We start from the raw sequence: 72,089 nt of genomic DNA on the forward strand, positions 1-72,089 counted from the left end.
TTTACCCAGAACAAACTTCAGACTCCCAGGCAGGGCCCTGGGAGGCAGCTTTCCCCATCCTCCCATCTCCACACTTATCCTCAGCCTTCTTCCTTGATTCACAGCAGTTCTGTCCCTGCCTCCCAATCTCCTCCACCTCATCCCAGTACCAGCAGTGCATAAGCAGGAGGCCACTTGAGGCTCAGGGCTTGGCCTCCTGAGAAGGTGTGTAAGGAACCTCCACTGTCATTTGCAGGGCCCTTTCTCCACTTTTGGTAAATAAAACTTTCTTAAGGAAGAAGAGTGAGATCACCTGGGCCAGGCAGGGGCTCTGGTGAGACACCCATTTAGCCCCACCCCTCTTTTGGAAGGTTAAATACAAGAGAATGTCTGAGGAGAAGAAGGATGCAAAGCCTGCAGCCCTAACCAGGTGAAACCAAGAACACAGATCCTTCTGTGAGGAGAGGGATTGAAAGCCAACTTCATACATAGATCATGAAAGCCTTTAAAGACTCTCAAGGGTGTAGACATAAATAACAGAAGAAAAGGCAAGGAAAGCCTCAAAGTCAAATAGAAGAAAAACACTTTTTTTTTTTTTTTTTTGCGGTACGCGGGCCTCTCACCCCTGTGGCCCCTCCCGTCACGGAGCACAGGCTCCAGAAGCGCAGGCCCAGCGGTCGTGGCCTACGGGCCCAGCCGCTCCGCAGCATGCGGGATCCTCCCGGACCAGGGCACGAACCCGCATCCCCTGCATGGGCAGGCGGACTCTCAACCACTGCGCCACCAGGAAAGCCCAGCAAGCCACTTTTTATACCAAGTAAACAACTCTTTTTTTCCCCCTGACCTAAAATGTTGTTTATACAGATTCAACCTCTTGTCAGCAGGGTAGAAATAAAAATATTGATGGAATGACCATTTCTGTAGCATGGTATTCTTATGACCTAGAAGCCGTTAAGTCTATAACAAATTGACAGAGATGCTTAGTCTTTTTCACTGCAGAGAACTTACAACATTCTTGAATGGGAGCAGAGTATGTGGTACCTCCTGAATGAACTGTACCTTCTCTTCCCAATTCTGCTGGCTTCTCTTCTGTGTAAATCTGAACACTTGCTGCCCTCCCCTGTTCTTAGCAGACATCTGGGCCACTGTAAGCAAAAGGTCCAAAGCCCAGGCATTTTCCCAACAGCTTTATTGAGGTATAATTTAAGAGGAGATGTTTCTGCTGTTCTGTATAAAGTTCAGTTGAGAGGTGGTGTTAATAAACCTTCCTTAGAGCCAAGATCACTTGGAAGGTTGAACTCTTTAAGTCTCTGGTCAAAATTACCAAAATTATGCCAGTAAGCTCCATGTGAGCAGAGCCCTTTTACATGTGACACATGTAAATATTCGATAATGACTGGCTGAATGAAAAAAAACCAAACAAAAAAACAGAATCTTAGCCAGCACTGTAACTCTCCCGTCTTGATCCAGAAGGTAGGAGAGCCACTGTTGGACGTGGGTAGAAGTTCAACATAGTATTTAAAAGCAGTTTGGTATTAAATGAGAAGTGCTGCTAACTTCGTTGCTATTTTGTATCAGGTGGTCTGTAAGAGATTGTTGTTGTGACTTCAGAGCGTATTCCAAGCCACACTAAGAGGTGGTGGAGTGTTTCTTAAACACACAGAAGTGAACAGGTTGCACTTACACCAGACAACAAATCATTATGACGTACTGGAGCATATTTACTAGGGCCAAAAAGTAATCTCCTTTTGAAAACAGAGCAAAATCAAGACGAAGTGACTGACTTAGTATCTGTCTGTTACCGTAGACAACCAGGGAAACCCCAGAGAATCAGCTGCCCTTTGTCACCATTCTTTGGTGGGAGGGGGGCAGCGTAGCTTAAAGTTGTACAGGTGACTGAGGCGCATCCTTATCCACACAATATCTCTTTTTTCTTATTCAGTGAATAGATACTATTTTTAGGCTAGTATACAGAGAGTGTTGTGGAAAAAATAAACATAGAAACCCTTGGGTAGTTTTTTTGATGATTTCATAGAACACATACAAAATATACACACCATTTAAACCGACATCCTCGTGTCATATATTATACAGTTGTAGTTCAGAGGAGTGAAATAAGAAGTTGGAAAGAGCTAATTAGAGGCAGACACTGAACTAATACCTTATTTTACTAACACAGTCAGCTGGTTTCTTCTTTTAGGCAGTTAAGGAGATTTAGATAAATTTACAGTTAACCACAAAACAAAGAAATAAATGCTTACAAACAGTGAAACACACTTCTGTAGAACTTCTGAGAAGGACATGGACACTTTCATATGGAGAGGTCCTAGAATATCTGGAATTTTGGATCCTAAAGAAGAGTGGTTTTTTTGGGGGAGTGGGGTCGGCGGGGGAGGGTAGGACAAGATGGAGAGAGGCTATGATACAATCTTTTAAAATAGACTGAGCATGCCTTGCACTTGAGCTATATCAGGACACTGTTCCCCAAGGTGACTTCTGGACTGCGTTTAAATACAAAAGTTTTTTGCCAGGTTTCCTGAGGATCCCAGCGAAAGTTCAAAGATCAACCTAGCTGCTAAAACGACTCTAAATTGAATTAGGAGGCTGACACAGCAGCGCTTGAACTGCTCGTTCAGCAGTTGTTCTCCTCAGCTAAACTGAGTGGAGCTGAAGGCCTTTTTGTGAACCCAGTGTAAAACAAGTCTGACATTAGGATGTGTACTTTTAACACACCTTATGTGGTTTGTACATAATTGGACTTGCAGGAGGACATTTCGTAAATCATTCTTATGGGGGCACTTTCTGAAGGAAGAAGGTAAAAGTGAGTCCTTCCTGTGGCTGATGGGGCCTGGACTTTGGGTTGCGTGAATCTGCGTAATCAACACCTTGAAAAGGTGTTGCATCTTACTCCAATTATAGATGAATGGGAACTATCTTTATGTAGTTCACAGCCCTGGTGAGATCCTGCAGGGCTCCTGGCTGACATCCGTGGAAGTCTGGGCTGCCATGGGGGAGGGCAAGGACAGATGGCTCTTGTGGGGTGAGGTGGGGAGGCTTCCAGAATGATTCCTTGGATGAGACAGGAAAGGTCGCTTCTGACCGGTAAGGGAGCTTTTCTTTGGGTTCAGAATGACCTTCATATCTCCTCCGTAAGTCTGAAGTTACAGAGTGAAGGTATGCATCCTAGCAGCTCAGGATGTGTGGCAGGGGGGACCTTGCATTTAACTGCGATTTTTGGAAGGGTGCAGCCTGTTACCCTTTTGGTGGTGAGGTCAGTTTCCGGGAGGCTCCACAATACTGATATTTTCCAGATGTTTCTCCTCTTTTCTCCTTTCTGACTGGCTATGTCTTCCTCTCATCATCCTGCCCTTTTAGTAGAATTGAGATAAAATTCTTCTTGGTGTCTTAAGCATGTTAGAATCACTCAGCAATAGGAACTGATTTAATATCTAGGTCTTATATTAATATTTATAATAGCCTTCGCTGCTTGTGAACAGCATAAACACTTCTTTTCTGTCCAAACCCAATACTGAAATAAAACCCAAGAATATCTTTTACAAAAATTTACTTTTAATAGTGGTGGTAGTTTGTAATAATCTGTGTAGGATTTTATGGTTTTCATATCACTTATATTACCTTCTTCAATACCAAACATAAATTTGTGAAGTAAATAAAATTGATTAATCCTCATTTTCCAGATGAGGAAGGGGAAGCCCAGAGAAGTTAATTTGCTCAAGGTCATACAAATAATAAATGGCAGAACTAAATCTTAATTCAGATTCTTTATATCTGTTGTATATTCTTTTCATTAAATTTACTATAGGGCCTCTCTTCTTGTTTTTTGCCCATATTAAAAAAAAAAGGGAAATGAAGAAAAAGAAAGCAGCTGGAAAATACATTTATTAAAAGAATGTAACTTTTCTCACGGTTTCCTATTGGATCTTTCAGGTATGTTATTTGAGGACCTGTTGCCTTAGATTGGTAATAAAACTAATGCTCTGCAAAATACCTCATTAAGACAGGTATGTCGGTGGCAGCTCTGGTCTCCCATTCTCCGAAGGAAAAATTAAGGTTTCACAAAGCTAAGACGTCTTCCTCTCAGCCGCCGGTTGTAGGAGCTTGTGGACCCGACCAGGGGGCAGAATTGAGATCTGTCCTCCAGGCTCTCCAGCCTCTTTATTCTATCAGCATTTCAAAAGCCTGACTACCTCCCCACCCACGCCTCCTCTTTCGGCTTTTTGGAAGGAATTTATCCCTGGTAGTTGCTATTAGCGCGGGGAGGGAATTGCCCCCTCTGTCTGGAGGATGGCCCTTGCGTAACTGCAGAGGAGTTAGTTCTCCCGGGTTGGGGTTTGAGTAGGAATGCTCGCCCGGGTTATACGGAATGAGAAAGCCGCCTTGTCTACTTTTCCTGCGCAAAGGTAAGGGGTGGAGGCTACACCCCACTTTCTGATAAAGGCCCCCCTCTTGGGCTTGTGAAGCAGGTACCTTCCAGGCACATGGATCAATATCCACGTTACTTTCCTACAAAAATAACGTGTAAAACCGAACAGCTTTAAAATCCTTCATTTTGGGCGTATAAAACCCCAAGACACAGAAAGTTAAATGGGCGTCGAAAAATGTAACCTAAAGATGGAGAAGCATTCTTTGGACTGCCTATGCGTTTATGCCTTATGTAAAACAGCAGCGCGCGCCGAGATGGGTCTTTTTTCTTCCCTGCACATTGATTTACCAGGCATGGCCCGTCCGGGCTCCTGGCGGCCGGCACCCCTCTGCCCGGCCCCTCCACAAAGTCAGCCCCACCTGCGTGCGCCCGGCCACCAGCCGCCAGGTCGCCGGCGACGGGCTGGGGCGCGCGCCCCGGGGGCGGACTCCCGCCGCCCAGCTGAGACGCGATTCGTCACTCTTGCAGAACTTTCCCCCTGAAAATCCCTGCACAAGAACCAGCCCTCCCGCCCCGCGGAGGTTTTGATTTTAGTGGCTTTCCTTCCTTTTATTTTCCGTCGTGTGCGGGTTTGGGCTGCCGAGCAAATTTGCAGCTCGTCCATGTCAGCGTCAGTCGCTTCTGCCACCGCTTATCCTGACACCATGCACTCCGAAGCCGAAGAATCGAAGGAAGGTACGAGTTTGATTTTGCTGGGGGGCCCCGCCAGATTCTGCGGAGGAATGTGGAAGTAGGGCGGAGTAGGGGAGCAGATGGGAATTTAAAAGTGCGCGATGGGAATTTAAAATTACGCGATGGGTACTTTGTCCGCTCTCCCTGCGCCTTCGCTGCTCAGTTAGAGCCGAATGTGCCGAATCCTGGACCCTTCTCACCCCGCGGCCGTTCAAAGGGGAGGGGAGGAAGAGTCGGACCTAGCTCAGCCAGCCCACTAAAAGCTGCTTTCTAGATTTCTCTGGAAACGAAACAGCCCCAGTATTGACTCCAAGAACGCAAAATGTACTTGGAAGAGCGCTGCCTGCCTGCATCAGGACAGCCGAAAGCCGGATCCCCTGGAAGAGCCTTAAGAGTCAAGGGTCTCTTGAAAAAGGGGTTCAGAAATTGGAAACGTGGTGTGTTTCCGGCTAAAAGGGGAAGCTGCGTGGTGGGGGAGGGGGGAGAAGTGAAAGATCTTTATTTGGGGAATAGGTTGGTTTTTTGTTTTAATTTTCTTGTTGGCTGTTCAGCAGTGAATTTATTTTGTTGGAGGCTTTAAGGGGGCTGAGAGATGAGGGAGGCCTTGTGCAGCTTGAAACTGAGGAGAGTTTGTCTGTTTCCAACTTTGCCAAAGCAGAGGGTTTCATTTACTCCTAACAGAGAGCGGGTGACAGGGCTGGAAAAGCTCCAACCAAAACACAATTATACGCTGCTGTTAGTTCGGGGAGTTTATTTGTGTGTGAGTGTTTGTATGCTTTGTTTCCTGAAACTTTATGTATACAAAAGTCCTCTTGTAAGTTGAGGTAGGAGTAGGGATAGTTGGGGGACTGTTCAAGATTGTGAAATTTCTTTTCTTTTCAAGTAGCCTCTTGGGAAACTGGTAAATTTCAAGTCAATCACAGCAGCTCTGGGAGTGTGAGGAACAGAAAGGAGCCCCATCGTTTCCCCATTTGGTAGATACCAGTCAGGGAGAGCCTTTGAAACGTGTCCTCTTCTTATACTGAGTCCCATCCCCAAAGTAAAGCCCTGAGTTTCAAGATGTAGTCTGTGTGGGCTGACGTCTACTTTATTATGCTGTGTGAAGGAAGCAGTCAATAAAAACAAGCTTGTTTAATAGAACTATGGGGCTGGTGTGAATGAAAAATGACAGCCAGGAGCATTGTTTTTCAGCTTGATGTGGAGTTTGGGGGGTTAATGTTTCCTTGCTGCTGCGGAGTCTGTCCTGATGGAGCTTTGTGCTGATGGGGGCTTTTCTGTTCTTTTAGACAGCAATTTACATAAGCCACAAGTAGTCCGAGGCAAATAGGAAACGGGCTGAGCGAATCCAGTGGTGAACTTTTCTATGAATTACCAGTAGCACTTACATTGGTATGTTTCTCCCAGGCATGTTTTTTTCTTTTGAAAAAAAGGGAGTGGGGAGAAAGTGGAAAACAGTATCCCAAAGCATATGATACATTCTTCTAACAGCACCCACATTCTTCTCTCCTTCCCAGCTCACCCATTGCAAGCCTGAAAACTGGAGTGTGAAGAGGTCTTTTAATGTGCACCCCACCTTGTTCCTTACCTTATCCCTCCATTTGCCATCATTTACATTCTACAGATCTGTAGGAAATTATCCTGCCTCTGCTTTTTACAGAAAGCTCAGAATGTTTCTTTTAAAATAATATGAGGGCTTCCCTGGTGGCGCAGTGGTTGAGAATCCGCCTGCCAATGCGGGGGACACGGGTTCGATCCCTGGTCCGGGAGGATCCCACATGCCGCAGAGCAACTGAGCCTGCGCCACAACTACTGAGCCTGTGCTCTGGGGCCCGCAAGCCACAACTACTGAGCCCGCGTGCCTAGAGCCCGTGCTCCACAACGGGGGAGGACACCGCAGTGGGAGGCCCATGCACCGCAACGGAGAGTGGTTCCCGCTTGCCGCAACTAGAGAAAGCCAGTTCGCAGCAATGAAGACACAACGCAGCCAAAAATAAATAAATAAATAAATTAAAAAAAAAAAAATAATATGAGGTGCTAGAGTTTTAAATTGATGGCAGTTAGGGTAGGACATGGAATAACTCTTGAGGGAGATTGAATAAATACTTCATTAACAAATGGAATCATGGTAGCTTCTGCCTGGAAATAAAGGATGAGTGTCTGTGTATATATGTGTGTTTTGTGTGTGTGTGTGTGTGTGTGTGTGTGTGTGTGTGTGTCCCTGGCAGTTCTGGCAAGACTGGTTGTTGGCTATGATCTAGAACCCTCCATTTAGCTACCACCACTCAGAAAGGAACAATGCTGTTTAAATAGCTCCAGTTATCTTTATTCTCTGTCCTTACTAATCCTGTCCCCTCTTAGCTTTTTTTTTCTCCTTGTGGACTTAATGTGTCCCGTTTGGTATGAGATCACCACAAACTCTTCACAATGTCTGCATTACAAGAAAACTGCCATTGGATGCTTCATGCCTGATTTGCTGTAATGAGAGATACTTTTAAGTCATTCTGAACCACAGTTTGAGACTAGTATACTTTGTTTGGAGTTGAATCTGAAAAAAATATCAAGTCGGATTCAGAAATCCTTGGAGGCCAACATATTTGTGTATGTGAGTGAATGTAGAAGCAAATGACTGGGGATATTGTTAAGCCATCATAGCTTAGGACGTACTTGACTCTGTGCCAGGAGTGCTGAACCTCCATCCTCGGTCAATAGCCACCTCCTAAAGAATTGATTTAATTTTGCCTTACAAATGAATAGGTGATTGTGCTTGAGTATTAAACAGAGAAAAAAACCCCAGACCTCACTTTATTAAAAGCTGAATGAGTTTAAGATATCCAGACATAATATGAATAGGAAAGCAAGAGAAAGGAAGGAAGAAGCCTACTTTATTAAATTAGGGAAGGCCATTGAAAGAAGGATATCAACAGTTTCCAGTGGATGGAGGCTTCCTGAGGAGATGGGTTGATGGCCATATTTTTGGCATTTAATTGATTCCTGTTGAGTAAATTACTTAATTATAAAGTAGGGAAAATGAATGGCAGTTAAGATCTCAGAAGCTCTTTCTAGTGTCAGGCATCAAGGAGTCTGGGGCTCCTCTGTCCTGGTTATTGAAGCTTTGGTACCAGAAAGCAAGGAAGCCGTTATTAAGGAGGGGTTGCTTTGGGAGGGTTGAGCTGTGAGTGAGCCCAGGTCCTCCTCTCTTGCCCATAATAGCACTTCCTGCCACCACCTCTCTCATGCCTCACCAGGCCTGCTATTTCACAAAGAAAACAGTAGCCATTAGACAACCCACCCCCACCCCCCCCACCCCCCACCCCCCCGCCCCGCAACTTCCTGCTTCCAAACTGACAGGCTCACCTTCACACACACCTACCCTCCCGGTGTCTGTGGAACAGGCGTGGTTCCTGCTGCGGAGGCCACTCCTTCCACCATGGGCTCCTAGCTGCATCATTTGGCCCCATGTCTTTCCTGGCTCCTTCCCTTCTGTGTATAGATGGGCTCAAGCTCCCTACTTTGGGGTGTTGGCACTTGATGGTCTTTCTTCCCGAAATCCTTCTCCCCACCTGACCCTCTTTTCCTGGTCAGGTCTTTGGAGAGGCTCTTTCTGAACCTCCAGCTTAAATTAAGATCCCCAGACTTCCCTGGTGGCGCAGTGGTTGAGAGTCCACCTGCTGATGCAGGAGACACGGGTTTGTGCCCCGGTCCGGGAAGATCCCACGTGCCGCGGAGCGGCTGGGCCCGTGAGCCATGGCTGCTGAGCCTGCGCGTCCGGAGCCTGTGCTTGGCAACGGGAGAGGCCACAACAGTGAGAGGCCCGTGTACCGCAAAAAAAAAAAAAAAAAATTAAGATCCCCTTACTGCCGACTCTCAGGACACCTAATCTTTTCCTCACTGGTACTCACCACGTTGTTTAGCATCTTTCTGTAGGCCACAAGCTCTTGAGGGCAAGACCCTGTCTGTTTTATTCCCCCCACTATGTCTCCAAGACCTATACAGTGAGAGGTGATCATTCAGTATTTATAAAATGAATTAATGATCTTCATTTTTTAAAGGTAATCCTCAGTACTTTGTTAATTTTAGGCACTTATTTCTCCTTTAAAATGAACCTGCTTTTCTTTTTCTTTTTTTTTTTAACCTTTTGCATGGTTCCTACTTTCTCACTCTTTGTCATCCCTCATCCACTGAAATCTGTCTTTTTCTCCACTACTCCACTGAAGTTGCCCAAATCACCAGTGATTTCCGAGGTGCTGGGTGACCAGTGACCCAGCATTCATATTTTCGTCCTGATCTTGACCTTTTTTTTGCAGCATTTGACACTAGAAGACCAGTGTCCCTGCAGTCCTAAACCTCTTCCTTAGTTCCTATGCCTCTACACTCTCCTGATTTCCCTTCCTTTTTCTAGCTGTTTCTTTGTAATCTCCTAGACCTCCAGCCTGGGCTTTTCTAAGAGCCATCTGTACAGCCAGCTGCCTGGTAAACACCATGCTTTTTTTTTTTTAATTGAAGTATAGTTGGTTTACAATGTTGTGTTAGTCTCTGGTGTACAGCAAAGTGATTCAGTATGCATATATATTTCACATTCTTTCCCGTTATAGTTTATTATAAGGTATTGAATATAGCTCCCTGTGCTATACAATAGGACCTTGTTGGTTATCTATTTTATATATAGTAGTTCATCCCAAGCTTCTAATTTATCCCTCCCACCCACTTTCCCCTTTGGTAACCATAAGTTTGTTTTCTATGTCTGTGAGTCCAGGTAAACACCACGCTTTAGTGAATGTCAAATAGGTATCCCATTCAACAGGTCTACACTGAGCCCATCATTGCCTACTCTTCACAAATCTGATCCTCCTTTTGTATCATCACTGAATATCACTGTAGTCTTTTTGGCTTCCAAACTACAAATCTGCAAGTTGTCCTTGACCCTACGCTCTCCTTTATCTTCAGCTTCCACCTGGCACTTCATCCTCCTCATTATCTGTTGAATGCATCTCCTTCTCTTCATCTTCCTGGCCCCTGCCTTGGTTCAAGCCCTCAGCATTTGTACCCTCCTGATTACAATAACTACTTCTGTCATCAGGGTTCTTGGTTGAAAGGGATGGAAGTTGATTCCTGCTATTATGAGCTGAAGAAGGTATTGAAAGTATATCGGATAGCTCACAGATCCACAAAAAGAATTAGCCTCTGAAAAATGCATCAGGAAATGCAACTAAGCATCTCCTGATTAGGACCTCACTGTGGCCTTGGCCTCCTGTGTATTTTTCAGTTCTATCACTGATGGGACTCCAGATGTGATTGAATATTTGGTCATCCTCGACATTTAAAAATCTCAGAAATAAGCCAGCTGATTTGTCAGTGCTAGATTGTGTCCTTGCCCCTTGCTGCCTGTGGGAGAGGGGACTTCTGGTTCCAGCTTTGGGAGTGAGAGGTAGGGGTGTGACTCCTCCAACCACTTGCAAAATGAGCGTTTCTTCAGAAATAGAAAGGGACTTCTGACATGGATCACCGAAACAGCAACAGACATCTACAACACCACTGGACTGGTTCATCCAACCCTGGTGTTGCCCTGTTTATTTACTTCCTTGTTCCCTCAACAAATGTCGTTTCTTTTTTGGGGATCATTCTCTTGCCCCTCCTCAAGTGGGTAATGTCTCACTTACCTAGTGGACCCAGTTTGGAGTAGGTGATCTTTCATGGCATTCCCATAATACCCTGTATTTCCCTCAGTAGTACCATGTTTTCATGTATTATGGCTATTAATTTTCTTTTCCTTTGCCTCCACTTCGTTATAAGTTTTTTCGGAAAGCAACATGTGTGCATGTTTTGTTTTGTTTTTGCTTGACCTAGGGCCTCTCTTATATAGTAGGGCCTAATAAAGCATTGTCAAATTAATCAATTTAAAATGAGATTACGTGATACGATGAAACTTTTTAGAGCAATGCTGAGAAGTTGTCTAGCCTCACTTTTACAGGAATAGTGCCTTCCAAAACTAGAGGACAAATCTATTTAGTATTTCTTAGATTCTCCACTAGAGTACTTTTTTTTTTTTTTTTTTTTTTTGCTGTACACGGGCCTCTCACTGTTGTGACCTCTCCCGTTGCGGAGCACAGGCTCTGGACGCGCAGGCTCAGCGGCCATGGCTCACGGGCCCAGCCACTCCGTGGCATGTGGGATCCTCCCGGACCAGGGCACGAACCCGTGTCCCCTGCATCAGCAGGCGGACTCTCAACCACTGCGCCACCAGGGAAGCCCTCCACTGAAGTACTTTTAATGGCAGAGGCAAAACAAGCATGTGTCTTTGATCACTGGGGTTGGGACCTAAGGTGGCTTATGAACATCTCAAATTGCCTTGAAGACTGAAGAAACCATTTTGAAACTAAAATGTACTGAGTGCTTCCATGTGCCAGGCACAGTGCTAAGCATCTGTTTATGTATATTATCTCATTTAACACTTGTTTAATAACCCTTTGTTTGAGTTCCACATAGCGATTAAGAAAACTAAGGTTCAAAGAGGTTAAAAACCATGCCTGAAACCACAAAACTAGAAAAGGTAGAATCAAGATTTGAATGGAAGTCGACTATCCATAGACCCTGGGCTTTCAACTGTGATGTGGTACTTCCAGGAATGTCCAAAAGCTGCCCTCCCCCATCCTCAAGTAATCTTGGCACTCAGGAGGATGCTCTCTGTGGTCCTGTGTCCACTTGTACCCCATTTTTGAGAAGACAGGAGTGGAGAGACCAGATGTCTTAGAGGAGAAAGAGAAGAGCCCAGGCTTGAGTACATCCTTCTACCCCTGATGCAGGAGATCTAGGAACCCAGCAGGACTGGGTGGGAGGTACCTGGAGCCTACTGCAGCAAGAGGGACTAGAGTACCTGTGGGACAAGAGAGGGACCTCACTTTCTGAGCCAGTGGCCAGCTTGAGAACGGAGAGCTTGGATTCCCCAGGTCACTGATGTGAAGCAAGGTTCAATTACGTGTGTGTTAAGTTATTACAACGGGGTGACTTTGTAGCATCCACTGAGTTTCAAGTTTCTTTAAAATCTGCAAGGACTATATACACATGTGAGTGATTCTCAGCATAGTTGTGTTCTACTCACTTAATTCGTCATGTCTCCTAATAATATGTTAATTTGTTGGGCATGTGCACAGGCATTTGCACTCTCAATTGTAGCCCTCCTCAGCTTTAGTATCATTTAACAGGTGCCTCACCTATTCCTCAGTGCTTCTGCAGTGGTTTCTCTGAGCTCCAGGTTGCTTTGAGTCCATCTCGCTAGAGACTGCCAGAGCTGGGGTCCCAATTCCTGGTGGGATTTCAGGAATGGATCAATCAGAGCACCAGTCAAGTGACTGAGATCAGTCAAGTGCCAGGACAAGGTATGCCTGAGCTTCCCCCGCCCCCCGCCCCCCGCCACAGCCCATGTGCCTTGCAGAACCTTGCCGGGATCTCATGGTCAGCATTACCCCACCTCCCAGGAATTTTAAATCTTCAAGGAGACAAAAAGTAGAGACTTCCACTACAAAGAAGGGGACCAATACCTGTCAAAGTATTGATCACAGAAAAGTTCAGTTCCATGGTGGTGATTTATTAATATCCTCTTCTATAATCAGAAAGCTCAGTGGTATCGTTTAAGCTGTCCACACCAGGTGGTGTCCTCCCTGTTTCAGATAATCACGTTCATTGCTAAGCATTAGCATACCGGTGTTCTCCCCTTTCCCCTCCCTTCCCTAGCCCTTGCTTTGCACAGGGAATGATGAGTTCAGAGGTGAAGCAGTAGTTTGGCTCTGACGAAATGCACAGCACTTGGTGCAGCTGACCTTGATGTCATTTATAATGTAGAAGGTACAGCCTGTGCTCTGAAACACTGGACTTTGATGTGATTGTTTCCTTTTATATAGTCATTAGCCTTGGAGCGCAATGTGCTGACAAGGACTAAAAGTGGAAAATCCATTTAGAGATCTGTGCCATACTGTCTCCTCTGCAGTGGACATCACTGATAACCTGGTATTGCCTGACACCCCCAGCTCTGTAAGCCGAATTACACCGGGGCCTTTTTCTTCCTCACTTCTGAAATTTTCATCAGACTGAATTTGCTTCACACCTTTCTTGTCCTCACATGAGGATGCCTTGGAACAACCAGGATAACAGGGATGATTAAATTCCCTGCTCCTGGGACTTCCCTGGAGGTCCAGTGGTTACGACTCCATGCTAGGGTGGGAGGGAAGGAGGGAGACGCAAGAGGGAAGAGATAGGGGAACATATGTATATGTATAACTGATTCACTTTGTTATAAAGCAGAAACTAACACACCATTGTAAAGCAATTATACCCCAATAAAGATGTTAAAAAAAAAGAAAAAAAAAAAGACTCCATGCTTCCACTTCAGGGGGCGTGGGTTTGATCCCTGGTCCGGGAACTAAGATCCTGCATTGTGCTCGGTGCAGCCAAAGGAGAACAATAACAAAAACAAAAACCAAATTCCCTGCTCCTGGTTGTTGATAATCCAGGAAGTAACCAAAAAATGGGTGGGCAAAAGAGAATGCAGTAGGGTGAGAGAAAGTCTCGGGGCCCACTGATTTCATTTCAGCATAATGCAGTGGCTAGATTTGCCACAAACCGTTTGTCAGCATTTCCATCTGTATGAGAAAGATGCTAACAACTTAAGAAACATTGAGATGAACATCGTCGTATACTTCATTCAGTAGATTGTGCCTAAAAAGATAGTATAAGCTGAATTAAAAAAAAAATCAAATCAGTATATATATGTGAAATATTTAAGGAAGATCTACAGTGAGAAGCCTTTTATAATTAAAATGATTCCCCCAACAAATACAAGTAGAATCACCATGAATTTTTTTTTTTTTTTTTTCCGGCCACACTGCACAGCTTGTGGGATTTTAGTTCCCTGACCAGGGATTGAATCCAGGCCGTCAGCAGTGAGAGGGTGGAGCCCTAACCACTGGACTGCCAGGGGATTCCCCAATCACCATGCTTTAGAGTTAAAAGCAACTTTGCAGGTCCTTTCATCTAACCTTTTCATTTAGAAATGAGGAACTGAGGCCCAGAGAGGTGATGTTTAGGCCCTTTCTACCCACCTTGTGCCTGTTTGGCAAACAAGAAATTTTGCAAGCCTGGGTTTCAGTATCCCGGATTTTTGCATGAGATCTCCTGGAAGCAGGACAATCTAATCTGTTTGTGTCATTCATTACCTTTTGGGGGAATTTATTTCACCTTCTCTTATGTGTACCTCAGGAAAGTAAAAGATGAGGAGGCATTGTGAAGTAAAATTTAGCTCTGCAATAGATCCTTTTAGATCCCTGGTTTTGAAGGTGATAGACTGAGAAGCAGTTTAACAGTGAGCTCACTTGTTTTCATTCCTTTGAGAACATCACTTAGGAAAATTAGCTCAGTAGTTGGTTGGGCAGGGGTGCTCTTCCTTGGGGAGAAGGTGTGCATGTATGTGGGTGGGAAGGGAGTGGGCATTAGACACTGGACATGCAGTTGCAGGAGCAGATGGGCGGCCCACAGCCTGGTTTTCCCCGGAGCACTGTGGCCCGGTGCATGCTGGGAGTTAGAACATGTTCTTTTTTGAGAAGCAGCCCACTGCTCCCCCCGCCGCTGCTCGAGATACCTGAAAGAGCAATTGCTTAGATCTTTCTTCTTCCAGTTTTGTTAAGATATAATTGACATGCAGCACTGTGTAAGTTTAAGGTGTACAGCACAATGATTTGACTTAACATGAAATGATTATCACAATAAGTTTAGTGAATATCTGTCATCTCATATAGATACAAATTTGAGGAAACAGGAAAAAAAATTTTTTTCCTTGTGAGGAGAGCTCTTAGGATTTACTCTCTTAAAAATTTTCGTATATAAGATATGGCAATGTCAATTATATTTATCATGTGTCTTAAATCTTGTTCTAAACCTTGAAGGAGAGTTAGGCGTAGACCTGTAGTGTGTCCTGAGTGACTGACCGCAGAGTGGGCAGTAAATGGCTGAGGGAATGCTGCTCCGGGAATCTGTAAGACTGTAAATCCTGTGTTGTTAGGTTGGTACCTACGGTATTTACGGTTTTAAAGATGTATGGGGGTTTGTGTTTGTATACGTAGCATCGTCTGTGGACTTACATTGGAATTCGGTCTCCAGCTTCATCGTGACAAACAACGTTTAATTTTATAGATAATTGAGAGTAAAGTTTCTTCCAAGGAAATGCTGAAGCAAAGAGGCCACTAAGCAGAACGCCCTAAGTGACCATGATAGCTTGAGGCCTGAAGCCTTAAGTCCTCATGTCCCCAAGTCAGGGTTGACTGTCAGGAAGTAAGGAATTTATGAACTTTCCTACCAGTGTGACCTGCCATGTATCCTTGATGCCAGCTCACCTGGCCCAGGTATGTGTTTTCATGTGGCCCCCTCTGCTAGGCTGAGGAGCCGGGGACCAGAGATGTCCCCAGAAGTACAGGCTGTTCTCACCACGGACAATCCTGTTTCCCAGGTGCAGCCTCTCTCCCTCAATCACTGCTGGCTTCCCTGGGATACGCATAGCAGCAAATGTTGGCTGAGTTAGTACTTCCTCTGCGGGGCCTGGAGAAGCAGATTGTGTGTATAGAGGGCCCTGCCCTGAAAGAACTCCTGGTTCAGGCCATCACACACAGGACGTGTGCATTCATAGGACAAAATACATGATGGGGAGCTTAGGTTGGGCACAGGTCAGAAGATGAGGCAGCAGACCCTTTGAGAATCTAGAGGAGAGAGTGTTCACCAGACATTGTCGTGGGCAGCAGTGCCTTCCCAGAGGGGTTAGCTGGGACTTCAGCAAGGCCCTTTAGGGAAGAGCAGAGGGGAGTGAAGGAAGGAGGTTTACAGCAGCATGGAGTGGAGGGTTCATGGGCAGCGTTGGTGGGCTGTTTTGCAGTGGTACATGGCGCCAGCCTAGAAGCCAAGCTGCCCAGAGGGACATTATGGGTAGCAGACAAGGCACTGGGAATCAGGAGACCAGTTGTACTCCTGACTTTGCCCTTGGTTGTCTGTGCAACCTTCAGTCGCTGATCAGTCTCTCAGAACTTCGGTTTCCTTGTTAGAAAAATGAAGGCATTGACATTAGACTAAAGCATGCCTGAGATACCATTAGGAGGCAAACACAATTATTGTAAAGAACCGGGGGGTTTTGAGCTGGAATAGGGTAGGTGCAAAGTAGTGTTGTAGGAATACTAAGCTGACAAGAACCCTGGGTTGGTCTGGAGGATCAGCTGAGCCCTGGTAAAGGACCCTGGGCAGAAAAGTGTGTGACTCTCCACTCAGAAGAGGAGAATTGATTTCCCTTATGTGATCTCTGAGGGTAAGATTGAAGAGAGAGGTGGGGTCTGGTCTGTGGAGTTAGTCTCTGAGAATACCCACTTTTACAAGGGAAAGAGCTAGATGCATCCAGTAAAGGAAACAGAAATGGAGACACTCAAGAGGTAGGAGGAAACCAAGGAGAGGACAGGGCTTTAGAAGCCAGGAGGACAAGAGCCCCATGGAGGCAGTGGTCAGCCATGTCTAAGGAGAGGTGCTGTAGAAAATTGCTTTGCTGTCTTCTCCTTGGGCCTCAGCAAAAGCTTTGAGCCTGTGTTTGAAGAGCTCATCTGCTAAGAATACGTCATGAGTGTTCCATCAATATTTAGTGGACACCCTAGGAAATGAGGGAAGGCATGCGGGGCCCAGGGTATGACTGCCCCAGCTGTGAGCAAGCACCCAGGCTCCTGAGGAAGGGAGACTTTGATCACCCTAGGACCTTCCAAGTCCTAGTTGCCAGTAGCTTCCTTCCTGATCTCCACCGCCATCACCTCTGACCTCTTTTTGTGGCATTGCACAAAATCAGCACTGGTGCTTAAGGGTAAGAAGTGAATATAGGTAGGAAATTTAATCCAGCTCTTCATACTGGGAAAAAGTTTTGGCCAGTCTGAGAATTAGGGAATTTTTCTCTCTTCCCTTTCACCTTTACTTCCTCTCTGCCCCATTTTTTTTTTTTCCCCATATGACAGGAATGCATGTTTTGGAAAACCACTGGTGGTTCTGGTACCCTAGATTTGACGTATACTCTGAAGCTCTGAGGGTTTTAGTCTTTTACATGGTAAATAGGATTTGAGCCACACTAGTAAGTTGAGCCTTTCTGAGGAATTTTTAATCTCTCCTGAGGTGAGCACCAATGAGATAATGCTATATCAGTGATTAGACAGCTTCACCCAGGAGGTGCTGGATAAATAAGGAGAATTATAATCACAAAGACAGAACCCACCGTGGCCTACCTACAACATTTACCTGGTTAAGAAGTACTCATTTCCCATTCTGTAAAAAGCAAGCAAGGATGGGCTTGCTCCAAGGAATGTTTTTCTTCTGTAAAGTTATCTGATAACAGTAAAGTATTAGTGCACTGACTGTTCTCCTTATTGTAAAGCACTTACAAAACCATTTTCACCTTTGAGGGTTAAAATTAGAATTAAGTCAGTTATGAAACAGCTAGAATGAAAATGCACCCCTCTGCAATATCACAAGTCTAAACGCTGGACTCAGGTTCTTCAGACAAAGGAGATAATTAAAGAAGGAGTCTCTCCAGAGTTTCCAAGGAGGTAGAATTCAGGGGCCAGTAGCGCCAACAAAAGGGAAGGAGAAGAACTACTGGGAAACAAGAATAGTGAAGGAAATCGAGGGAGTGGCCATTTGGCAGGTTTTGACATTTCAAGGGAACAATGAGGAAGAAATAGTGAGTGAGAGGGATGGGGAGTGGCAGGCAGTGGCAGGCACAGGGTGGGACCCAGACTTGATGCGGAGCCTCCTAGGAGAGAGAGGGGAAGGGAGGTGTAAGGAAATAACTTGGAAATGGAAAAAAAAAAAAAAAAAAAGATAATTTATGCAACACTAGAGAGGCAAGAAACCACCGTGACTGAGGTGAGAAGTTTTGGCAGTTTATTTTGTTTGCTTGTGCAGTTAACAGGAGGTATGAAGGAGTGCTGGTCTCCAAAGTTAAGATGCAGCTTGGAGCCCGTGAACATAGTGGCCTTTGGAGGACACACAAGCACTCCAGTTCTTCTCAGGCAGGATTAATGCAGGGGCCCATAAACAAGGACGTGACACTGAGGAATGCTGCTGCTTTTCCAACGGCTAAATCGGGCTGGTCTGAAGCAAGGTCTGTGTTGTGTTGGCTTGGATTCCTAGTGACTTTCTCCTGGGTTATAAAAATGATTTCCTCAAAAAGCTTGCCAATGGCAGATGATGAATTAGAAAAGCAGTAATACCAGCCCGGCGGAGTCCTCTCAAAGCAGTCAGCTGTACCGTACCATCCTTTGGATGGAAGGCCAGTGGGACTTTTAGTGCATGGCTGTTGGAGGAGGAGAGAACCATCGTCACCCTCCCCCAATGAAGCTGCGCCTAATTTCTGTGGCTTCACTCATTAGCAAGTCTCGCTTGCTAAGTGAGCAAGCTCACTGAAGAATCTCAGGCGGAGGGTTTTTATGGGCAGAGCTGGTGTCCATTATTTGGCTCACACGATCATTTGCTCAGACTTGATCATTAAGGGGATAACCCTGGAAGTGCAGGAGCTGTTACTTGACGTTCTTGTTGTCGCCCGTCCATCCCAGCATGCTTTGGGGCTGCTCCTCTGCCAGCGCTTGGGGCGAGGGCGGGGGGAGGGGAGGTGTTCCTTGTGCTTCTCAGCAGTGGAACTTCAGCTGGCTTGTCTCAGCATGTATAAGGGTTAATCAGGTAAATTATAACTGAAGCCTGACGTAGATGGGTTTTTAATGTAACATTATGGTGTTTGACCAGTGGATGAAGACCTTCCTGATCTGTATTTCAGTCCTTCGTAGTCTTGTTTCTTTAAAATTCTCCGGTGACCCTTCCTTTAAAATATAATTAGATTAAAATTAAACACGAAAAGGAATAAATTGATTCTGCTGTTGTTGCTTAGTTCCTTGAGATCTTCTGCATCTTGGGGCATTTTTGTAAATGAAGATGTGGAATGTCAATTGGATTATTTAACCCAGAGGGGGAGTGAGAGAACTGTTATATTTGGTAGTAATACTGGAATATCACAGAAACTACCAGAAAATGGTCTCTTAGAGTAACATTGTGTGTTCTTTTCTTTCTGTTTTGTTTTCCTGGCACCATCTATCCTTATTCTGTGAAATAGTCAAACCTGTTTTCCTTGTATATCTTTTAAAGCTTCAGTTAGCCAGATGTTTTTTAATGTTTGATGCTGTTTTTTATTCCATGAATGACTCAATTGACAGAAAGTAAGCAGCTACTAAACTTGGCAGTTTGTCGCCATCATCATGCCCCTGGACAGGAAGTGTTCAGTATAGATATGACTAACCAGTTTCCAGGCTTAAAAATAAAGTGGGGGATTTCTGGACAGAATAGATCTTTGTCACTCAGTTCAACATGGCTGATAAGTGTGAAGCTCTCAGCAGCCACTTGGCTTTCTCACTTTTACCAGGCCGTCACTTCACCTGACATTTTGGGTTATACAGATTGAAACTTTATGGTGTTGGTGGGTTTTGTGTTTTTTTTTTTTAATGAAATAAGAGGATATTTGAATAGACCTGAGAATCAGCTCGAGTCAGTATTCTCTCCTTGTTGCCTCCTTTATTTTTAGCTCCTTTTAAATCATCACCCCTCCTGAGGTAGGTAATGGGGAAATAATCTTCACCTGCGTATGTAGCAGCTTAAACTGAAAGCATCAAGGACGTGCCCAGACAACTGTATACTCAAAACTTGTCTTCTTGAATCTAAGGTATACTTGAAGCAGGATTTTTTTCCCCCAAAGTTACTTCCAGTCATTCTAGTGATTCTTCGATTTCTTTTGTCAGATAGCAACTTAGGAAGAATCTATACTATTTTGACAGATACCAAAAGGTTTTTTAGCACCTCTCTGCATACAGTTATTGTTTCAGGACTTCAAAGATAACTTCCTATTTTATTTTGTCTTGCTGTCTCCCTAAATAACATAACTTTCCCTCTCTTAATACAGTTTTTTCTCTCCTTTCTTTCTTATTCTAAACAGCATTTTTTTTTTCTTTTTTCTTTTTGGTCTTAGGGATTTAAGAAGTCTTAATACCATGTTCTTTGGAAATGCTGAATTAGAGACCACATTTATTAGATGAGAGTCTCTAACAACAACAACAACAACAAAAAAGTGTTTCTCTTAACTCTGTGCAGGTGTTTGAGCTTCTATTTGTTTTTCAAATAAGAAACTTGCCAGGGAATGGTGATTTAAAATACAAAATGCATGCAAAATATTTTTAGTTTGGGTTAGGGTGAGGTCAGTAATGGTTCTTTGGGACAACTCAGCTTTATTTGCCAAATTTAGAAATAAATCATAAATTTATAAAGAGCGGGGTTCTAGTTACCATACTTGAGCAGAATATGGCTGTGACTCTGAAATGATGTTTCTTCTCCTGTGCTCCTCTTTACCGTCTTCTCTGTTTTCGAGCTCCAGGCAGGACGGAGTAGAATAGTCCCTGCTATGCCTTGGATTAGAACTTGATAAAAATCAAGTCTTTTAAAAATATAGGACTCCTGTGCTCCAAATAACCTATACCTGTTCTAGTCAGATGTTTTCAGGGAGAAAAGGGGAACTGTGTATACAAGCCAAACTTTCACTGAATAAAATGATTCCCTGATCTGAAATGTTAATCTTCTCTACCTCTGTCGTGAAGACTACTTCTCTATCTTTGTCGCCTTGTTGTGGCAAGACTCTTCTGGTTTTTATGATGTTGGGCACAGTGTAGGGAAACGGAAAATACTTGGTAACCAATGAAGTGTGAGGGTAGACATATGGTCCAGAGGGTAAAATATTTTGCAGAATTTAAACCTCTGCTATTTTCATGAGATTGATGGATTATCCAAACATTGATGATGAGTCATCATCTGGCCTTGCTGTCTGGGTTTTAGGTACAGGAGGGGACTGTGCTCGGTAGGTGGTTATACCGTCCATGGTGCCAGCTGTCAGCTGAAACCAAGATGGACATTCAGAATATACTGTGCATATGAGGGGCATTTAAGAGAAGGCCTGTTAGGACTTTCTTTGTGCTGGTTCCTTTGAAGCCTTCGGGGTGATAATCAGTCTCTTACCTAGTGTTTTGAATCACAGTGGTCATGCCTAGGCTCAGCACAGACCCATGGGTGGGCTTTAACCAGACCAGATCTGTCTAGGCTGCTGGAGTCTGTAACAGGCTAACTTATTACTCTGTTGAAAAGTTGATGGGAACTGGAGAGTTGTCTTTCAAATGTGGGTCAGGTGGGCTTCATGGCACATGGGCTTCATGGCACAGTGCGCTTCTGGCACATCTTGTGGGGCAATAGAAAAGGGAGTGTTTTAGGCAACTATTGTGTTTGAAATGCCTCTTTTTTTTTCTCACTAGTTTTTTGTAGCTGTTGTTGCCACAGAAGCATCTCTCTGTTTCAGCTCGTTGGAATTGTACATCTGTGGAGTTCTTGCGTTCCAGCCATTGTAGCTTATCACTAGTTAAATCTAGTTTAAAATAAAAAGCAGTTTTAGGAGAAAGATTAGAGAAGAAAAAGATGTTAGTTGATTGAGGGACAGAGAAACAGTGGGCAGATCCAGATGTAAAACGCTTTGGGGCTGGGTAAAGCCTTCTGACAACTAAAATCTCAGCGTTCACTTATTAATATCTAGAAGATAAGAAATGGACTTAATCAGAATTTGACAGCAAATGGAAGGCCTCAGCCCTCTTTAACCATGCACATACATGCTCAGAAGTTCTATAAAATAATGGATGATAAAGGCACACTGCTGATCAAAATAATATGAATTGTGCCTGAAAAGAAAATCTTGCCTCTAAGACCAGGAGGGCTCCCAAAGTGGCCACCGCTTTGCCTTGAGCCCAAAGACAAAGGAATAACTGTTACTAAGACCTCTACTGACCCAACACTAGCCTCCAACTAGTGTTCCGGTCATTTTTCAGCTATCCCTCATGATGAAAAAAATACTGTATTAAAATATTTCAGATTCTTTTTCCTCCATCAGAATGAAGTGAGCTGTAAGTCAGCTCAAGAAAAGATGACCCAACCTCTGACCCCTTGATACTTTATTAGGAGCCATTAAAACTTTGGAGACCTGGGAGATTATTGAGGCCTACATTTGGAACCTAGAATCTTAATCCAAGAATTCTAAAACATTCTCTTTTTTTTTTTTTTTGGCCTGTATCTAAGGTTGCTCTATTTTGTGAAAATACCAATTTAATGGAAGAAAAATACTCATAGATGCTAGGCACTTGCTATTCAAGAATTAAATTTCTTTTGAGGTTAGCTAGCGTCTCTAAACATTCATTTAAACATGGTTTCTAAGTTTCAGTGGGGGTAGTATGGCATATGGTTTTATTTTATTCTGTAGTATGTAGTGGAAAAAGATTTCATTTTGATTTGTCCACAGGGAAAATATGGCAGAATTCATTTTGGATATTTCCTATAGATCGTGCCCTGCATTGGAAAGTGGGTGGAGTTCTGGCATTTGTGTATTTGTATGTTTCAGGGAAATAAAGGTACAGAGAAGCACTTGTCCATTGCCTAAATAAAGACTAACTGTACAGCTGACAGCTTAAAAATACTGTATGAGATGACATTTCATGTCCAACAGTAGCATCTGTTTCCTTCATTCTAAGATCAACAAATGGCATTAAAAATGGATGCTGAAAGGGGCTCCCCTGGTGGCGCAGTAGTTAAGAATCCACCTGCCAATGCAGGGGACACGGGTTTGAACCCTGGTCTGGGAAGATCCCACATGCCGCGGAGCAACTGAGCTCGTGCACCACAACTACTGAGCCTGTGCCCTAGAGCCCGCGAGCCACAACTACTGAGCCCGCGTGCCATAACTACTGAAGCCCATGTGCCTAGAGCCCACACACTGCAACAAAGAGTAGTCCCCACTCACCGCAACACAGCCAAAAAAAAAAACAAAAGGATGCTGAAAATGTAAGAGGAAAAGCCATTGTTTCTGGCAAATTTGTTAACTCCCCTCACCATCCTTTTCAAAGCAGGAGTAGACTGAATGACATGAATTGAAAATGAACAGGAGATTAGTTCAAGGGGGAAACTTTTCGGTTAGGATAGATTTAATTTTCAGATTTAGAAACTGACTCAAATCATACATTCTAAAGACTTGATTCATCTTTTTCCTAAGCATGTAATCTTTACAATTTACATTGTCTCACCTTAGAGATAAATTCAACATTATTCTTCTAAGATATCTTCTATTTTTGCAGGACTGAGGGTATTAGAAATCATATGAAAAAGAAAATTTCAAAAAAAAGTAGATTGTCTTTCTCCATAGAAACAATGCTTTAATTGGAGGTTCTATTATTTATCACTATAAAATAACCACTAGATATGATCAGGAATATTTCCCAAGAACAAAGATATGATCATAAAACTTGCTAATCATTTGACTCAGAAAATTTTATTTCTAGCCTTATAAATGAGCGTCATGTGCACCATGTGTACTGATCTTATAAGGCCTCCAATCTTTTAGAAGATTAATCTGGATACCATAAAAGTACAAATTGAGCATCACAAATTGTCTCCTTATATATATGTATATATATATATATATATATATATATATATATATATATATATATATATAATGTTAGGTTAGTAGACACTGCTTTTATTTGCCTGTGGAAATCTTTGTCCTGTGTCTCTTTATCAAGTTGAGCCAGGTAGTGTGAACCGATTCTTTCTGGGCGTGTGTGACACCCGGAGTCATCACAGAAGGTGCTCAACCCCTCTGTCCACCCCAGAAACAAAGCCTAGACACCTACCCCCCTTCCCAGCCTGCTAGGCACACTTCCTTACCTTTAAAACAAAACCTGACCTAAATAGGATAGCTCTTACTTAGCACACCAATGGTAATTGTATTCAGTGCTTTATAAAATCCTTAAATTTAAGAAAGCAAAGGTATGCAGTTATTTATCCCTGTGTCTTTCACCATATTGGGCACTTTATCTATTAGGACATGTTTTAGTTCATTTAGAAACTGGTTTGCAATTTTTTAAAGTCACTTAAAAACTCTCCTCGCTGGGGATGTCAAGACAGGCATATGCCACGAATCTGACCAGGTGTAAGTTAATGCCAGTAGCTTTCACCAGAGAAGATTATGTAGTATGGAAGACCTGTCTCTGTCTTTGAGGGCCTTTCAGTCCGGAGAAGATGTCAGACATGTACACGAGGAAGTACATACAAGGGGGATGCCACATCCAGGTTAGAGAGGTTCAGGAAGGGCTATCCGTGGCCGAGACATCTGAGGCACAACTGTTGAGATGAATGCATTGGCAGGAAGCTTTGGACAGGATTTCCCAAAATGTGGTGCCTGTACCGTTGGTGGCGGTATGGTAAATGATTTTAGGAGGCCCCAGGCACAGAGTAAGATCATCTTCAGTAACTTTACAAGACGATTAGTCCCTTTCAGCTCCCTTGGAATCCTTTGCATCATTCCCAGAGAATGCCTTTTTGGGGCTGTGTGACCTTTGCCACCTTATTCACACTGACTCACCCCTTTTGTGCCACACAGTTAGATATGGGGCTCATGGCCTTTGGCAGACAGCGATATCTGGCTAGAAATGAACAGTAATGGTTTTTTTTTCCTCATTGAAATAATTTTTATGATTTAACAAATTTTTAATGATTTTTATGATTATGGTATATTTAGGGGAGGAGTAGCAGTTTCCATTCACATTGTGTATATGGTTCCTTTGATAAATAAATTTTTTTTCAATAACAAGTAACCAGAGGGAAATAAAATACAGATAGTAGGTAGAAAACAAAGGCAAGTATTTGCAGCAACACAGATGGACTTTATGCTAAGTGAAATAAGTCAGGCAGAGAAAGACAAATACTGTATGTTATCAGTTACATGTGGAATCTAAAAAAAAAAATAAACTGGGCTTCCCTGGTGGTGCAGTGGTTGAGAGTCTGCCTGCCGATGCAGGGGACACAGGTTCGTGCCCCGGTCCGGGAGGATCCCACATGCTGCGGAGCGTCTAGGCCCGCGAGCCATGGCCGTTGAGCCTGCGCGTCCGGAGCCTGTGCTCCGCAATGGGAGAGGCCACAACAGTGAGAGGCCCGCGTAACGCAAAAAAAAAAAAAAAAGCAAAGGCAAGTTGTGACAGTGGTGCTCAAAAGATGAGGGTTTAGAGTGCTGCTCAGGTACATAGAGGATGGCTTTTTCAGTGAAGAGAGAGATTTCATCAAATATGCTGGGGTGGAAAATGCAAGGCATTTGGAGGAGAAGGTGGTGGAAGCCTAGAGATGTGTTGACAAGTCAGAACTAGGAAGTCTTCTTGCTCAGCTTGATTGCCAGCTAGGGGAACAGAGGGCTGCGAGCGCTTTGGAATCACTGCCAGAGTCACACCCAGGTCTGAAAAGTGATTCAGAAGGATTTGAGTCCCTGAGCCTTTAAAGCAGGGGTGGCTAACTCACAGGTCTTGGCTCATTTCCTGGCCTCTGTGGGCGCGTGGCCAGGTGGTTAACTGGACAGGACCTGTTTCTTACTCTCTTGTACCCCCTGCCCCCAAATGTTACCAGAAGGTCAGATTTTTCTTGAGAAATGGGAAATGTGAATTTTTAGGTCAATGCTCCCAACTTTTACATGGTTTTTACTAATTAGAAAAACAAAACATTATGAGGGCCCATTTTGGGGTTGATGAAGTGTTCTGGAATTAGATAGTGATGATTGTTGCCCATTGTGAATATAATAAAAATCACTGAGTTTTACCCTTTTCAGATGGTTACAATGGTGATTTTTTTTTTTTTTTTTTTTTTTTTTTTTTTTTTTTTGCGGTACGCGGGCCTCTCACTGTTGTGGCCTCTCCCATTGCGGAGCACAGGCTCTGGACGCACAGGCTCAGCGGCCATGGCTCACGGGCCCAGCCGCTCCACGGCATGTGGGATCTTCCCGGACCGGGGCACGAACCTGTGTCCCCTGCATCGGCAGGCGGACTCTGAACCACTGCGCCACCAGGGAAGCCCTACAATGGTGATTTTCATGTGATATGAATTTTATCTCGGTTTTAAAAAGAAAAAAAAAATTATGGGGGCCCAACCAAAATGTGTTGCCAGCCCAAAGTTTGTAAGCTCTGTTTTAAATGGAGGAATTACTCTTTGCTACTTTTGATAATCCCAAACCACCTTTCCCCAGGGAAGCCAGCGACCAGGAGTTAATGGGGGTCATATTGTAACCCTGCATTAACCTCTGGGCCTCTGTTTTCCACCTGTGGTCTCCATGGCTTCTTCCATCTGTAAAAGTAGGACTGGTGACAGAAATGGGGAGAGGTGGGATGGTGGCCTTAATTCTGGAGCACTGAGTGAGTGGGTGGAAAGACAAAACTACAGAAAGGTGGGTGCTGCCAAAGTGTTTCAGAGAAGTGATTTATTTTGTTGTTATTTGGCAGCTGGTGGTAAAATTGATTGGTTATGTTATTTGCCAAAGTTTATTTTACCCAAATATCTACCATTAGGGAAGTAATCCATCTCTGAGACAGCAAGTTAATGTACTTAGGGAAACGATTTTTAGTTCTTAAGAGATTGACTATAATGACCTTTTTCAGTTATTTTCTTTAATGGAAAAATGAGTTTAATATACCAAGTATGACTCAACATGAAAGAATTATGATTATTTTAACAAAACTGTTTGGCTTTATTATTTTTAATTCTAAATATAATTTGAAGTAAACCAATTTCAATAAGGACAAAATAGAAAACTTAAGATTTTTATATTATAACCCTAACTTAATTTTCAGCTTTTTATTTAACAAACTAGCAAAGAAAGGTAGAGTTTATTTATGCCTTTTTAAATTTCCAGTTTCTTATGAATATATCCTTAAAAAATGCCTTTTTTAATCTTAAAAAAGCAACGTCTCTCTGAAAAACAGAATTATCTTATCTCTGCAGAGTGTGGGTTATTCAGTAATTTTTACCAGTTTCAAGTGTTATCAAAAGATGACTTTTTTTTTTTGGATGCCTATCTTAAGTTACGAATGGACTCATTTAGAATAAACTTTTTCCAAAGGATTATATTGCAATATTCGTTTCTTAGGTAAATTTGAGATACGATATTTGAGGTATGCTACCTAATTAAGTATTTGAGATATGCTACTTAATTAAAGTATTTGAGATATGATACCTAATTAAAATAATTCATTTATAGTTTCTTATGTCTTATAAAAAACCAGTACTCTTTTCTCACTCCTCCCCTGGCTTCCTGTTCCCCCAGAACAACCTGGGAATTTTTTTGACCCAGCAGATATATTTTAAAGATTAATTGAGCATTTATTGTGGCAAGGAATAAATAATAAATTATAACCAATCACAAAGATTTTACTTTCAGGGAAAATGGAAGCAAATAATTATGATGTAAAGCAGTTTGCAAAAAGAGTGAGAGAGGATAGAACGTTTCTGACAGGGTTAGTCAATAAAGCCTTCAAGGAAGATATATTTGGGAAGGATCATTGAGGAATGGATAGGATTTCACCCAAGATGGCTCCCCCTTGCTTCCTTCAAGTTTCTGCTCGAATGTCACCTTTTCAGAAAGGCCTTCCCTGACTAAAATAGCAGGGATAAAATAGCATGGTCTCCCCCTCACCCCCAGTCTCCTCACTACCCCGCCCCCCAGCAAAAACACACACACTCCCTTTACTTTTTTCTAGCCCTCTGCCACTATTTGACCTGTTTATACACATCTGTTTAATGTGTCTTAGGTTTTGTGTCTTAGGTTTCCCTCTGCTAGAATCTGTGCTTCTTGAGAGCAGGCATTTTGGTGCTGAGTAAAAAATGTGTTAAGTGAATGAATGAGTGACTGACTGGGAGAAGGCTTTTCTGCTAAAAGTCTGTTTACTGTGTAGTGCTCCAAACTGGTATGGAAAATCCAAGTTCCACTTCTCCCAGGATATTTAGAAATTTGGCAAGTTCACCACCTCTCTGAGACTCAGCAAACACATTCTGTAGAAATTAGGGGGAGATTTTGATGCCTGTAACTAAATAACAAGTGTTATGAAAACAAATTATTATTACTCTTAACCTTCCTACCTTTTTACCCAGCAGACCTTCCGTAGACACTCACTGACCATACATAATTTAGGTTTAAATTATTTCTAAAATCCATGGGACTTGCACATGCCCTTCTGTTTCTGACATACAGGTACACTGCGGGGCAGAATTCTAATTCCAAAGAGCCCATAGGAGTTCCGTAGGTTGGCTCTGAAATGTAGTCCCATTCATTTCTTTAAGGAGAAGTCATCCACACAAATGGTTGCCGAGCCCGGGAGCTGAATGTAACTGGGTGGTGATGGCCAGGGAGGACCTGTGGTAAACCAGGCAGGGTGTTCTCCTTCTAAAGGCGGCAGCCACAACTTACCTCAAGACCACGGTTGCCGTGTGGGAATGTGGGCCCGTTTTGGTCAGGTCTTATGATTATTAAAAAAAAAAAAAAAAAAAATCAAAAACACAGATTTTGAGGTTAAATTTTTCAATTTTTTAAAACGTGGACCACTAACTCTAAGATGAATACAACACTGTACAGGCCAAACAACGGGGTGTCCAGGTTACAACCTCTACAAGGCATCCTGATCTAAATAAAACAATGGAGGATACCTGAGCATTAAGAGCAGGGAGAAAAGGTTAGAAAGAGGGGTAGAAACCACTTTACAGAGAACCTGAGTGCCACACTGGAGGTAGCCAGCGGTAAGCACACTGGGTTTTCTTTTTTCAAGGTTATCTCCTGGAGTTTTAGAGCTTCAGTGTATCTTGATACTTGAAATGAGATAGTTCACTTTAAGGCCCAGCAGATCGCATCTTACCATTTGCTTACCTTTAATGGGATCTGGCCTCTTAGGGCTTGACATGGCTATAAAATGCAGGACCAGCTTAACCTTTTCATACAGTTATTGCAGAAAGGTTTTGTCAAGAATGTGGGGAGGCTATGCCAGGATGCATATTTGACAGATGCCCAAGCTGAGGCCAAGAAGTCACTGCTCCTAAAATACTCAAACAGATGGCTTTGGGATATTTTCATGAAAGATTCCAGAACATTTGCAGTAGGGATTGAGTTAGCTAAATATGGTCACTTCGCCAAATAAAAGTGGCTGGTCATTCTGTATGTTCTGGCAAAGGACAGGGGAGAAAAGCAGTAGACAAAAAAAAGAAAAGAAAATGCATATTGTCCATAGAGTGTAAGTAAATTTGTTTGTTAAGCTCTAGATATATGAAATTGAATTGATTTCCTGACACATCTTCATGAATTGCCAGAGAAGATAGTGATAGGTTCCATGGAAGCAGATTAGAACAGTGGGGTTTGTTTCACTCCATGATAGCTGGAGGGCAGGTGTTATGCACTTTGAAGAATAGACAGATGAATAGAGTGGTACCTTAGTTGTCAAGGATTATAATCAAGTAAGATAAGATAGGAATTTAATTCCCCCATGGGGCAGAAAATACATTAGAAGAGGGAACACTTTATTCTTTTCTTTGGATTTGGGAGATTACTTCCCCGCTGGATTTGGAAAACCTTCTTGGAAGTGGTGGTGTTTAAACTGAGCCTTAAAGGACGAGCAGGACTTTTTCAGGAGTGGAGCAGGGTGGACACATAATTTTTATTTTCTTTATTTTTTTTTCTCTTCTCTGATGTGTAAGACCCATCCTCCTTATTTTTTGGTTCAAGGAGTTGCTTTATCTTGGGGAGCAGATAAGCTCTAAAAAGTGGGATTATGCAGCTGGCTCAGGAACATCACAGCATTTGATAGAAAATCCATAAATAGCAAACATTCTCTTAATTTCACTTTTCTTACAGAGCAGCCATGCACCATAGTTGGCTGCCATGTACCTCGGCTCTGCCCCTCATTCAGTGCCCTTGGACAAGTCCCTTGACTGCTAAGCGTCAGTTCTCTCATCTGCTTCCTCAGGGTTAAATAATAATAAGAGGATGAAACCAGAAGAAACCCTTTCATAAACACATGGAAGTGTTATAGTGCAAATATTTTGCATACTGTGGAGTGCCATGCAAATGTCAGCTCTAATTTGACTGTCTGCTTGTCTTTGTTATAGGGCCAGGAGACCAGACAGCGTGTGTTGACCATCGATGCCAGTTTTAGGGGCTGGTTCGATAATTAAACTGCGCTCCAGTGTGTTGGCTTTTAAAGTCTGTTAGTGGTTTTCGAAGCCCGGCGTGAATATAAATATTCATCCGGAGCCAGGGCCTCTGGCAGAATGCAAGAACTTAGGGAGTGGAAAAGTGTAGAAAATCGTGGAGCTTGTTTAGAGGATTTTCCTCCACAATCTGGTGGAAGCTTGAATTATATCAACAATGGAAAGGCTTCATGTCCTCAAGAAAATATGTAAATAAACCCAGCTTAATTGAAAAGTCTTCAAGAAAAATATATGGTGTTCTAATCCAATGTAACAAATAAGGAAGGGTTCATTTAATTTAAAAAGAAAAAGAATAGTTCACTAAAGTCAGTTTGGTATAAACACATGTAGGATATTTTTATTTAATTTCAAACCCATATGAAGCTTAGTGATAGAGTTATTAGGCCCTGTTCAAATTTTGGTTAAAGTATCATTTAAAGAGACTAACTTTTCTGTTCTCTTTGAGGCTTTAATATAATAAGCTGTATTCTGAGAACATTTTCTCTGCATTCTGTGCACAAGCTCACGTCTAGTTTTGGGTGAAAAAAAAATTGAGTGGGGCGTTACATCTGTTCATAGGCTACTTAGAGCATGTCTTCATGGCCAAAGTATGTCTATTGGAAAATTGTAAAGTACAGCGTTGTAGGAGTACACCTCAGAGTAGGGGTCCTCCAACTTTACTCTCCCTCAGAACCATCCATCAGGGTGCTTCTTCCAAATGCAGCTTCTTAGACTGCAGTCCTGAGGATTCTGATTCAGTGGGTCTGACAATCTGCATTTCGAAGAAAGCTCCAGGCCCTTCTGATGCACGTGGGCCTTGCCACGGAGAATGCTGCCCAAGTACATGCTGTATCTGTCCTCTCCCTGCCAGTGCTTTCTCGCAAACTGAGTACCTTTGTAGTAAGTTTTCCTGGGCCTCAACAACAAGCTATACATAGTTTGTGTTTAAAGTTTCTCTAAAATCCATAGGACCCACATGCATCCTTGGGTTTCTAACATATAGATAGGTACGCTGCTGGGCAGAATTTTTAATCCCTAACTCGCCTGTAGGAATTCTGTAGGTCAGCTCTGGAATGCAGTCACATTTATTTCTGTAAAGCAGAGTCTTCTTTTTCTTTTAAGGCAACCTCCTGGGTCAGTCTCCACTTGTGAAACCTTCTGCAAACCTAGTTTCCCTCCATCACCCCTTTGAGCAAAACTATCATTCCCTCTCTTTGCTACCATCACTTTTAGGATTCTGCCAAGCTGTGTGCTCACCTGCCCCGCACCCCAATGCCACATTAAACTGAGTGTCCGGAGAGAACTGGAGAGAAAGGATCAGTCGTTTATCTCTGAAACCACAACATTATAAACACTCAGAAGTTTTGTTGAATGATTCGCGTCTTCAGGTTAATGTCCTGTCTTCTTTCCTCACTCCTGTTTCACAAGTCATGATCACAAGACTCGATCAACCCATACCAGCCGATCTTCTACAATATCTACCTTAAGAATCAGGATGACAACATTAACGACAACAGTAATAATAGTTCATGTTAACTGACGCAATTTTTAAATATCTGGCACTACCCTAAGCACTTTATATGGATTATTCTCATTTAATCTTCATAACAACCTCAGGTATCCTCATTTGCATATGGGGATACTGAGGCACAGAGAGGTTAGGTAATTAGCCCCCGGGACACGGGCACTCAGTGGCAGAACCAGGCTTCTGACCCAGACGGTGTGCCTCTGGAGCCCACGTTCACAGTCACCACATTACCTGGCTTTGCCTGACTCTCTCTGCACGAGACAATTGTGAATCCGTTCCAGAGGGTTAGCAAGAACTCAGGTCAGTTTGTTAGCCAATAATTTTCACTGACCTTATCCTACAAATTTGTCAATGGGTCGTCTGAGAAGTTAGGTTGGAAAACTTGGGTAGGTAAAGTTAAAATGTTACTTTACTGCACTAATCCTCAAGACCTCTAATATTATTAGTACATTTTTTGCAACTCAAATGGGACCTTTGTATACACCGTTTCCCAAATGTATTTATCTCGAGGGGATCACCCCTGCCACCCCCTACTTAAGACTCTTAACTTCTTGAAGAATTAGGTTTTTGTTGTTTTTAACATAATTCGGAATAAAAGCTGGCTAGTGCTCTTGTGGGGTTCCCAAGAAATTTCTCAGGTCCTAAATATTTGGGTAACCCTTACTTTTGACCCTTTCTTATTTAGTCTTGAGTGTCTTTAGTGCCTGAGTAGTTAAGTAGTCTTTAGTGACCACTTACATTTACCTGCTGGAACAATCACAGATTTGTTGTCATAGTGTAATTACTAATAGTGCCCTTTTCGAAGGGATCCCATTTGGATGATAAACTCTGCACAATTGCTCTAATCATAACTTCACCCTCCCCCAATTAAATAAAGACCTCTGTTTCATACTTACTACCTTCTCATCACTCACTGAAGGACTCTTATTGCTACCACATGTATGGGAACAAAGGTAATAGCCATGTGCCTCTGGCATCTCACCATTTTATGTCAGAGTCATGCAAGGAATTATAGAATTCCATAAACTGGAATTACCCAGTTTATAGTCTCTCATCACTCAAAAGTAGCATTTCTTAAGAATTGCAAGCCTTTAAGACTTCTTCACCTTGCTCAGAATCTATCTATCTATCTGTCTATTCATATATATGCTTGTCTATGCAGAAGAGACAGCAAATCTGAAAGGATACCAAAAGTCTAAAAATAGTTGTTACCTCTGGGCAGCAGTGGTTGACATCAGTACCGTGTAGTGGTGGCAAAGCTGAAAGAGACTTCTCACTTTAAATATTTACACTCCGGCTTTTGAGTAACGTAAGCATATTCTTTTTAATTATATTTTTCAATGTTTTAAAACTATTCTGAGTTTTCCCTGGAAATACAGGCTATTTCAAGCCCAGCTGGGTTGATCTACCTTATGGAATCCATGTCCTTCCTCCAAGGGAGACCTGCTCTCTTTTTTTTTCTTTTATTTCACTTCACTTAGTCAAATATTATTAGGTCTTCTCATACTTCAAGAGAGAGCTTTTTTAATGCTTGTGTGTTGTAACATAATTCTTAAGAGAACAGCTTGGAATTGGACATATCTGGGATCAAGTTCCTCTCTTCCACTTACTGACTGTATGGCCTTGAGAGAGCAACTTAATTTCTCTGGGCCTCCGTTACTGTATCTGTAAACGGGGATAATGACAACCTCCCTCTTGGGATTGTTGTGAAATTTCAATAAGATAATGCATATTCTAGGCAGTTCTGGGGATAATGTAGTATAAGTTCAAAATATGGTGGCTAGCCAGTGGGTTCTTAGGACTGTAAACCTCTAACTCTGAGTAGCCACAAAGTTCATTTCTATTCCTGTAACCTCTTTTCTAATATTTACAAGACTGACATTCCGTGGGATCCAACCATACCACTTCATATAAATATCATCAAACTTTCTTCCAATCCTGGTATTAGTGCACCTAGAGGGAGCAGGGATATCTTGTCAGAGTTTATGCCTTTCAGAAAGCAGTCAAGGAGTCAACACGATTCCTGGAGCAAATTAACCAAAAAAAAAAAAAAAAGCAGAGATGGAGTCTAATATGACGTTAAAGGTGTTGAAACTTAGGAAATGACATTTTCAATTTCAAAATCATCACAAAAGTAAGCCACAGGAATGAAAGACACACAGTTGAACCCAAAATCGTGATGAAAAGATTCTAGAATTCAAGCAACAAAAACAGCCCAAGGTCACACGGGGAAAAGCCTTCATAGTGTTTTCTTTAGGACATAATTCCTCTTGTCCACAAATTTGGAAAATAGAAGATATAAAGAGAGCCGAGTAGAAAGAATACAGTGTGTGTAAATATTGGATTTGAATTCCTGCTTCTCTATCTCAAGTGTATTCAATAAGGGAGCAAAACTCAGTGTGCATTTGTGGTCTGTCGTCATGAGCCCAGCATGCTGCTGGGGGTTTTCTGGTTTGTAACTCAGTAACTCTTACTTAAGCCATACCACCTTGAAACGATGCCCTACTTAGCAGATGAGAAAACAGATTCAAAGAAATTGAATTGCACCCAAGTCTACAACCCAGGACTCTCGACCTTGATCTTTTGTTTCCATCCATGCTGTTCTTACTTGGCAGGAAGCCCTGCCTTTGGGTCTCTGGTTCTCTGGGAAGCTTTGGGAAGTCTGGGGGAGAAGCTAGGACTTCATGGAGTAATCTTGTTGGCCTCCGTGGACTTTCACTTTGGCTTTATATGTGGCCCACTTCCTTTACATTGTTTCCTCTCTTGCACAGCTTTGTATGGACGCTGATACTGTGTCTTTTTGTGGGGTGCTTCAATTCTGTTCTCCTGGGGCCAGTTTTCTCTAGACAAAATACACTTGTGTTACCTATCACAGTCCTTGTGGTACTGAATCTATTGCTAACAACAGATTCAACACCTAAGAAAAAGAGAAATTCCCCGATAAAGGAAATTTTAATATATTTTAGTTTTGTTTTTTTTTGTGGTACGTGGGCCTCTCACTGTTGTGGCCTCTCCCGTTGCGGAGCACAGGCTCCGGACGCGCAGGCTCGGCGGCCATGGCTCACGGGCCCAGCCGCTCCGCGGCATGTGGGATCTTCCCAGACCGGGGCACGAACCCGCGTCCCCTGCATCGGCAGGCGGACTCTCAACCACTGCGCCACCAGGGAAGCCCTATTTTAGTTTTTTTAATGTCATCACAGAAAGGATCTATAACTCGTTATTCACTAAACCGTGTGAGGTCTTTGTTTTCACACAACCGTCTGACATTTTGCATTTCTAAGCTCCATGTTACTTCCGGAAGGAGTTGATTAATTTTCACCAAATGTCATTCAGTACCAGAGAATCTCAGAAAGTATTTGAAGTTTAATTTGTTGACTTCTTTAAACAAACCTGTGGAGAAAGCTGTTCAGTGACGGGTATTCTGTGAGATCCTCCTCTGTGCTCCATGTCCATTTATCTTTGCAGCCACTCCAAGAGGTGGGGATCATTAGTCCCATCTTGTAGATGGGGAAACTGAGTCTCAGTAATATGCCTGAGCAGTATGGCAGTTCATGGAACCATCAGCTATGGAATATTGGACTTTTATAAGTACACTCTTCTTTTCCAGGACCCTGGGGAAATTAGGTGCGCAGGAAACGTGTACTAGTTCTCACTAAAGGGTTATATGGACTGCAGTTTTGGTTTGTTTTGTTTTGTTTTACTTTATATGGTTTTGATGAAAAAATCGTAATATGTGTTAAAGGGTATGTTTTAAAGAAGATCAAGTCATGACTCTCATAAAAATACAAAAGGGACATGCCGAAGATTTTACTTAACTCGTTAACTAATGAGGAACAGTAAGCTCTTATAATCGTTTCAAAGGAGAATGCCAAGTGTAACACAGGCAGACAAGAAAATGAGGGAGCAATTGCACCTTCACTAGTCAGAATTTATTTGTATCTCTGTGGAAAAGAGCCATTTGCACTACCAGATTTACTTACAGAGTTGTGAAATAGCTACGTAAAGAACAAGGAAAGGAGGCTGCAAGGGGGTGCTTTATAATTCCCAGTACTCCATTGAAAACCATCCAGTGATTTTTTTTTTCTTTTTCAGCCCTTTTTAAAGTCACCACCTTCCCTGACGTTTGTCTTCTTTAATATGTTGACTTTTTAAATGAGCATGTACTTTTCTGAAGGTGGTAGGAGACACAGAGTGAATGACTTAGCTTGTCCCTGTGATGAGGCATACCATTGGTTTTCAACCACTTGGGGTCAGGAAAATGCATGCACACCCAAATTTGCATTCGCCATCAGGTTAAGGACCTTAGATGTATTGATTTTTCTCAAGACTATGTTCTTTTGTGTTAGAGTCTCCGTCTGTGACCTGAGGGCGATTGGGGGTTAAGGGTCCTGGCACTTGTCTTTTTCTCTCTGGATAAGATTGCCTCCAGCTTGCTGCCATGGTCATTTCTTCTGGTCCTTCCAGGGTCAGCCCCTCTCATAGTTTGAATCTCTGCTGCTTCTGCTGATATGGCCCTCTCCCCACCCCTCACTCTCTTTTTCTTTCTTTTTTCTTTTTGGTTTTTTGTTTCTTCTCTATCCTGTTGAATTTCCCACTTTGGAATTTTTTAGTGTGGAGGCTAGTGTCACACATATATCAGCAGTGTCCCAACAATTCCTTGCTTTTCTCCTGGAGCACTACCAAATCCCAATATAGGGGGGTCAACTCTTAGCTGTTTAACTTCTTGTGACAGTGTTTACTGTTGGTTATGGCTCCATTCTTATCCCCAAAGCTGTCTTTTTACTAAGCTCCATTTAGATTTGGAGTAATTCAAATGCAAGAGAGCTACGGTTTTATATATTTGTTTAAAGAACTTTTACTAACAGACCAAAACAGCCAGTCGTGCTCTTCAAATTGTTTTCTTTTCCATCCTTCCTACTACTGGGCCCACTGGATCAAATTTTAACTAGGCAGGAATTAGCAATGACATATATGTGCATCTGTAGTCACCGTTTAAAAGTTCCAAGTATAACAAATTTGATGGGTGAAAAATTATGTATTTGATGGTGAGGTTGTAAAGAAGGTAACTTGAGTACTTCACTATATTAGCATTTTCTTAACTGGGGTAATATTATGGGTAATTCTTGTTAATTTCAGAGAACTATAGTTTTTCATTAATTAATGTCATGAAAAGGTTTTGGGGTTTTTCCCCCTATTCTAAGCACTTTTTTTCTTTTATACAGAGTCATTATAACTTTGACATCAGTGTTTATCTCCAGATTTATAATTGTTGATGCTAAAAGCAGGATTCCCTAAATATCAGTTTGCCTTACAGCAAGCGTTGCTGAAATGGACTGTTTGATTAAGCCAAGGAAGGCGACGTAAAGACGTAGAGGAGGGGCAGTGAGATAAGTGGATGTCAAATAACATTCACACATATTTCTGAAAACAGTCTTAAATGGTTTTGATGTAGTGGTAATCCTTTGTATGTTTTTGATATAAGGTATCATTTTTCATTAGTCAACAGCATACATGTATATTTTTAAACACAAGTGAATCAGTACTTCCAGCACTTTCTTCTTTGAGAACATCTCCTATTCATACATCTTAGTTGCTTCCTGGGCATACCTTTGGTTATGTGTTTTTCATCATAGATCCAGACAGAGGGAGAGGTGGGCCTGTGTTTAGTCTTCCACTGTAGCTCAAGTTAGAACCACTGTACCCTGCTTTTATGCTAAATATTTGTATTACTGTCCTTTGATGTTTTCTCGTTGTACATAATAAATCTTTCCTCTTTATTTTTTTTACATTTGCATTTTTAAAATTATAGTTAATTTACAGTGTTGTGTTAGCTTCAAGTGTACAGTACAATGATTCAGTTATATATATATATAATGTCAGATTATTTTCCATTATAGGTTGTTATAAGACATTGAATATAGTTCCCTGTGCTATACAGTAGGTCCTTGTTGTTTATCTCTTTTATACATAGTAGTGTGTATATGTTAATCCCAAACTCCTAATTTATCTCCCCACCCCATCCCCTCTGGTAACCATAAGTTTATTTTCTATGTCTGTGAGTCTATTTCTGTTTTGTAAATAAATTCATTTATATCATTTTTTTTAGATTCCACATATAAGTGATATCTTATGATATTCATCTTTCTCTGTCTGACTTCACTTAGTATGATAATCTCTAGGTCCATCCATGTTGCTGCAAATGGCAGTGTTTCATTATTTTTATGGTTGAGTAATATTCCATTGTGTACATATACCACATCTTCTCTATCCATTCATCTGTCGATGGACACTTGGATTGCTAAATCTTTCCTCTTTAAAAGAACTGATTTATGACAGTAAGAGAAACCACACTCTGAGGTACACTTCAAAGGAAGAAAACCACATATTTAACCAGGTAAAGCGAATATCTGTTTCTCTAGCTTTTAAAACAAACAAACAAACACCCACATATGTATTTAGAACTCTCATTTTGCAGGTCAGCATGTTTTCACAGAGAAGTATTTAAGTATAGTGAAGAGAGGGGGGCAGTTGACTCCTGCTTCTGTCAGAAGTGCCGTGTACCAGGCACCCTTGTAGGTTCAGGGGACGACACAGTGAATAAGATTTACAACTTCTGCTCTCAAAGTGCTTACATTCTATTAAAGGAAGGCAGACAATGAAAATGTAAGCAAATGATGAGGATTTCAGGAACAAGGAAGTGCAATGGTTAGCAAAGAATTTAAGTGAAGCATCATTTTCTAATTTCCATTTTTTAAAGCCCTGGCTACTACATTGGAAGCGATTGGAAAGGGGCTTGGACTGGGCTGTTGTCCATGGAGATGGAGGGAATTGGATAGAATTTAGAGAATTGGAGGAAGGTAGGATGGAAAGAACTTGGTAATGGACTGGGTAAGGGAGGGGATGGTATAGTGGACGACTCCCAGGTCTCTGACTTGAGCACAAGGATGGAAGGGATGCTATTAATTAAGATAGTAAAGAATGGAGGAGGAGCCCTTTGGGGGCAGGAGGGAATCGAGGATTCAGTTTTGGACATGGTATATTTGCGATGCCTGCAAAATAGCCAAGGAAAAGAAAAACCTTGAGTGCATTTGCAAAATGAGTCCGGAAAGGAGGTCAAGGCTGAGTTATAACTGTGGGAGTCATTGGCACATGGGTGATATCTGAAGCCATGGAAGTGGTTGAGATCACACAGGGGTGAGGACTGTGAAGGAGAAAAACTTGGTCCAGGACTAGCTGTGAGATACACCAGACATTTAATCGATCTAGTGGAGGATGTGGAACTGACAAACAAGCCTGAGCAGGAATGGCCAAAGGCAGTTAATTTGCAAGAAAAAAATAATCATATTTCATGATCACAGACCACACAGTCCTGGCCAGCAGCTCTCAGCCACAGCTCCCAGTTGGCTCTGAAAAAGCCTTCACTAATGCTAGGAAACAAATCTACTGCATGCATGTCTTCCCTGAGGAGGGGGAGAAAGAGTTTCATCCTCATTTTCAAAGATGACTGTACTGGATATAATCCAAAGGATAAAATGAAAGTATGAAGTTGTTGCTGTGTTTCTAGAACAGGGTTTGAAGTTCCTTTGAAACAAATGTGAAAGCCTCAGAGGTCAACTTCTCTGTCCTGGTTTAGTTTGAGTTCCTAGTAAATGGAGAATGATCTTGCTTAGTTGGCAGCAGCCTGTCTCTTGCGAGAAGTTAAAGCGCTACACCATAGAGTTATTTTGTCTTTATGCTTGCAATTACATGGGAAATTTAGATTTAATAAGAAAACTAGTTTAAAAGACATATGAACTTGCAAGTCCAGCCTTGGAAAAAGGAGCACAGGGGAATCTTTCGAACCCATCTCCCTCTGATTTCGATTATTTCACAATGTACGGTATCGCCATTTAATAGGCATTGCAGTAAATCCCAGATGGGATGTTTGTAGACTGTGTCACACTCTAATCAATTAAAAACAATAAACTTTCAACTTTATATAAAATAAATTCCTGAAATCCTAGTTACTGTGTATCTGAAAATTTGGGGGTATCCCTTCCTATATAAATAAGGTTTATTATTTGTAGAGGTCTGTGTCTTAAGTTGAGTCATGGAAGATGGTCCCTGGTCTTAATATGGTAATATTAATATTAAATAACTACACGTGTGCCGTTCATTTTGACATAAATTCTTTAGTGTAAAGCCATACACTCTTGCAAACTATTGAAGAGTAGGAATAGAAATGGATTGCTGCTTAAATGATGGAAGTATTAAAAAGCTTGGAAACTTTCTTTGTCAAGTTGGCTATTTCTCGTGCTCTTTCACTTTTCTTTCTCAAAATCAATTTCAGTTCTTCTGCAGTTTCAGTTCATGTTTCACAAGTTTAAATATCAACATTTGTGAGGGCACCATTTCTAGTTCGATCAAGATTTTCTTGCAGGGTGTATGGCCGTGTACAGTTCTGCATGACATCCTGGTCATTAGGAATCACTTGGCGGCTACCTGTACTATATACCATGAGCTACTTTGGCCCAAATTTCAAATCTGACATGGCAGTTCCACATTGAGGGAGTTAATCTCTTATGTACCTTCCCAGCCTGGATTTGGGAGCGGCTACCTTTTTGTTTTCTAATGTTGCTAACCTGTCCAAACTAGAAATAATTTCATAATTATTTCTAATAATATCAATGATGCCCTGACTCATTCCTACATATCTGTATTTTTAAGCCTTTCATCTTTCATTACTGAATGACTGCTTTCCAACGCCCAGGCACCTAGGAGAAGAGGGAGAAAGCACAGTTGTAGTGAAGCAGTATACACAGAGTGGGAGAGGATTTTGGAGAAAAACTAAACTTGGTTTAGGGAATGAACATTTATTGAGCATCTTCACTGACTGGCTGTAAGTTAAGAGCATCACGTAGGGTCTCATTAATATTTAATATATACAGCTCTTATTTTTTGTGTCTTAAATCTCTGTCTAATTAAATTATGATAATTTAATCAGTGAGTTCAAAAGTGAACTCTAAGCATCTGCTTTTCCAGAGTATGTTGTTCATGTGGCACGTTTCATTAGTTCATACAGTAGGGTTTTTTCCTCAAATCGTAGAAAAATTTAAAGGTCACGATGGCCATTCATTAGAAATAGCAAGTGACAATAAGCTCTCCAAGGAATATTTCTTTCCAACACTCAGCTTTGGGGAGTTGAAATTCAGGGTGGTTAGGTTGATCAAACTGGTAAGTGCTGACCAATGTCTTGGGAAATTTGACTTTTTGCAAATTTTGGACTATAAAGCAGGGCTTTCCTTTTGATTAGCTTCCATGAATTTGTCAATTTACTCAATATCACTGCTTTGTCATTTATTCCTCTTACATTTAAATGGGTTTCTATAAATCATTCTTGGTTACTGTTGCTCAGAGAACTATTGTAGAGTTGATTTTATATTCCTTATAAAATTAAAACTAGGGAAAAATAACATAAAAACTTACTGCCTCTTGAGACATACTATCTTTATAATCAGAGCCCTTTAACTCGTTTTTTTTTTTTTAATTTTAGCATTTTATTGGAGTATAGTTGATTTACAGTGTTGTATTAGTTCCAGGTACAGCAAAGTGACTCAGTTATACATAGACATATATTAATTCTTTTTCAGATTTTTTTCCCATATTATTATGGAATACTGAGTAGAGTTCCCTGTGCTATACAGTAGGTCCTTGTTGGTTATCTATTTTATATATAGTGGGGTGTATATGTTAATCCCAAGCTCCTGATTTATCCCTCCCCCACCCCCACCCCCACCCCCAGAGCCCTTAAACTTCTAAACAATGTATTGGCTACAAAGCAGAAGGTGTAAAACACTTGAATTGCCAAAAAACCTTAAAGATTATGCACAACCACCCATAATTTCACCAATGAGAACCTAATTCCCCCAAATGTAGGAAAATTATTTTAGTTCTTTTCTGAACAGAAACTAATGTCAGCAGATGGGAGGCAAGCCGTAGAGTGGGAAAATGGGAAGGAAAATACTCCTTCCAGTGAGATTTTTAATTTGCTTCTCTTGCTGATATTTACTGAATTTTTATCCTCCTCCTCCCCTTTGTTTTTAGTGGCCACAGATGTCTTTAATTCCAAAAACCTGGCCGTTCAGGCACAAAAGAAGATCTTGGGTAAAATGGCGTCCAAATCCGTCGCTACCACCTTAATCGATGACACGAGCAGCGAAGTGCTGGATGAGCTCTACAGGGTGACCAAGGAGTACACCCAGAACAAGAAGGAGGCAGAGAAGATCATCAAAAACCTCATCAAAACAGTCATCAAGCTGGCCATTCTTTACAGGAATAATCAGTTTAACCAAGATGAGCTAGCGCTGATGGAGAAATTCAAGAAGAAAGTTCATCAACTTGCTATGACCGTGGTCAGTTTCCATCAGGTGGATTTCACCTTTGACCGGAATGTGTTATCCAGGCTGTTAAATGAGTGTAGAGAGATGCTCCACCAGATCATCCAGCGTCACCTCACCGCCAAGTCACATGGACGGGTTAATAATGTCTTCGATCATTTTTCAGATTGTGATTTCTTGGCTGCCTTGTATAATCCCTTCGGAAGTTTTAAACCCCACTTACAAAAACTGTGTGATGGCATCAACAAAATGTTAGATGAAGAGAACATATGAGCATGTGAGTTGAGATTGTGACTGCTCATGATTTATTTGAAGATGGAGCACTGCTGATTTATGAAGAAAAAAAATAATGTTTTAAAGATTACACATATTTCAGAAAGACTTTGCCCAATTCAGTTGTCAGACATTAATGATAATGTTTTATGAGGCTTGTTTTATTTGAAGCAAAGCATATTGCCAAATATTCTGGTAAAAAGCTTCCCAGCGGTTAGCAGATCACGGGAAGATGTATGGTTGCGTGATGCAAATATAGAGTTATATAAAGAAAGATACGTGTGGCTCCAAACCTCAAGACATCTTTTTTAGGGCAGTTGTTATGTTGGTGGCACATTGGATATTTCTGTCATGTACAGAATTGTGTATTTTGATTCACCTTTATTCCTTACTATGTATGTGTACCTCTTTTAAAAAGCCAAGAGCTCTCTCTTACTGTCATTTCTCCTTTTGAAACAATTCCATTTTCACGTTTACCTTTTGTTAAAAAAATCTTTTGTTAAAGACTTTGTCACTGACATTCAAGAATTCCGTCTTAATTAAGAATTAAGATTGAAGAATTAAGGCAGTCAAATTGAACCTTCAGAAAAATAGAAAACTGCTTCTCTGAAATCAATATTGTAGAAACCAATTGTATTTGACATTATGAATAATGTCTAACATAAGACTATGCTTCTGGAATCGAGTCCTGTTTTTCAGTACCAACAGTAATACTTCCCAAAACATGAAAATTCCCCAAAATGGCATACCATTGCCTTGAAATGCTTGCTGAGGGCTTAACTTACATCATCTTGAAAATGTGCTGATGGAATCTCCATTTTTCATACCTGTTTTAAATGTAAGAGACAAAGAGGAAATCTAGATCATTCCCGATGTTGGGACAATAAAAAGTAAGTGGTTTTAAGAATGATAAAACAATCTTTACCTTAAGAGATGAGCCCATCAGAATAATTTAATTTAGGGGGATGAAAGGCAAAAGGGAAGACAGGATATTGCCAGAAGAACATGGGAATGAAAATGAATGAATTTCAATGTTTAGTAAGGTTTGATAGGTAAATAAAGAATGTCACTTTTTTATTTAACTGATAAGGTTTTTGCTATTTTGTTATTTGCTATTTTGATGAGTAAACCAAAGAATATTTGCATTCCAAGCAGTTTGTGTGTTGTTTCTATATAATTTTATGTGTGAATGATAAAGTAAGCATTTGCTTATTTTGTAAAAAAAAAAAAAAAAGAAAAAAGAAACCTGCTGGCCAACTATATCACCTAGGAAGTAACAGACTCAGTCACCAGTGCTAAATATTTGCAATGTCACTCTGTCTGTGATTTAGTGTACTCTTTTGCCTTGAATTTGCCTGCCTCCCAGAATACTGATGTTAAAATAATAGCTCACCAGGAAAGGCCCTACAACTAAATATTCCAGAGGTTGAGATCTTCTTTAACCCACTACAGCCTAAAGGAGGTGGTAACTTTCTCTGGGACCCTCATGTGCTTATCTGAGTCAAGCAGCAGAGGCAAAGAGCATCTCCCTGTTTGATATTAAATCCTGACACCAGGACTTGAACTGAAATTACTATCCTCACTTCCCAGGTAGTGACCACATTAAGTTAGCAATAGCATAGTGATTGCAGAATTGATCTGTCTAGCTTCAGAGCCTGCTAAATAGCTTCTAAATTTAGTTTAGCAGCCTTTCTTTACCAGCTCTGCTTTCCTCACTTGGGAAAACCTAACCTGTGTTCTGTGGAAGCTACTGATCTGGTGCATTCTACTCTACCAGATTCCCTCAGCAGAGGGAGTGCGGAAGACAGTGCTCGGGCAGTTGGTGGGTGCTTCTTGCTCATCTCTAGCTATAGACAGGACCAACCAGAGAGAGAGGACCTAGGGATAAACTTAGATCAGTCTGGGCCCTTTTGGATCATAGAGTTGTGCCTTCAGACTAGCAGTCAGATATGCATGGGGGAGGGGAAGAGCAGTCCTTAATTTCACACAGAAGGAAGGCAGTGAGGAATATCCTGAAGGAGGAAAGCCTATTTGCTTCCCTCTCTCAGATTCATCTTCTGGAGGGAACCCATCTCCTCCCCAATCCTGTACCTGGAAGGCATGCCTCAGAAGGATCAGTGACAGTCTTGATCAGCAAGTTCATTTCTGATGCAACAGGACTCCCCTTGTGCATGAATTTATTTGGGGTGAAAAGCTGGAAAGAATGCACATGTGCTTAGGATAGATAATTTTGAGCCAAGTTCACAGTCATTTTAGGGTCTTAGGAAAAAATGAGTCTTTTTACATTTTGGAAAAAAATCATGAATTGCATTATAATTGGTTTTTAAAATTTTTTGATGATGGCTTCTCTGCAAACATTATGAGTTAATATAATAGGCGAGTGATAATACTAGTGTTAACAACTGACATTACAGAGTAGATATTCTGTGCCAGGCACAGTAACTCATTCAATCCCCGCCACAACCTTCACCGTTTTACAGATGAGGAAACTAAGGCAAGGGAAATTAGGGAATTTGCTTGAGGTCACATAGCACTTGTGTCAAAACCAGGATATTAAGAAAAGCTTATTTGCATTTAATGATGGTATATATAAAAGCAATTCTAGAAACATCGTTAGTTCAGAGAAGAGTGGGCAGTGTGCTTCTGAAATGGATTTTCACATAGTAGCATTTTAGAAGGTATTTAAATCACACAGGTCTGAGCTATTCTCTAAAGATCTGGGTATGGTTTTATACAAAGACATCTTACGAAGTTTTCAACATGGCTCCTAATTTGGGGGCATCTCATGGCTCAAATTTCTGTCCCTTCTGGAACTTCAATTCAAGGTGTTCCCAATTAACGATGACTTTGAACACTGACCCCTGCAGTACAGTGTGCCTCTCCCCCCGGGTGGTCTTTCTGTGGATGCACAAGGCGCTCTGTGTGCACGCAACCAAGACAAGCAGAAGTTCACCACTTCTCCAGTTCCCCAGAAAAGGTATGGCATCGATTTAAAACTTCAACATTATTTTCCAGGCTTAGAGGCTGGAAATATCTGAGTAGGTAAGTTTAAAAATAGTCTTGTGTTTTTCTGCTTATTAGACCTTTCATATAGAATTCAAAATTAGTTTAAAAGAAGAACAAGTGTTAGGAACTTTAATGGTACAGAAATAATGCATTTTTTTTGGTGTTGTATATCAGTATCACTTATTCATAATTACCTGGAAAGTTCTTTTTCTCCCACGATCTTAATACTTAAAAAACAGAAAAATTAAACTTTCTGGGGTTCCTCCCCACTAAAGGATTAAAATAACACTTTTTGTGCTCTGTACATATCAATTGGATTTTTACTGAGAATTTTAATTTATCCTTGGGATACTTGATGAAAGCACCTAAGTTATAATTTAGCATACTGACCTTGACAAATAATAAATGAAAGATGAGTGTGCCTATCCATATGATGAAATATTTGTAATAAAAAGTTAAGTGCTATTTAATTGCTAGGAAATGAAAATATCCTCATAAAACAAAATTAGCATGTTAATAGTATGTATAATATTTTTACATTTTTAGCCAATCTTGCATTTCCAAACTGGCATTATCTAAATTAGTTGAACTTTGCAGTGTTTGAAAAATCACCATTTTACTTGGTCTATTGCATTCATGGATGTAAAGCTTCTATGTAATTTGTTAAACTCAAAGCAGGTTTTAGTACTCAGTGCTGTTTATGACAGATAAAATTTTATCCTAGCTCTGAAATAATTTTCCTTACTGTGATTCAATTAAAGTCTTTATAGAAACCCCCTAATGAAATTACTGAGGCACTAATAAGAAAAATGAGTTAACTTTTTCCTTCTAAAATAGGACAGTAGGGACTTCCCTAGTGGCACAGTAGTTAAGAATCTGCCTGCCAATGCAGGGAACACAGGTTTGAGCCGTGGTCCGGGAAGATCCCACATGCTGCGGAGCAGCTGAGCCAGGGCGCCACAAACTACTGAGCCCGTGAACCACAGCTACTGAGCCCATACGCCACAACTACTGAAGCCCGTGCACCTAGAGCCCATGCTCTGTAACGAGAAGTCACGGCAATGAGTGTGCCCACCGCAATGAAGAGTAGCCCCCCGCTTGCCGCAACTAGAGAAAGCCCGTGTGGAGCAACGAAGACCTAATGCAGCCAAAAATAAATAAATAAATAAATTTATTTTAAAAATATAAAATAAAATAGGACAGTAGGAATATATGTAGGAGCTTATAATCACATATCACTCTCATGGCAAACTATTGAAAATCCATTTTCTCTTTTACTGAGGTGTCCTGATGGTTACTTGTGTGTGCCCAGAGCCAGAAAGACACTTTTATCTCGGTGAATTTCCCAAAATGGAAATATTTTTGTGTAATATTGATTCATGTCTGTCTAGCCAAAGACGTGTTTTCCATCTAGCAAGGAACATCAGCCCCGAGTTATAGAGGACAAACCTCTCCAAAGACATCCTGTCTGCTGAGCCCTGAAAAAGGATACAGACAGACAAGTCAGCCAGCGTTCACAGTTAAGAGAAAAACATCTGTGCCTTGGAAAATGTTCTCAAGTATAGAGCATTGTGCTCTGTGTCCACCAAATTTCCATGCAGTCTTTGTAAGAGTAACCAGCCAATGGATAAGGCCCCTCATCTTCCTTCATGGGTGGTCAAGGAAATTCTCTGCCTTCCCCAGGAGCAGCTGCATAATTGTTATTTCTGCCTCGTGGAATAAGGTGGCTGATAAGGCACTTGGGGTTTGTTCTTAACAGAAGGAAAGAATATTTGATTTTTTAAAGTATGTGTTTTGATTCGCAGAATGATCCAAAACAATATACTTCTTTGTACTTTGGTTTTTCCATTTAAAAGCTTACAGATGGATGAAGTCATTTAAAACTGCCTGATGTGAGGTATAAACACAAGGCATGGAAGTGAAAACTCTTGAGTTTACTTACCTAGATGGTCACCATTATCTGGGATGATTGACGTTTTATAAGAAGCCCAGGTTCCATTTTCCTGGAAGTGGGCTTTTATCAGACGAGCAAGAGCCCGTCCTAAGTGACTTGTCAGCTCTCTTCTAAGACCACTTGTTTTGCTTGTTTTCAAGCAAATTACAAATATGTATAAGACATTTAATGTCCTAGAAGAGGACTTGCTGATGATTCGATAAAAGTGCCAGCATTATTACTGTTCCCTAATCATATGGATTTTTGTGTTCTCATGACCAAGGAGGCACATTTTTAGCTTGCTGAAATAGTCACTGGAGAACGTGCAGTGAAATCCATGAGTGGAAATGTCCCATAGTATTTTCAAACACTGTGTGTCAGTAGCTTGGCATCTTTTCCTCTTGGGGACTCATTTGAGGGTGGCCAGGGGGAGCCCAGCAGCCGTACATAGGGTGCGCGCTGGAGCAGCTGAAACAGTGTTTCCAGTTCCTTGTCTGCCAGGGAGCTCTCGTGCCTTATCTCTAAAGTTTGGATAAAATCAACTACCTTACCGACTCAATTTAAGGATAAAATTAAACAAAACATGAAGGGCTTTGAAACCTCCTGAAGACTATTCCTGTGTGAGGTATTGTTTACCTAAGCTATGAAAATAAGCCTGAACCCAAAATAAAATGAACTGTAGACTTCTGCAGTCTGAGAGAATTTTATTAAATCCTAGTCCCCTTTAAAAATTGTTTCTTGCTTTAAATTTAGAAAATTGTTTTGGGTTGAGTAATAGTTTCTGACAGTTACTTATGTATGATCTCTTAGCCAATTAAATTCTGAATCTCTTCAATTATTTTATCATTCCTGCTGGTTTTAGTTATCTAGTGCTACCTAACAAGCCACCCCAAAGTGTCGTGGTTTAAAACAATAACTATTTTATTATGGTTCTGTCAGTTGACCGGACTTGAGTGGGCAGTCGCCTTTGTTGGGGTGTTATGTGGCTGCAGTCAGATGGTGGCTGGGACTGATGTCTTCCAGAGATTTGACTGTGCCCCTGAAGGGTCTGGTCCTTTCCTCTTGCTGGGGTCTCTACTTACTGTTACTCAGGGCATCCCTAAGAGCAGGGGCAGAAGTTTCCAGGCCTTCTTTAGGCATATGCCCAGAAGAGGCATAGTGTCACTTCTGCCTCATTTTACTGGTTTAAGCACGTTACAGGCTATGTGTAGGATCCTCAGGACTGCCTTCAGGTCTGAAGCTTCTCTGGAAGGAGAGAACTCCGAAAAGCAATTATGCTCACAGTTAAGATTTACTACAGTGAAAGGTTACAGATTAAAATCAGCAAAAGAAACAGGAGCATAGAGCAGAGTCCAAGAGAAACCAGGTGCAAGCTTCCAGCTGTCCTGTGCCAGTAGAGTTTTACAGATAACGCTTAATTGTTTCAGCAATGATGTGTGATAACACATACAAAGTGTGGCCAACCAGGGAAGCTGACCTGAGCCTTGTTGTTCAGGGTTTTTATTAAGGGTCCATCACATAAGCATGGAATGCCCATGTGACTGACCTTAGTTACTCAGTCTCCCTTTCCTCCAGAGGTCAAACTGATACAGGTTGGTCCAGAGTCCCAGGTGAATAAAAACATGTGTTTACCATAAATCACAGTTAATATAAACTATCTGGTTGTGGCTTAAGCCCCTAGATATACAAAGGCACTCTTATCAGATAGAATATACCAAGGTCTTAGAGATTATCTCCCTGGATCTAGTCAAAGATCAGTCCTTTCTTTGGAAAGTTCAGAGTTTGACCATCCCAAGCCCCCTGAGTTATCCCTTTATTGCATGCAGGCCCAGTTCTGATTTAGTCTAGAAAGGACTACACAAGGGCACAAATTCTAGGATGAATGGTTTTGGGGGGCCATCTTTGGAGATTAGGTGCCATATCATTTTCCCCTCATGGCTCCAGAAGAGACACCAGTATACTTGAGGAGTCTGGAGTTCTTCATGGAATTGTTTGTTTTAACTACAGACTGAACATATATATGCATTTATATACATTTTTACTTATAAACATTATATAGTTTTATATGTATATATAATGAAATAATATTATGAAATGGGCTGACCTGTTAATAACAACATTCTTGTCCATGTGAAGACGTGAGTCCCATCTATGCCCAATAAATTAATCCTTTCCATTTAAGAACTACACAATAATACCTGGTTCCTATACCTGAGGAGTTACTGAGTAGTGGGACACTGACAATGCACAGGTAAGTTACTAAATTGGTATTCCCAGGATGAGGGGTGTCCAAGGCTTTGTTAGCTTCACATAGGCTTTCTGGCTTTAAAATGCATGCTTTAAAAGCAATAAGCTCAAAGTAGTGGCAGATTTCTCTTTCAAAATCAATGGTAAGTACGTGTGTGTGTGTGAGTGTGTGTGTGTGTGTGTGTGTGTGTGTACAGGTAAAAGAAAAATGCTTACAGGCCAAATTTTTTTCATGCAAAATAAAAATGATTGTAAGTGAGTCTGTGGCAAAATATTGATTACAAACTATACTGAGGGGAAGAATCTAAGTGAAAACTAAGAAGTAATATTTTAATTTACATTTAATTAATATTTTAATTCTTGGGAGTATCTGAGAAATAGCAACAGGAATGATTTTTTTTAAACTTTATTGAAGTATAGTTGATTTACAGTGTTGTGTTAATTTCTGCTGTACTGCAAAGTCATTCAGTTATACACATAAATATTCTTTTTCATATACTTTTCCATTATGGTTTATCCCAGGATATTGAATAGAGTTCCCTGTGCTATACAGTAGGACCTTGTTGTTTATCCATTCTATATATAATGGTTTGCATCTGCTAATCCCAAACTCCCACTCCTTCCCTCCTCCACTCCCCTCCCCCTTGGCAACCATGAGTCTGTTCTCAATGTCTGTGAGTCTGTTTCTGTTTCATTTGTGTCATATTTTAGATTCTACATATAAGTGGTATATGATATTTGTCTCTCTCTGGCTTCATTTAGTATGATAATCTCTAGGTCCATCCACGTTGCTGCAAACGGCATTATTTCATTCTTTTTATGGCTGAGTAGTATTCCATCATATATATGTACCACATCTTGTTTATCCATTCATCTGTCTGTAGACATTTAGGTTGTTTTCATGCCTTGGCTATTGTAAATAGTGCTGCTATGGAGAGGAAAGGAAATAGGAGAGGAAAGAATTTTTAAATCATTTTTCTTTCAGAAATAGATTGCAGGTCAGCTTGCAAAGCTAGATGAACTCTGGTTTCATATCTTTGTCCTCAGTGAGGTATATCTGTGTCCCCTGAGGCCTCAGGCCAGGACGCAGAAATACGTGATTGAACTGACCCAGGGAGAATGGCCCTTCCACGTTTCTTTCCAGCCACACCACTGAGCCAGGTCTCACTGGGTCCTGCCCAACATTTGGTTCTGTCTGCTCACTTGTCACTAATCATTAACATAGTCTGAGGGCTTCCCTGGTGGTGCAATGGTTGAGAATCCGCCTGCCAGTGCAGGGGACACATGTTCGAGCCCTGGTCTGGGAAAATCCCACATGCCGTGGAGCAACTAAGCCCGTGTGCCACAACTATTGAGCCTGCGCTCTAGAGCTACTGAGGCCACGTGCCACAACTACTGAAGCCTGAGCGCCTAGAGCCCGTGCTCCACAACAAGAGAAGCTACCGCAATGAGAAGCCCGTGCACCGCAACGAAGAGTGGCCCCTGCTCACTGCAACTAGTGAAAGCCAGCACACAGCAACGAAGACCCAATGCAGCCAAAAATAAATTAATAAATAAAATAAATTAAAAAAGCAAAGTCTGAGTCTTGGAGACAAAGCATTAACAAACAGCATGTCCTCTTACCAGCAAAGGAATGGAGCAGGCCCAGGAATACCGCCTGAGGATGAAGCCTACCTAGTATGGGGTTTAGACCGTGACTGTGTTTCATCTCCAGTGGCTTTCCCTGTGGCTCTAGACAAGATAGGGGTCTTTTCCTTTTCACTGGGTTACATTCAGAACATGATAGGATTTTAAAATTTCTCCTGATTACAAAAAAATGGTCTTTTGAAGTTTTAGTTTGTTTCCTCTATCTCTTGACTAACCATGCAATTTCAACCAAGAATAAATAATATGTAAACATGACTGATGGCTTAAAAACCTATCCTTTGTTTTGAACTATGTTCTAAAAGTTTGGCTTTTATTAATTAGCAGGCCAAGAAGGAAGATGGCCTCTCTAATCTCCATTAAAGTTGTGTTTGCCACACTTTCTTCTCCCAGACTTTAAGAACAGCAATCCCACTGATAGGACGTTGGTTCTTGTTCCTTTTAGCTTCAGGAAAAGGAAAGCTGCCATCTTGGTGAGAAGCTCTGACTTCCTGGTCGCTGTCAGTAGAAAATGAGTTCAGAATCTGAGACAGCCTAAGCTTTTCAATCGTTTTCCAATGGTGATTTCAATACAGGTGTTAACCCTAACAGCTTACCTTTAATTCTTCTGGTTGGGTCTCATAATATTTAAGAAAATCTTTCTAAACATATATGAAGATTAAAGTTTTATGAGAAGAACCTGAAATTCTAAGTTGATGTGAAAACTGTTACGCAAATCAGACAAGAGAGATAAACCAGTGAGTCTAAGAAGCATAGTTTGGTTGCCTCTTTCCCTCACCATCTGATACTATTTTCTGTAGATGTACTTCCATGTGAGGAATGTGTGTTTTCGTCTGACAGTGCTTGACGCTAAGGTAGGAATTCTGGGGTCACAACTCTGCCTGAGGGGAGCAGTATTTGCAAACATGTATGGGACTAATCTAAACTGGATAGGGTCAAAGATTCTTCCTCTGTTTTTTTTTTCTCTTTTAAACGTTTCATTTAAAAATAATTATAGAGTCATTATGCATTGTAAAAACAGTGCAAAGGGTCCCTTGTACCCTTCATCCAGCTTGGTCCAAAGGTGACTTGTTGTATAGGTGTAGTACAATTCCAAAACCAGGAATCGACATTGGTATTAGATGATGATTTTGTTTAGTTTTCACTAAATAAGGTTCATATTTTTTTTTTTTTTTTTTTTTTTTTTTTATGCGTTACGCGGGCCTCTCACTGTTGTGGCCTCTCCCGTTGCGGAGGACAGGCTCCGGACGCGCAGGCTCAGCGGCCATGGCTCACGGGCCCAGCCGCTCCGCGGCATGTGGGATCCTCCCAGACCGGGGCACGAACCCGTGTCCCCTGCATCGGCAGGCGGACTCTCAACCACTGCGCCACCAGGGAAGCCCAAGGTTCATATTTTTCTGACCTGCATTCGTGTCTGTGTGTGTGTCTGCAGAGTTCTATGTAATTTTTTTTTTTATACAGCAGGTTCTCATTAGTTATCCATTTTATACATATTAGTGTATATATGTCAATCCCAGTCTCCCAATTCATCACACCACCACCACCCCAGCCACTTTCCCCACTTGGTGTCCATACGTTTGTTCTCTACATCTGTGTCTCAATTTCTGCCCTGCAAACCGGTTCATCTGTACCATTTTTCTAGGTTCCACATATATGCGTTAATATATGATATTGTTTTTTCTCTTTCTGACTTACTTCACTCTGTATGACAGTCTCTAGATCCATCCACATCTCTACAAATGACCCAATTTCATTCCTTTTTATGGCTGAGTAATATTCCATTGTATATATGTACCACATCTTTATCCATTTGTCTGTCGATGGGCATTTAGGTTGCTTCCATGTCCTGGCTATTGTAAATAGTGCTGCAATGAACATTGGGGTGCATGTGTTTTGTTTTTGTTTTTTTGTCTGTATTGGGTCTTCATTGCTGTGCGCAGGCTTCCTTTAGTTGTGGTGAGCAAGGGCTACTCTTCGCTGTGGTGCATGGGCTTCTCATTGCAGGGACTTGTTGCAGAGCACAGGCTCTAGGCACACAGGCTTCAGTAGTTGTGGCACGTGTGCTCAATAGTTGTGGTACACAGGCTTAGTTGCTCTGCGGCATGTGGGAACTTCCCGGACCAGGGCTTGAACCCGTGTCCCCTGCACTGGCAGGCGGATTCTTAACCACTGCACCACCAGGGAAGCCCCTGCATGTGTATTTTTGAATTATGGTTTTCTCTGGGTATATGCCCAGTAGTGGGATTGCTTGGTCATATGGTAATTCTATTTTTAGTTTTTTAAGGAACCTCCATACTGTCCTCCATAGTGGCTGTATCAATTTACATTCCCACCAACAGTGCAAAAGGGTTCTCTTTTCTCCACACCTTCTCCAGCATTTGTTGTTTGTAGATTTTCTGATGATGCCCATTCTAACTGGTCTGAGGTGATATCTCACTGTAGTTTTGATTTGCATTTCTTTAATAATTAGTGATGTTGAGCAGCTTTTCATGTGCTTGTTGGCCATCTGTATGTCTTCTTTGGAGAAATGTCTATTTAGGTCTTCTGCCTATTTTTGGATTGGGTTTTTTGTTTTTTTAATATTGAGCTGCATGAGCTATTTATATATTTTGGAGATTAATCCATTGTCCATTGATTCATTTGCAAATATTTTCTCCCAATCTAACGGTTGTATTTTCGTCTTGTTTGTAGTTTCCTTTCCTGTGCAAAATCTTTTAAGTTTCATTAGGTCCCATTTGTTTATTTTTATTTCCATTAATCTAGGAGGCGGATCAAAAAAGATCTTGCTGTGATTTATGTCATAGAGTGTTCTTCCTATGTTTTCCTCTAAGAGTTTTATAGTGTACGGTCTTACATTTAGGTCTGTAATCCATTTTGAGTTTATTTTTGTGTATGGTGTTAGGGAGTGTTCTAATTTCATTCTTTTACAAGTAACTGTGCAGTTTTCCCAGCATCACTTATTGAAGAGACTATCTTTTCTCCATTGTATACCCTTGCCTCCTTTGTCATAGATTAGTTGACCATAGGTGCGTGGGTTTATCTCTGGGCTTTCTATCCTGTTCCATTGATCTATATTTCTGTTTTTGTGCCAGTACAATATCGTCTTGATTACTGTAGCTTTGTGTTATAGTCTGAAGTCAGGGAGTCTGATTCCTCCAGCTCCGTTTTTTTCCCTGTAGGCCACTTTGGGTATTCGGGGTCTTTTGTGTCTCCATACAAATTTTAAGAGTTTTTGTTCTGGTTCTGTAGAAAATGCCATTGGTAATTTGATAGGGATTGCATTGAATCTGTAGATTGCTTTGGGTCATATAGTCATTTTCACATTATTGATTCTTCCAATACAAGAACATGGTATATCTCTCCATCTGTTTGTATCATCCTTAATATCTTTCATCAGTGTCTTATAGTTTTCTGCATACAGCTCTTTTGTCTCCCTAGGTAGGTTTACTCCTAGATATTTTATTCTTTTTGTTGCAATGGTAAATGGGAGTGTTTCTTTAATTTCTCTTTCAGATTTTTCATCATTAGTGTATAGGAAAGCAAGAGATTTCTGTGCATTAATTTTGTATCCTGCTACTTTACCAAATTCATTGATTAGCTCTAAAAGTTTTCTGGTGGCATCTTTAGGATTCTCTATGTATAGTGTCATGTCATCTGCAAACAGTGATAGTTATACTTCTTCTTTTCCAATTCGTATTCCTTTTATTTCTTTTTCTTCTCTGATTGCTGTGGCTAAAACTTCCAAAACAATTTTGGATAATAATGTTGAGAGTGTGCAACCTTGTCTTGTTCCTGATCTTAGCGGAAATGGTTTCACTTTTTCACCATTGAGGATGATGTTGGCTGTGGGTTTGTCATATATGGCCTTTATTATGTTGAGGTCAGTTCCCTCTATGCCTACTTTCTGGAGGGTTTTTATCGTACACGGGTGTTGAATTTTGTCAAAAGCTTCTTCTACATCTATTGAGATGATCATATGGTTTTTCTTCTTCAATTTGTTAATATGGTGTATCACATTGATTGATTTGCATATATTGAAGACTCCTTGCATCCCTGGGATAAACCCACTTGATCATGGTGTATGAGCCTTTTAATGTGTTGTTGGATTCTGTTTGCTAGTATTTTGTTCAGGATTTTTGCATCTATATTCATAAGTGATATTGGTCTGTACTTTTCTTTTCTTGTAGTATTTGTCTGGTTTTGGTATCAGGGTGAAGGTGGCCTCATAGAATGAGTTTGGGAGTGTTCCTTCCTCTGCAATTTTTTTGAAGAGTTTGAGAAGGATGGGTGTTAGCTCTTCTCTAAATGTTTGATAGAATTCACCTGTGAAGCCATCTGGTCCTGGACTTCTGTTTGTTGGAAGCTTTTTAATCACAGTTTCAATTTCATTACTTGTGATTGGTCTGTTCATATTTTCTGTTTCTTCCTGGTTCTGTCTTGGAAGGTTATACCTTTCTGAGAATTTGTCCATTTCTTCCAGGTTGTACATTTTATTGGCGTAGAGTTGCTTGTAGTAGTCTCTTAGGATGCTTTGTATTTCTGTGGTGTTTGTTGTAACTTCTCCTTTTTCATTTCTAATTTTATTGATTTGAGTCCTCTCCCTCTTTTTCTTGATGAGTCTGGCTAATGGTTTATCAATTTTGTTTATCTTCTCCAGAAACCAGCTTTTAGTTTTATTGATCTTTGCTATTGTTTTCTTTGTTTCTATTTCATTTATTTCTGCTCTGATCTTTGTGATTTCTTTCCTTCTACTAATTTTGGGTTTTGTTTGTTCTTCTTACTCTAGGTCCTTTAGGTGTAAGGTTAGATTGTTTATTTGAGATGTTTTTTTGTTTCCTGAGGTAGGATTTTATTGCTGTAAACTTCCCTCTTAGAATTGCTTTTGCTTCATCCCATAGGTTTTGGATTGTCGTGTTTTCATTTTCATTTGTCTCTAGGTATTTTTTGATTTCCTCTTTGATTTCTTCAGTGATCTCTTGCTTATTTAGTAACGTACTGTTTAGCCTCCATGTGTTGTGTTTTTTACGTTTTTTTCCCTGTAATTGATTTCTAATCTCATAATGTTGTGGTCAGAAAAGATGCTTGGTATGATTTCAATTTTCTTAAATTTACTGAGGCTTGATTTGTGACCCAAGATGTGATCTATCCTGAAGAATGTTCCATGCACACTTGAGAAGAAAGTGTAATCTGCTGTTTTTGGATGGAATGTCCTGTAAATATCAATTAAATCTACCTGGTCTATTGTGTCATTTACAGCTTGTGTTTCCTTATTAATTTTCTGTTTGGATGATCTGTCCATTGGTGTTAGTGAGGTGTTAAAGTCCCCCACGCTTGTGTTAATGTCGGTTTCCTCTTTTACAGCTGTTAGCAGTTGCCTTATGTATCGAGGTGCTCCTATGTTGGGTGCATATATATTTATAATTGTTATATTTTCTTCTTGGATTGATCCCTTGATCATTAAGTAGTGTCCTTCCTTGTCTCTTGAAACATTCTTTATTTTAAAGTCTATTTTGTCTGATGTGAGTATTGCTACTCCAGCTTTCTTTTGATTTCCATTTGCATGGAATATCTTTTTCCATCTCCTCACTTTCAGTCTGTATGTGTCCCTAGGTCTGAAGTAGGTCTCTTGTAGACAGCATATATATGGGTCTTGTTTTTGTATCCATTCAGCAAGCCTGTGTCTTTTGGTTGGAGCATTTAATCCATTCACGTTTAAGGTAATTATCAATATGTATGTTCGTATGACCATTTTCTTAATTTTTTTGGGTTTGTTTTTGTAGGTCCTTTTCTTCTCTTGTGTTCCCCTTTTAGAGAAGTTCCTTTAACATTTGTTGTAGAGCTGGTTTGCTGGTGCTGAATTCTCTTAACTTTTGCTAGTCTGTAAAGCCTTTGATTTCTCCATCGAATCTGAATGAGATCCTTGCTGGGTAGAGTAATCTTTGTTGTAGGTCCTTCCCTTACATCACTTTAAATATGTCATGCCACTCCCTTCTGGATTGTAGAGTTTCTGCTGAGAAATCAGCTGTTAGCCTTATGGGAGTTCCCTTGTATATTGTTTGTCATTTTTCCCTTGTTGCTTTCAATAATTTTTCTTTGTTTTTAATTTTTGCCAATTTAATTACTATGTGTCTCAGCGTGTTTCTCCTTGGGTTTGTCCTGTGTGGGACTCTCTGTGTTTCCTGGATTTGGGTGGCTGTTTCCTTTCCCATGTTAGGGAAGTTTTCGACTATAATCTCTTCAAATATTTTCTTGGGTCCTTCCTCCCTTCTTCTTCTGCGACCCCTACAATGCGAATTTTGTTGCATTTAATGTTTTCCCAGAGGTCTCTTAGGCTGTCTTCATTTCTTTTCATTCTTTTTCCTTTATTGTGTTCTGCAGCAGTGAATTCCACCTTTCTGTCTTCCAGGTCACTTCTCCGTTCTTCTGCCTCAGTTATTCTGCTATTGATTCCTTCTAGTGTATTTTTCATTTCAGTTATTGTATTGTTCATCTCTTTTTGTTTTTTCATTAATTCTTCTAGGTCTTTGTTAAACATTTCTTGCATCTTCTCGATCTTTGCCTCCATTTTTTCCCGAGGTCCTGGATCATCTTCACTATTATTCTGAATTCTTTTTCTAGAATGTTGCCTATCTCCACTTCATTTAGTTGCTTTTCTGGGGTTTTATCTTGTTCCTTTATCTGATACATAGCCCTCTGCCTTTTCATCTTGTCTATCTTTCTGTGAATGTGGTTTTAGTTACACAGGCTGCACGCTTGTGAGTTCTGTGTAATTTTATCCCATGTATAGATTCATGTAACCATCCCCATGATCAAGATACAAAACTGTCTTATCATTACAAAAAACTCTCTCATGTTACCTGTCTCTCTGTACTCACACCCATTCCCACTCCATTCCCCTCCCATCCCCACTCCATTCCCCTCCCACCCCTAGTAAACAATCATCTGTTTTCCACCTCTACAGTTTTATATCTTTGAGAATGTTGTATAAACAGAATCACACAGTATGTAACTATTTGAGATTGACTTCTTTTTCACTAAGCATAACGCCCTTGAAATCCATGGGCATGCTGCATGTATCAGTAATTCATTCCTTTTTATTACTGAGTAGCATTCCAGTATATGGATGTATTAGAGTTTATTCAACCATTCACCCATTGATTGATATTTGAGTTGTTTCCAATATTTTCTTATAAATAGAGTTTCTATGAATATTTGTACACATGTTTTTGTGTGCAAAGAATTTTGTTTCTCTGAGATAAATGCCAAAGCTTGTGATTGCTGAATCATATCATAAATACTGCAAAAACCATCTTCCAGAGTGATTATGCCATTTTACATTCACACTGGCAATGTGTGAGAGATCAAGTTTCTCCACATCCTTGTCAGCATTAGGCATTATCACTATTTTTTTTTTTTCTGCAGTATGCGGGCCTCTCACTGTTGTGGCCTCGCCCGTTGCGGAGCACAGGCTCCGGATGTGCAGGCTCAGCGGCCATGGCTCACGGGCCCAGCCGCTCCGTGGCATGTGGGATCTTCCCAGAAAGGGGCACGAACACGTGTCCCCTGCATGGGCAGGCGGACTCTTAACCACTGCACCACCAGGGAAGCCCTATCACTATTTTTAATTGTAGTTGTTCTAATACGTATGTAGTGATAGCTCATTGTGATTTTTAACTAATGACGTTGAACATCTTTTCAAGCTCTTAATATTGTGTTTACCTTTTTGTTTTAAATTTTCATTCATTTTCTTTTGTTCTTTATTTTATTCCATTCTCTCCTCCTCCTCCTCTACTTCCCTCTCCTCCTCCTCTTCTCAGTAAACTTATTGAAGAATAACATACATATAGAAAAATCATAAGGATACAGTGCTAGAATTTTCTCACAAAGGAAACACACCTGTTAACCAGCAGTCTGATTAAGAACATTTCTATTACTCAGAAATCCCCACCCAAGGCATCCAGTATTTTGACTTCTAGCACTAGATTAGTTTTGCCTGTTTTTGAACTTCATATAAATGGAATCATTCAGTATGTACTCCTTTGTGTGTGGCTTCTCTTACTCATAAGATTCATCAAGTATTCTCTTGAATCGTCTCTAAGAGTGACTGACTGCCAACTTTAGGCAGCAAATACCATGTGGATACTCTCCAAGGTATGTTGTGGAATTAAAAGAGCCAACCAACAGTAGTTCTGATGCCTGATAAACACCAATGGCCAAATAATATTGTGGGATAATGATGATGGTGAGATGATTCTGAAATATAAACTACTGAGCCAACCTCCTACCCTCTCCACCTTCTTGGTCCACTTTTCAAGGGAGTAAGGGCTGATTTTAGGAGGGATAGCTTTGGTAGTGGGGAAGCAGATATTATCAAAAGCAAGACTAATGAGTTGGAGCAGGCATCATACTTCCCTGAAAGGTGTTGAACCATCACCATCAGCTTCTTGGCATCTCAAGAAGGGGCACTCCTAAAGGTAGAGGCCAATTGCCTGACCTGTGCCTCCTAACCCCCTTCCCCACCTTTCCTCACACTTAGCAGCTCTGCTGCTATAGTTATAATTTGAAAACCCTACCTACAAGTGAGAGTGGATCAGGGAAACTTTGATGGAAGTTTTTACAGATGATAAAATTGTTCTTTGCTCCAGGAAAGACAAAGTGGCATGTTGAGGGTTATTTCAGTCAAGATCCCACATGCTGCGGAACAACTAAGCCCATGTGCCACAACTACTGAGCCTGCACTCTAGAGCCCACGAGCCACAACTACTGAGCTCGTGTGCCACAACTACTGAAGCCAGCGCACCTAGAGCCCGTGCTCCCAACAAGAGAAGCCACCACAATAAGAAGCCTGCACACCACAACGAAGAGTAGCCCCTGCTCATCGCAACCAGAGAAAAGCCTGCATGCAGCAACGAACACCCAACACAGCCATAAATAAAATAAATAAATTTATATAAAAAAGATTAGTTCTTGCAGAGATAGAATGGCTGTCTCTGAATTTAATCCTTTCCTGTGTTCTTCTGAATTTTCTGTCCCTTCTGCAGATATCTTATATTGATCATCTTGGGATTCAGACTTTCCCACCCTGAATATGATGCTATCATGAAACATTTACTGGGGCTAAAATAACATAGCTGTCTTATATCGTATTTTTTCACTATGAGGTATGTGATGTTTATCCTCTACTTTATAGAAGAGAAACTAACACTGAAAAGATAAGAAAATTTCCCAGTGACTCAGCTGGTAAGTGGCAGAGCCAGGACTTGAACCCAGGACTGATACCGAGAGCCCTACACTGTACAGCACCCTACGGCTTCCAGAAAATGGGTAGGTGGCCGAGTTGAATCCTGAGGATTCTCCTTCTCTAGTTTCAGATATTCAATGGCAGAATGTTCTGTGATGGGTCAAAGAAAGTTGCTGTCAAAAAATTACCTAAATCATCTTAGTCCTGTCCTTACCTATGTGAGGCTTGTTCATGCATATCCACATTCGAATGCTGAAAATGATTACAAGTAACAACCAGCTTGTTACTGACAGCAATAAAATTGAGATCCATACTGTCGTGTCCACAAATCAGATGATTGGGTTAAACATCTGGGTGAGGGAGTCACTTGCAGGCTGTGACCTTGTGCAGGTTACTATTTTCTCCATCTCTTGTTATTTTTATCCGTTAAGTGAAGATAATTGCAATACTTAAATTATCTATGTAAAGCACTTAGGTAAAGAAGAGCGTTTAGCATATAATAAGGGCTCGATTCCTGTTAGCTGCCGCCATCACCACCATCATCATCATCATCACCACCACCACCTGGAGAGTGTGGACAGGGATGCGGAGGTGATGGGAGTGGTTTTTAGTGTGAACTGAGGCCACATCGCTGGACTAAGATACCTCTGTAGTTAGTAGCTGCCTTTTCTAAGAAAATGCTTGCTGTTGAATTTTAGATTTGAAACTAAAACCATTATCCAGGCTGTTTTATGAAGAAGGAATCAGATGCACAGAGAATTTATCTAGGAGACTTAATACTTGAGGCCTTTTAAATTAGCAGTTTATATTTGAGGAAGATTCGTATTTGGAGATAAATGATAATCTTCATTTTGAAAAGATTCACTAGCTATCGTGTTGCACCTTTCTCTTTACTTTTGAAATGTAATAACATATTCAACCAAGGGTACCAGGGCTGTGCTAACGGTTTCATCCAACCAGAGCCACATTCCGTCTTAGCCGTTCACTGGCTCCCTTCAACAATGACTCCTCTCATTCACCGGTGCCAGGCTGAGGTCATGTTCTCGGTGTATCCCAGCTCTAAGAAAGGTGATTGGTTTGTTCCTTCTGCATCACTCTTGTCCCTGGCTGTAGATTTGACACAAATTCCATGTACACTATATGTAAACCATATGGACACCATCTGAGAAGAACCTTTCTCCTGTGTTAGCTCTTCAGGATAAGCTGAAAGCTTCTGAGCCTGCTTGCCTCTGGCTCCTTTAGTCTCTGTTATGGCTCCTTTATTTTAAATCCTGGAATTTCCAAGGTCATGACAAAGTGAGTGTGGGGAAAGAGGGATGATTGATACTTGTTACATTGCTCTGGATTCACAGGTATTGACTCTGGCATAACTTAATTGTTGAGTGAGAGATGCTTTGTAGTAACTCTTTAAATCTATATTTTGCCCGAACTTAGGACCTCTGCCCATAGGTTGGCAATCGTTATCTGGCCATGATTTTAGGAATTGTTCTGATTTCTAATGTTATGTCGTGTTGTCATTCATGGGCCCAGAGTTTAGTTAAGAGTTTGTCTAGTTGAGTCCCTAGGCTCATAGGGTATTAGGACCTAACATCGTTTACGTTGTGGTCATTTACATTTTGTTACTTAGCATCCATTCTCCTTCTATTGTTAACAACATGCTGGTTTCTCTGTAGGACAGCAGTACCACCTCCCTCCAGCTCTCTATCCAGATGCTGATGGTAACTCTGATGACAGTTGAGCACATGACGTGGGTCTGGTCAATCAGAGCATGGCCTCCCCTTTGTGTCAGTGATTGATTCAAGAATGAACATGCAATGCAGCTGTGCAATCAGGCTCAACTGTAAGTCATCCTAGGACTTTTGCTAGAGATATAGGGAAAGAATCCTTCTGTCTTCCCCCCCGGACTTGAAACTATGAGGCTGTGAGTCTGGAGCTTCTGGCAGCCAATGTGCTGCCTTGAGGAAAGAGGCAGGCTGAGAAAGAAAGGAACCTGGAAAGTGGAGGGATGGAGAGATGGAGAGAAAGTGAGTCCCGATGCTATCATCTGAGGCAGTACTTCCAGCCTCACCTGCAGTCGCCTTCCCCTGGACTTCTCCAGTTTCAGGAGCCAATACATTTAATTTTTTTGCTTAAGCCAGTTTGACTCAAGTTTCTTTAATATAACTGAAAGAGTTCTGATTGATACAAGATGATTTCTAGGTTGGTTTTATATTCCCTGTGGAAAGTGCTTGCTCTTTTAGAGAAGGGAGAGGGAACCTAAGAAAACTTAGTGCCGGGAAACTTTGCCTAGAAACAGACTAGTAGGCACCTGACCTGGTCAGTGGAGACAGACCAGTTAGAACTCAGAATTAAAGTCTGTCCTAAAGTACCATGAAAATATATTGATTCAAATTAAGTTTTATTATTTTTAAGCATTTGCAATCACTGAAAGTATTTTGGAAGACTGCAAAGTGGCCTAATGTTAAGGAAACAAGCTTCGTAGTTGGAGTTTGGGAATGTGATTTCATTTCTTTGAAACTTCTTTTCTTTCATTTCTCAGTTTCCTCATCTGTATAATGGGCATATCCACTGCCTATCTCAAATAATCACTAAGGCACATAAAACATTCATAGCAGGATGTCTAGTATATCCTCAATAAGTAGAAGCTATCACTCTTAATCATGCTCTGACCTTTTCCTTTTAGGATTGTGTGATGCATCATATTATATCTTTGAGCCAGAACTGAGTCAAAATAATGTGAACTAGAAGGACAAACTCTCTAGAAAGAGGATATTAGGGTTTTTAAACATTCCTTAGGCTGACTAAAATTTGTTTGCTAGCTCTTCCAAGTTGGTAAGTAAAGGGAAATCTAAGTACTGGTTGTTTTCTTATATTTAGTGAAGGACCAAGTTATCTAACTGAGTTCCTCTTGTTTAAGGTTGCTCTAAGTTGTCGATGACAGTCCTCCTGATGGAAGTAAGAGTTCAGGCCAAGCTTTACCTCCTGGGCACTTAAAAACAAAGTGAGAGAAAAAAAAAGATAACACAAATCAAAACCCTAATCAAAACCAATCTTTATTAAGTACCATGTACCTGGCACTATGCTAAACTCTCTCTGTGGACCATCTTATCTCCATCACAACTCTAGAGGGTAGGAACTCTTATCACCATTTTACAGGTGAGAAAACTCAGGCTCAGAAAGAAAGACTGTTAAAGGGCACACAGGTGGTATGTGGTGGAGCTGGGATGGTAGCTGCCCTTTTAACCACACACACACTGCTCCTTGCCTGTGCGCTCTCCAGTCTAGCAGGATGGGAGTCCGCACCCTCCAGTTCCTGAGCCCACATTTGTTCACAGTAGGTCTGAGAGCATCAGGAGACCTAGTTCCTAGGAGTCAGTACCCCCAGGACCATCCAAAATGCTGATAGTGGGATGTTCCAGTGGCAAATTACACACTGTGGGGGCAGAACTGGATCACTTTGAGGAAAAATAATGTCTCTCCTGGAAGAATTGTTATATTCTCATTATATCTGCTTGCTGCTCTGAAAATTTGGAGATGTCTCACTGTGGAAGGATAATCACTCTTCCCTAGTGAACCACTCAATAATTGATTTGATTACATGTGGTTAATACAGGAACCAGATGTGGGTAAAAAGTATCTACTCTTTTAATTTATTTTGTTTAAATACAATGCTGAAAGGGGGGAATAGAGATGTTTATTTGAAACAAATGATTTATTTTACATGAATTTTGTACAGATGACATGCCTTGTTCTAAGATAAATTTAAAACAGTGGTAATGAACACCTTCCATCACCCTGACCATCCTTGAAGTTTCCCCTATCACCATGATGCCTATTATCTGAGGTCTTTTTTGTTGCTGTCAGATGATATCATTGGCTTGTCTCCCTGTGATGTGTGTGTGTGTGTGTGTGTATGGTGGGGGGGTGACTTGGTGACAATAGAAATTAACAAAATATATGAGCAGAGACTCAAACAGTATTGAGTAAATTTAGGATACTAATGAGCCTCACCACACAGCAATGACCTGGTATGTGGTTGTGAATAGTCAGAGCCACCACACTGTACAACACCAAGGGCTCCATTTTCACTAGATTCAGACATCCAAGTTTCCCTGGAAGCTAAATGGGCCTGTGCAGGATATGATAGAGAGGGAAGGCCTGAAAAGTGGTGGAGGTAGACACGTGTTACTTCTTGGCTGCCCAGAATTCATTTACACTATTTCTTTTTTTTAAAAAAAAATTATTTATTTATTTATTTGGTTGCACCGGGTCTTAGTTGCAGCAGGCTGGCTCCTTAGTTGTAGCAGGCAGGCTTCTTAGTTGCAGCTTGCCAGCTCCTTAGTTGCGGCATGCAGGCTCCTTAATTGTGACATGCGAACTCTTAGTTGTGGCATGCATGTGAGATCTAGTTCCCTGCCCAGGGATCGAACCCAGGCCCCCTGCCTTGGGAGCGTGGAGTCTTATCCACTGTGCCACCAGGGAAGTCTCCATTTACTCTATTTCTAATAGCTTCTCACATTAACTGGGGATCTACTCTTCTCCTACGCTCAATGTAGATAGAGCTAATTTCACCCCCAGCTCTAAACGTGGCCTGTGACCCAGGTCTGACCAATCAAAGTTTCTTATTCCGCTGACTGCAGAGATGGATCATGACAAGCCACCGGGACTTCACGTTCCTTTGCTGAGACTTCTTAGAGCTTGACTTAGAGACTTGGCCTGTGTACCAGGCTGGCCTGCTTCTCAGGCGTTTCTGAGCGTTTGGGGCCCAACTGTAAAATCATGTTGACTTGAGCAGATCTAAAGCTGGGAAGGAACACTGATACAATGGCAGGAATACAAGTATGTGGTGAGTTGGAGGCATATATTTCTTAGTAATAAATGAGCATTGTAGGAGAGGGACCAGTGTTCATAGCATGGAGTGTTCATAGCATATTCAGTGTTCATAGCATATTTCTTAGTAATAAATGAGCATTGTAGAAGAGGGACCAGTGTTCATAGCAGAAGAGTGTTAGGGAGAGGAGTTTTGGGAATTGTATCATGAAACGTTCTGGATCTGAAGTCTGTTGGAAGATTCCAAGATTCAAGATGTGACATGTCTCCCAAGTTGCAATTAGCTCCCCCAAGCTTTCAGGATTGCTGTTGTACAGGGCCATGGCTGTATTCTCATTCCTTTAGCTAGCTGAAAGTTTTCAGGCCAAAAGATTTTGCCATTGCTCTTTCTTCAGCCACCTGGAGTCATCTTCAGTCTTTAAGACATCTTGGTTATGGTTTTTCCCATCTCCCAACCTTCCTCCCAGCACCATGACTAGATTAAGCTTCGCCTCTGACAGTGTTTTTAAAAAATTCACACTTCTATTCAGTACAACACTTTGAACTCTTTGGAGAAGAGTTATCATAGAAATCTAGTAAAAGAGGGAACTCTTGCGGCAGTGATTTGATAATTAAAACAAGAAAAGTTTTAAATCGTAGTTTGGAAACCTGTTCTGTTGAATCCAAACAGGATTAGTAAGCATCAGTCAGGACTCAAGGAATCACATTTCTATGGTCACAGTCATAAGTTATCTCCCATTGTATTTACTCTTCCCTGTATTTTTTGCCTGACATTCTGCCTGCAGCGTCTGACTAACTCTGATGAGGGAAAACTATCTTATTCAGCTCTATTCATCATTTTTTTTTTTTCCCAGGCTATGTTAACAATGAAAAAATCCCCAAACACCCTGGACGGTTAATTGGGTATAATGTGCTACCATTTATGGGGCTCGGAGTTTTAGAACTTCCCCAGGCGCAAAGGACTCAGCAATGATTGTGGATTATAACTGAAGATTTCTATTTATGTCATTCCAAGAAAGGTGTGTTTTCTTAGGCTCAAAGTCTGACCTTTCTCTGCTTATTGAGTGCTTACTGTTGGCCTTTGAAAGTTACTCATTGGCCACTGTATTACCTAGTTACTTTAGTGCCGTGGTAAGTTAATTCAAGAACTACTTGAATCACTGAACATTGCATGTGTTCTCATAAACCAGATATTTGGGCTTGGGTGGTGAATCAGAGAGCAGAGGCAGGCACTGAAGGGTGTCTTGGCCAGAAGAAAGTCTCTGGATTATTAGGAGAGGTAAGAGTGTGGGGGGAATAGAAACAGCAAAAGTTCTGTTTTCTCCAAAATGCTAGAGCCTAGCCGTATGAGATGTTTTTGTGGCTCTTTACTCCCTCTTGTGGTGATGTGGTGCCACTGTTTTCTAACTATCATGGACCTTCATGTTTCCACCTGAGGCAGAAATCACCAAATTGTTTAACATACTCAGGTTGGATGTAACTATCCAATAAGGCAAAGAGCAGAGGTTCCATGCTACATTTGGACACACCTCTCAGAGAGTTAAGGGATTCATCTGTTAAAAGTTGTAAATAAGCATGTAGATCCACTGTTCCCACCGAGAGATGGTTTCACAAATACTTTCCCCCCAAATGTTGGACTAGTATGGGGATTTTAGGATCTGCGGATGAAAAAAAGCACCAGATTTCACCTTTCCATTCCACTTGATGGTAAATAGCATGAAGTTTCCCTACCAAAAAAATGTAGAATCTGAATTCATATATACATTCCAGTGATATTTTATCAATCTCTATATAAAACGATATCACGTATATACATATTTTACTGTGAGCAGTAATAAATATTCTTTCTTTTAACTTTGGCACATTGCACTTTAACATTACATCCGAACATTTCTCACGTGGATGCCTACTTTGTAAAACCGTATATTCAGCTCATTGTCATTTCTGTACAGAAGTATAAGTAAATATAGGTGATATAATACGTGCAATAATACTGGAATTATTTATCAGACATTTTGTCCTCTATTATATACTCCACTCTGCAGTACAGGGAGGAGCAGAATAAATGGCATAGTTCAGTTGGGAGGTCTTCTCTTTTTTAAAAACTTGAATGGAATGGGCAGCTGTACAAGGAAATGTGCCAGAAGTAGATTCTACTTTTCTAGTAAAATGAGCCGGCAGCAAATTTTATAGTGCTGCGCGTTGCTTTAGGATCATTCTCCAAATGAGCAAAAAGAGCATCCATTTGTGTCGCTCAGTAGTTTTAGCACTCTGGTAAACTAGTCTACAATAAAACAAGAGTAGAGTCTTTTCAGGCACAGACTCTATAAAGGGCATTCTTTCACTGATGTGGCTGGTTGGGCATGGTCAAGGTCGCTGTAAACACTTGTCTTCCCTGGTGTGGTAGGCAACCTCCGAGATAGCTTCTGTGATCCTCCCTCCCCCATCTTGATATTCACACCCTTGTGTAATCTCTCCCTTTTGAGTGCGGGCTGGATTTATTGATTTGCTTCCAATGAACTGAACTCCACAGAAGTAATGGGATGTTATTTCTAAGATTAGGTTACAAAAAGACTATGGCGTGCCAAAACTTGGAAGCAACGAAGGTGTCCTTCAGCAGATGGAACGGTAAATACACTGTGGTACATCCAGACAATGGAATATTATTTAGTGCTAAAAAGAAGTGAGCTATCAAGCCATGAAAAGACATGGAGAAAACTTAAGTGCATGTTCTAAGTGAGAGAAACCAATCTGAAAAGACTCCCCACTGTATAATTCCTACTATATGACATTCTGGAAAAGACAAAAAATAAATAAATAAATAAAAATGAAGACAGTAAAAAGATCCGTGGTTGCCAGGGGTTAGGGAGAGAGAGGGATGAACAGGCAGAGCACAGAGGATTTTTAAGGCAGTGACACTATTCTGTATGGTACAATAATGGAGGATACACGTCATTATACATTTGTCAAAACCAATAAAATGTACAATACCTAAATGTGGACTTTCGGTGATAATGTTGTGTCAATATAGGCTCATCAGTTGTAACAAATTTACCACTCTGGCGGGGGATGTCCACGGTGTGCGTGTGCGTGGTTGTACATGTGTCGGGGAAGGGGTTATATAAGAACCCTCTGTCCTTTTTGCCCAATTTTGCTGTGAATCTAAAACTGCTCTAAAAAATGAAGTCTATTGAAAAAAAAAAAAAGAGGCTATGGCTTCTGTCTAGGTGCCTTCTCTTGCTCTCTCATTTGCTCGCTCTGAGGGAGGACAACTGCCAAGTTGTGAGGAGCTTTATGGAGAGGCCCACGGGGCAAGGAACTCATGTCTCCAGCCAATAGCCAGCAAAGACCGGAGGCCTGCTCGTGGCCACAGGAGTGGGCTCAGAGTGGAGCCTCCCCCAAATAGGCCTGGAGATGACTGCAGCCAGTCGACACCTTGATTACAGCCTTGTGAGACACATTTTGAGAAACTCTGAGTTGGAGGTACCCCCTTAAACCAGGCCCAGATTTATGACTCATAGAAGCTGAAATAATAAATAAATGTTTGTGATTTTAAACTGTCTAGGTTTTGTAGTAATTTGTTGTGTAACAGCAGATAACGAATAAACTTGTTAAGTCACGTCTCATATACAAATGTTGAAGAAATTCTTTAATACTGAGAATTAGATGGAAAGTACTGAACCCATGGTTCACGCCAGGGACTCTACCCACAGGTAAGCATAAATATATCCAACCACCTGTGATTACAGGTGACTAAAGTTATAGTCACTGGGTTGTTCTAGAGTAAACCTTCAGTTCCTCTGCATAAGAGGAAGAAAATTAAATTTTACTGAGCATTTACTACTTACTAGGCACTTAAATGATATCTTTTAGGAGGAGATTATGGGCAGTTAAAAAATTTATACAAGTCTATGAAGATAGAAAGAGAAGAAGATGGGGTTAAAATTGAGGTGTCGGACCTCCCTGGTGGCGCAGTGGTTAAGAATCCGCCTGCCAGTGCAGGGGACATGGGTTCGATTCCCTGGTCCGGGAAGATCCCACAGGCTGTGGAGCAACTGAGCCCATGCGCCTCAATTACTGAAGCCCGTGCACCTAGAGGCCCCTGCTCTGCAACAAGAGAAGCCACCGCAATCAGAAGCCCACGTGCTGCAACGAAGAGTAGCCCCTGCTCGCCACAACTAGAGAAAGCCTGCGCACAGCAACGAAGACCCAACGCAGCCAAAAATAAATAAATAAAATAAATAAACAATAAATAAATAAATAAACTCATTAAAAAAAAAATCGAGGTGTCACTTCCAAGTAAAAATAACTTGTATCACTCTTTCCAGAACTTTTCCTTGCATTTTCTCATTCTATATTTTCCACTAATCTGTGTTAAATCATTAGAATTTCCTCACAGTCTACAGTCATATTGGGGTATTTTATACACATTTTTCTCAGTAACTGATAGAACAAGCAGGCAAAATATCAGTAAGGATATAAAAGGCTTGAAAAATATGATCTGCAAACTTAACCTAATAGCCATGTATAGAACCCTGAGCCCCAAACTGCAAATTACACATTCTGTTCAAATATACATGGAATCTTTACTAACATTGAATCAAATTTTACTAAAATTGGGTCATAAAGCCAACCTCAATATGTTTAAAAGGATTGAAATCAGAATATGTTCTCTGATAATAAGGCATTCAGCTCAAAATCAACAACAAAAAGATTACTAGGAAATCCCCATATATTTGTTATGAAGAAATATATCTGTAAATAACTCATGCATCAAGAAAGAAATGATCATAGAAATTAGAAGACATTTTAAGCTGGAAAATCTCAAAGTTTTCTAGGAGTGAAAAGTTTTCTAGGAGGAAAAGAGAAGCAAGGTTGTGGATTATAATGATGAGTCATGGAGTCTAAGCAAGACAGAAAGGAAGACAGAAAGAGGCTCTGGGTGTCCAGAGAGACACGGAGGGATGCGTTGGAAGTTGCCATGAGAGGGAAGGATTCTGCAATGGGAGTACTTGAACTGGAAAGGTTTGGATGTGAGATTGCCGAAGTGGTAACTGGTAACGAACATGTCCAGGGTGTGACTATGGGAAAAAGTTGCCAAAGTTGACTGGATAAGAAGTCACTGGAAGTGAGGGCATTAAGCAACTAGGAAGCAGGGCATTGGCTGGATCGTGCACAGGGCTTCTAAAGTCTCCAAGCATAATGAAAGGAGCTGAGGTGAAGAGTCACGTAGCAGGAAACAAGCCATGTGATGAGTGAGAGGGTGTGGACAGGAAGGAGGAAAGCAATGAGATGTGAAAGTGGGTAGTAAATCCCAAGTGGCTCAATGGTCATGGGAGTAGGTGTCCAAGATAATCCAGGTTACTCTTAAAGCACATTTCATCAGGTACCTTCTACAAAGAAAGACAAAACTGGCAGTAGCTCACTATATACTAAAACTGGTTTTCATAGTTTAGACAATACATAGAACTACCAATTGCTTCCAACTGGGAGAAACCAGCCAAGTTCTTAATCTTTTTTTTTTTTTTAACCCTTTTTAAAAATTCAAGTATAGTTAATTTACAATGTTGTTTCAGGTGTATAGCAAAGTGATTCAGTTATTCATATCTATCTATTTTTCAGCTTCTTTTCCATCATAGATTATTACAGGATATTGAATACACTTTCCTGTGCTATACAGTAGGTCCCTGTTACTTATGTATTTTATATACAGTAGCGTGTATCTGTTAATCTCAACTCCTAATTTATCCCCCATCCCCCTTTGGTAACCATAAGTTTTGTTTTCTATGTCTGTGAGTCTATTTCTATTTTGTAAACAAGTTCATTTATCACGGTCTTACTCCCTATTTGGGTTTTCTCAGCCTCACAATCAGCTTTACTTACTGTGCCTCTTTTCAGTCTTACCAACTTTTCCCTAAGAGGTTTTGCTCACTACGCAATACACAGGACTGCTTGTGGTTTCTCTAAGGGAGATATACATCCTGTAATTCAGGTTTGTGTCTGAAGCAGAGTTCACAAGCTCCACAGATACTGTGTTTAGTTCAGAGTGATGCAGCTGCTTGTAACTGAGAGGGTTTTAAGTTGCACAACACATGGGATTTTATGGAGCTTAACTTGTTTTTAGAAGTTATTCATTGATATAATTACACAAGTAGCTTTTCAGGTAAAAAACAGAAAAAGCCAAAGTCCCCTTGATCATTGCCATGGTCCCAAATCATGCCCAGAACTAACCACTTAATCAGGTGGTATGTTCCCCTGGGCTTTTCTCTACACATTTACATTCTTGTAAGTGCACAGAGGGGAACAGGTAGTTTTGCACAACGGATCATTTTACTCCTCCGCTTCTGAAGCGCTCCCCATTATAACTAGAATAAAATCCATACTTTCCACTGTGGCCTCCAAGATTCCACACTATCCGGTCCCTGCCTCCCTCTGTGACCTCCTCTTGTGCCAGGAGGTGAGACGGTATTCTCCCCACAGGTCCTTTGCATGTACTGTTCATGCTGCTTGGAGAGCTCCGTCACAATCCTTGCTTGACCGTTTCTTCTCAACTTTCAAGTCTCAGCTCAAAATTCATCTGCTCATAAGCCTTTCCTGGACGCCCTCTCTAAATTAGTACTTCCCTCCTCTGTCTCAACTTTCTATCTCTTTCAAATCCTGTTAGCTTGTTTCAGGCAACAGAGTTCTACCACTGGGGTTTGAATCCTCTCTTTACTACATGCTAGCTAAATTACTTCACCTTTTTG

The 72,089-nt window shown here is 41.1% G+C and overlaps 1 protein-coding gene across 1 annotated transcript; it reads left to right on the forward strand.

The window, feature by feature from the left end:
• Positions 1-4,955: 4,955 nt before the first annotated feature.
• TNFAIP8 (TNF alpha induced protein 8) lies at positions 4,956-43,596 on the forward strand. The gene is made up of 2 exons (XM_065874412.1): positions 4,956-5,098; positions 41,877-43,596. The coding sequence occupies exons 1-2, from the start codon at positions 5,026-5,028 to the stop codon at positions 42,440-42,442; spliced, it is 639 nt and encodes a 212-aa protein (XP_065730484.1). The 5' UTR covers positions 4,956-5,025; the 3' UTR covers positions 42,443-43,596.
• Positions 43,597-72,089: the final 28,493 nt, after the last annotated feature.

The sequence above is a fragment of the Phocoena phocoena genome, chromosome 3 (assembly GCF_963924675.1).
Source record: "Phocoena phocoena chromosome 3, mPhoPho1.1, whole genome shotgun sequence".
Lineage (NCBI taxonomy): Eukaryota > Metazoa > Chordata > Mammalia > Artiodactyla > Phocoenidae > Phocoena > Phocoena phocoena.

Coding starts and splice junctions, on each gene's coding strand:
- TNFAIP8 (XM_065874412.1), top strand. CDS start 5,026: ATGTCAGCGTCAGTCGCTTCTGCCACCGCTTATCCTGACACCATGCAC. Junction 5,099..41,876: donor AGCCGAAGAATCGAAGGAAG/GTACGAGTTTGA, acceptor CTTTGTTTTTAG/TGGCCACAGATGTCTTTAAT.